The sequence below is a fragment of the Leopardus geoffroyi genome, chromosome A2, assembly GCF_018350155.1.
Source record: "Leopardus geoffroyi isolate Oge1 chromosome A2, O.geoffroyi_Oge1_pat1.0, whole genome shotgun sequence".
In the NCBI taxonomy this organism is placed as follows: Eukaryota; Metazoa; Chordata; class Mammalia; order Carnivora; family Felidae; genus Leopardus; species Leopardus geoffroyi.
In genome coordinates this window covers 37553502-37625590 of record NC_059331.1, presented here as the reverse complement: position 1 = coordinate 37625590, position 72089 = coordinate 37553502, and the positions used below count along the sequence as shown (strand labels likewise).

Genomic DNA, 72089 nt, shown 5'->3' with positions numbered 1-72089 from the left:
AGGGGAATGGAGTATGATGAGGGAGGAAGGGCGAGAGGCAGGAGGCAGCAAGTCCTGCTTCCACTTGCAAAGACCCCTGCCTTCAATGAAATAACATTCTCTGAGGAGGACTGGACAAGAGGCTGACCTCACCTGGGCTTTAATCTCAAAATTGACTCTGCAAGAATCACATATCCCAAAATATCCACAAATGGGTACATTTTGGCAAATGGGACAAAAACGTCAAGCTGGGAAGCACAAGACAACTCCGTTCTAATTCAAAAGTAATACCAACTTCCTGGCCGTGGGGGAAATAAAGCTAATTTGACCTTCCAACCCCTTGCTCCGTATTTATTATATGGTGATAATAACATAGGGGATGTTGTGAGGATTAATAAATTCATTTCTCAAGCTTTGTAGATAAAAATGTGCTCCATAAGTATTTTAAGAATTATGAAAGACCTTGTTTATGCCAGTGTCCTATTCGGCCATTCCTTAAACCTTATTTCCCACTTCTGCGTTTTGAGATGAATATGGGGTCTTTGAAATGAATGCCCATAACCTTTGGGGATTATGCATTTTAAGCAGTGGTTCACAGCGAATCTGTGACCAGATATATGTCACATAGGAGAAAGTCAAAAATATAATCCCTAAGAGGTAAATGACACAAATTGTATTTGGAGTTTCAATTTGCCGCAATAATTCTGAAGACTTTAGAATGAATGGCTTTGGCCTTAGCACCCAATGTCTGCCAATACAAAGACATCCTGATTTGGGGGTCTATCAGGAATAAGCTACAGTTTGGGCTGGAAAGCAGCAAATCAAGTCATAAAATTCAATGGAAAGGGAGTCTGTGCTCTTTATAAAGATAATTAAAGAAGATTGTTTGAGCAGTTTTTCTAGAAGCAAGTAATGGTTTATATCAATTCACCCATACTCCCTGGCCTAGCCTCCTTTTGGGAAGAGCACATTCTTGAACAAGGCTGGCTCTCTTTCAAGGGGCAGTAGGACTCATGGCCTACAAACAGTCATGAGTGCCATCTCAGGCTCACATCTCTCTTGTTCTTAGCCTTGTTATTTCTCTATATGAACCAACAATTCTGGTCACTTTGTGATAACCCTACCTTTATTCATTTATTCCACAATTATGTGACAAGGGGGTGCTTTTCACACCTTTTCTTGACCAGCTACATTAAAACCAGGGATTGCGTGGCATCCTACACTCAAGTTGTGGGTCAGCATTTCCCAAATTAGGTTCTGAGATGTTCACCAGTGATCATTTGCCTATCACCATATCTTCTTCCAGGAAAACCACAAGTCATACTGGTATTGTCAATTCAGAAAAAGTCACAAACTAGATTTACTTTGATAATCTAATGTCTCTCAAACACATCAGATCGTTCACATCTGTCAACATCTCATAATACCCTGGATTACTCAGAACAGGGTTTGGGAAACACTGTTCTATGTATGCATCTTGTGACCTCATTGCCAGCATGAGAGCAACATAAACAATGACACCTTAAGTAGTCAAATGATGTGGCAGGCAGCTTCTAAGATGACGTCCAATGATTCGTGTCTCCTGGTATTCATGCCCCTGTGCAATCCCTTCCCTTTAAGTATGGATGAGACTTGTGACTTACTTCTAACCAAAGGATGATAGGATGTCACCCACCATCAATGGTCACAGATGTGACCTCTGTCTTATTGGCAGACTTTCTCTCTTGCAGGCTTTGATGAAGCAAGCTGACATGTAGGAGAGGCCCACGTGGCAAAAAACTGACAGTGGCTTCCCTCCAATAGCCAACAAGAAACTAAGTCCCACCAGTAATTATGTGTGCTTAGAAATCAACCCTTCCCTAGTACAACCTTAGCCTTGGCCAACACCTTAACTTCAAGCCGGTGAGAGACCTGAGGCAAGGATCCCGCTAAGCCACGCCTGGATTCCTGATCCACAGAAACCATGAGATAATGAATGTGTGCTATTCTAAGCCTCTAAGCTTTAGGTCATTTGTTATGCAGTAACACACAACTAATTTAATTAATTAATTATCTTTGATATGTCAGTGCGATGCATGGAGATATATAATATCATATAATAATATTATAGCTAACATTACTCTAGCCCTTATCATGTGGCATACACTGAACATTCTAAGCACTTACTGTGTATACTCTCTTTTAATCCCCATAACAATCCCTAGGAACTATCATTGTCCACATTTTACAGGTGAGCCAACTGAGGCCTGAAGCAATTGAATGACTGCCTGGCATATCCTTTCTGGTAATTGGTAGAGCCAGATGAGGAACGTACTTCTTTTTTTTTTTTATTTAAAAAAATTTTTTTTTCACATTTATTCATTTTTGAAAGACAGAGAGAGACAGAGTATGAGCAGGGAAGGGGCAGAGAAAGAGGGAGACACAGAATCTGAAGCAGGCTCCAGGCTCTGAGCTGTCAGCACAGAGCCCGACGTGGGGCTGGAACTCACGGACCATGAGATCATGACCTGAGCTGAAGTCGGACGCTCAACCGGCTGAGCCACCCAGGCGCCCCGGAACCTACTTCTTAACCACGATGCCATAATTGCACTAACAAGGGCAAAACGTCCACCGTGAATGAGCTCTACAAGGAAAAGTTATGGGGTCTTGAAAGAGTCTACCATAGGGGATTGCACCCGCCCAGAGAGTAAGAGACCCCTGAGCTGAAATCTGAATGATGAGTAGTAGGAGTTTACGAGAGAGAGGCAGGAATTCCAGGGAGCAAGGAGAACAAATACCACGGCCTGTTGGCAGGAAGAAACAACCTAAGGCAGACAGAACGAAATAAGGCAGACGTTGGGAGGAAGGCCGAGGCACTGGAGAGACATGAGTTCAGAGGCTCCAGAAAGCATACAGCGTTGCGGACCATGTTAAGGAGTTTTGTCTTCATCTTAAGAGCCACAGATGAAATGCCACTGAAGGCATTCACTGGGGACGAGAAGGAGCCGGACGCTCACACGAGCATGTGTGCCTGAGAGACCATCACCACAGACTCTAAAATACAACAGATTGAAAGGAAGCACGGATAGATATCTGAGGCTCTGAGATTAGCTCAGGTGAAAGACAATGGTGGTGACCTCAACAAAGGAGGAGGTGTAGGGAACAGAAGCATGCACGACCAGGAAAGCTTTGGGAGATGAAAATCAACAGAGCTTGGATAAGGGGAAGTGAAAGCTCAAAGACAGATGACTCACAGGTTTCAGCCATGCGCAACTTGAATTTTATATAACATGACCCAATGGCAGGCTGATGGTTATATGGTTTCCAACGTCAAAGTCAGCGCCTCAGGAAAGTTGGCCCCCGGAGTCAGGTTTGTGGTTTCCCCATATATCACAACATAAAACATAGAAAACTTACGACAGCAGGTTAGGGGTTGCATAACATCCCCCAAAGGCACCTACGGGCTTTGACGGAGGACTTCAATCACTCATTTAAAAATCAAATACCTTCGGTTTTAGAAAACACGTTTTTTAAATGAATGGGCTGATATCGTTTTGCTCCAGACATCATTTCAAATACTCTCTTGCAGAAGAATTCGCACGTCTCAGTTTGCATTGCCAAACTAGAGAACCAAAGAGATCTGTCCGGTCCACCCCAACACATGAGTGCATAGAACTCCACAACCCTAACTCCTTCCTTTCACAGCTGTCCAGGGCTCCTCTGTGCACCGGACCCCAAACCACACCACTCACCCAGCTGACAGGAATTCCTGAATGTCACTCGGAGAAGAGCCCAGAGCACACCCTGTTAATACGAAACGAACTTAGAAGCAGCGTCTTTCATGCTGAAGATGGCGATGCCACAGATGTAGCACAAAGCCTGCTATAGTTGCCTAGTTGTCCTCAAACAACTAAGCCATCTTTTAAGCCAGGCAAAAAGATCTGCAGCCCAAGCCAATGGCAGCCAAGGTTAACACGATCCTCTAGAGTCTTACGGCCAGTCCAGAGCATTTTTCCAGCTTCTAGTTTTTATTGGCCTCAACTTTCTTATCCAAACAGTGGGTATAATAATAGTTATCCATAAAGTTGTTGTGAGGGTTGAGTGAAGAAATACATAAATGCGGGGCACCTGGGTGGCTCAGTGGATTAAGCAAGCATCCGACTTTGGCTCAGGTCATGATCTCGCGGTCCATGGGTTCGAGCCCCGTGTTGGGCTCTGTGCTGACGGCTCAGAGTCTGGAGCCTGTTTCCGATTCTGTGTCTCCCTCTGTCTGCCCCTCCCTCACTCATGTGCTATCTCTGTCTCTCAAAAAGAAATAAACGTTTAAAAAAAAATTTTTTAAGAAAAACAGAAATACACAAATGCTTCACGCATTGCCTGAATAGAGTATTTCTTCGTATGTGTTCATTATTATGATTATGCCCTGCCTGGTGATATTCAGGAAAGGAGAGAGGACATTGAGGGTAGAGAAAAGACAGCCCTTCGCTATAAGAGCTTCACATTCCTAGTGGAAGAGATTCAGTAAAAATGAAGGCTTGTAACAGGAGGGTTCGTAAAGATACCCTGCCATGCCCCTGACCACTCACGTCCCTTGATCCTCCCAAAGTTCTTGCTGTTCTGATCCTGAGAGGGCCCCCTGAGGAGCTCTGGCACAAATCTGCAGAAATAAATTTGAGGAATACAGATCTGGTGGGGGAAAAAAAATCAGCTAACACCCCCAGAGACTTTTACCTAAGAACTTAATAAAGCAAGTCACTACGTCGTCCGTCTCAGATCCTCTTCCAGAAATGAAAGGAGCCACAATCTCCTCTATACACAAAAGCACATGTGCATTTAGAAGAGAATAAGATGAGATGCTAAGAGAACAGGCTCCTGAAAAAGCAAAAGCAATGAATCCAGTGTATATGAGGCACCTACTGTTTGCTCAGCAATGCGATGGGTGCTGAACAGAATGCAGAATGAGTTCCTGCAAGATCCCAGCTTGGGGACAAAAAAGAATGCTTCCTCTCTGGGTGGGACAATGAGCAGAAGTTTTAAAGCTAAACAGTGCAAAGCAGAATACAGTAAAATGAGAAATGATGTCGTAGAGATAATCGTATTGTAGTAGTTAGAGCAACGAGGGAACACTAAGAGGAAAGCATTATATAAAGGACAGAAAATAAGCACTAGATTGAGAAAGATGATCACATGGAAAGCAGAGGCTGTTGCAGGGGGAAAACAATCCAAGCGATGATCCAAAGTTGGGAATAAACACGGCACATTTGGAGGAAAGTGAAGCACAGGAAAAATGTACATATAGCTTTGAAGAAGCATAATCTTTGAAAACATCTAATCCCTTTTTTGTCTCATCACTTTGATTTCAAAACAGCTATGACTTTGTACATGGGAAAATTGAGACCAAGAGAGGTTCATTTCCAAAGCAAAGCCCACCGGCAGAGTAGAGATGCGGGTCTAGAAGCCAGATCTTCAGTTTCTTATTCTTATGCTCATCTTAGACATGACAGTCTCAGGCTCAATGAGGAAGAAGTGAGAAACTCTAATCTCTTTTTACTTCTTCCATGGACTGAAAGAAGGCATCCAGGATTCCCAGAATGCAGGCAACTGGAGTTCAACTGAAGATTGAATCCAATATTACTGAGAGAATATTATTCTCCTGATAACGTTGCATGGGCACAGACGTAAGCGATCTTGGAATGCACATCTTCTGGCTTTTAGAAGAATACAGTTTAAAGCGCTGACGGTTGCTGCACCCGGCATCTATTGTGTGCTCAACCTCTGAGTTGGGTTTCTGGTAACATCACCAAATATTTGCTCCCAGCTGCAGATGCTGCTAGACCTTTCAACTGCCTGACAATCCAATGAAGACAACTTGCTTAGGAGCCGTACACATATATCAGTATTCTCCAGTAGCAGAAGTGCTTGCTTTCAAGATGCTTTATCCATAAATTTGAAGGGTACTGGTTCAAGGTGACCTATCAGGGTTTTGTGAAATCAGTGAACAACAGAAAAGTCAAGCCCTGTCAATCAATCTCTGCTTCAGATCAGCAACATACCGTAAAAGTTGACAAGAACTGCTCTCGCTTTAGCTGGCAGATGTGCCCAGGTGGTACCCAATCTCTGGACGGACCTTGCCAACACAATGAATCCCGCCACCATAAAATCACTGCGGCTTGTCTTAATTGAAAGCTCTCTGGTTGAGCCGAGAGAGATCCGGGAAATACAAACGCATTAGTGGGAAAGGCGGCTGTGACCTATGCCTGAAGGCTTCACACACACAATCATTTAGGGTCCTCGTCTCCCAAGTGCCTTGAAATGGTTGGAAATTATGCAGGCTGGGCCATGTTGCAGCCTAATCAAAAATAGACTTGTACATTTTTCCCCCTGAGGTCACGTGTTAGGTCACCCAACACAAGGAACGATGCGCAAAGCCATCCAGAGTGTCGATTCGCCCCATTTGTATATGGTCTATGATGGATGGATGAGCAGAGATTAAATGAGACCCCTTTCTCAGAGGCTAACGTAAGTTACAGTTCCACTTACATGTCAAGCCTGAGTATAATATTAACATATACATTGATCCTGCGTTTTTAGAAGGGGGAAAAAGGATTTCTAATAATATGCCACTGCATACAAAATTTATCTAAGTAAATAATTATTTTTAAACCTAAGATTTAGGCAGCTTTAGCATTCCACATTATGCTAATGCTTGACAATTACTAAGTGTGGGTATCAGCCAGTGGTTTTTTTTTTTAAGTTTAATTTAAAGCAATTTGACACGGAAAGGTTATTACTTTAGTTGCCAATAAAAGCTGTACTTTTAACATAAGTGTACAGTAGGCCCTAGGGTATGTGACTATTATCTTTTCTGCAATTATGTGGTGTTCTACATAAATGTTAAAAAAAAAACTTAGAAATATCAAAAGTACTAACTTAGATACAATATGAAAGTTGAATAGAGAGAGAACGGAAAACCCGATTATTTTAGGCACAACATGGGTTGAGGTTTCCTCCTAGAGGTTATATTGGGAACAGCACCAGCTGGCTTTGAATAAATTAATTCAAACTATATCTTAAAAACACACACTTAGCAACCAGAATATCGATTTTATGAACATTCTGTCTTGAGATACAGTTGTTCAATTTCACAAGCTAAATGCCATTAACAGTAAGAGCAAGTCTCTGAACCAATTAACCTATTTTCTGGAGTGGCTGTGCCACCAAAATAAAAAGAACGTTTCTCAGATGGTAGTTGCCATCCTAAGCTTTCATATGTCCCTGAGAAAAGAAAATAATTTATTGCCAGTAATTGGGTAATCTAAACTTTTTCCCTTCCCTCGATCTTTTAGGAAGCTAGGACTTGAACAAAACAAAACAAAACAATAATATTTTGTTCTTAAAAAGACAGAAGGAGGCCCTAGACCAGCTCACCTCTCCCTTCACCTTTTTACATTTATCTCTGAGGTGTTCATATTTAACTAATGGAGGGAAGTCAAGGAAAAGAGGCTAGAAAAGAATTGAATCAATAGCTCCTGTCAATTTTTCATTATTATGGGATACTCCCTTCCTACAATAGGAAATCACTCAAGAAAAGTAAGGCCAGCAAAGACAGGGACATTCACCCAGCCATCTGCTTAATAGGAATATTTAATCCATCAAAGGGGGCCCAAGTGGGGCCTCAAGGGAGAGAGAGGGCTGAGAAAAGTCGAGTCCCGCACACTGCCCATGAAGACTGACCCATGAGAGTCAAAGGTGCACCTGAACAAATATTTCTTTTAATCCTGAATAAATTATCATTGTTGTTATTAACATCTCATTTCTTGAGAACAACCATGTCCTTGACCCTGAACTAAACATCTTAAGAGCAGCACCTTATTATCCCTCAAAATAACCCAAAGGCATAGGTGGTGTTCTTACAGGCATTTCCCATATGACAAGCCAAGGTCCCAATGTTACTAGCGTTCGTACTAAGATCCCAACCCCAGCCTGTCTGCCAGATCTTCTGACACTGACCTTATGACAGTCAAGCCGTTGGCATCATAGGTTTTCTGCATTTGAATCATAACTTCGTCATTCCTCAGCTGAAAAACTTCAGCTAAATTACTGTGCCTCTGTTTGACTCAGTCTCCCTAACCATAAATTGGGGGTAATAACCGTACCCACCTCAGAAAGTCATGAGAATTATGCTGATAACATTTTAAGCCCTTCGAACCTGGCACAGAGTATACAGTGATTAATAAATACCAATTAACTTCCTATTATTGCTTTTCAGCACATACCTATTAGCTCTCTTTAATAAAGGTCTTTTTTTTTTTTTTTTTCTGATCACTTTGAGAGACTCCCAAATAACTGAGCCAGCCAGGAACACAGTCGGAATATAAGTGAGATACAGAAAGCACGCGTTCTCAAAGAAGCCTCGATAGCAAGCAGTTTGTTTTTTCAAGCATCCTCCTTTATTGCCCCACTTCAGCGCAGAGGAGACCTATTTTTAAATTTAGCAACTTCTATTTTGACTCTTTCTTTAGCAGCCCCAAGGGTCCGCTTGTCTTTTTGCTGAGGCACAAACTTGGATCTCCTTAAGAGGTTTGTGGGTGAAAACAAGCACCTCACAAGTGGATGTGCCTAGTTACCCGCCCCCCACAGCACGCACCTCACAGTCTCGATCAGCAGTAACTCTCATCTGAAATCTGAAGGAATCTCTTTATGTTCCTATCATCTCTACTTTACCCGACAGCAAAACAGATACGCCACAAAGATGTTCGCAGATTTGCGAATGTAAAACTACTACAGCCCCTTGGAATCGTGTGACATCTATCCCGTGAATATCCCTTTTGATGTTTACAATGAAACTATTGTAGAGATAACATCACCCTCAGTTTCAAAAAAGAGGAAACTGAGGCCAGTAATTGAGCCACGATGGCCCACCTGTACCAAGTACACCTCCTATTTCTGGTCTGCCCTTCTCCACAAAGCCTCCCAGCCTCCCAGAGAAGGCTTCTCCCAGAGAAGAGCCAATCTGTACATGAGACTGTCTCTCATTTTGACCCTAGCCATAAACCTTGCCTTCCACCCTAGTTACTGCCTTACTTCCGTTATGAATGCATCGTGGCAGACATCTGTTACCTTTGCCTCCCTCCCCCTGGTTTTCATATTATCACAGTGTTCTTTTGAAACTATCTTATCATTCTTAGTCCATGTGGCTTATGTCGTGGGAATAACTTACTCCCAAGATTGGGGGTGGATGCCAGGTGTGGTCAATCAGAGCAGTCATAACCCGACCAGAGATGGGTTCAGGGACTGGCATGAAACCCAAGGCTGACTGCTGTTTCATGTCCATTGAAGGCATTAGAAACGAGAAGCTGTCTTTATCAAAGGCTTGCTCCAATTCTAGACTACAACCCTAGAGCATTTGGAGACCTTAGCTGAAGACAACCTACCTGCAAGTGAAGCCATCACAGGGGAAAGCAGACTGAAGATAGAGAAGAAAGCACATTTTTCTAGCAACATTTAAGTGCCTGGATTCAGCCATGCCTGAAGCAATGCTATCTCCTAGATTTTTCAGTGATGTAAGCCAACTGACATTTTAATTTACGTCACAGTGGGTTGTGCTTCTTGGCCTTCCTGTGTTGTCGTTGTTGTTGTTTTTAATTTTTATTATTGAGAGACAGAGAGACACAGAACATGAGCAGGGTAGGGGGTAGAGAGAGGGGGAGACACAGAATCTGAAGTAGGCTCCAGGCTCTGAGCTGTCAGCACAGAGCTCCATGTGGGGCTCAAACTCACAAACTGTGAGATCGTGACCTGAGCCAAAGTCGATCGCCTAACCAAATGAGCCACCCAGGCGCCCCGGCCTTCTCTGTTAATACACTAATCAACATGGGCCTGCATTTGGGGAACATGCTGCCATCCTTCTGAGTTATGAGCTGCCTTCGTGTGTGCCCGATATATAGACAGTGAGGGTCTGGAGAAATGAAGGGCCTCTTACTCCTTTTTGATCACTTCTGGCACATTGCTGAAAGTCTTTAGGTGGTATGGATGATCAATAGCAAAGATGATGACTTGCTCAGTCCACTCCATTTCTTAACCAGGAAAGCCACCTTCCATGTCTCTCCTGAGCATAACTGAGCAGGGAAATACCTCAGGTGTCCTCTCTGCTAATGAGCACATCAACAGGCTCTGTGCAGAAGAGATCTACAAGACCATTGAGTCAATAAGGCTACTTCTTTGCAAATTTGGGGTCTCTTTTATGTCTGTGTGTACGTTCACAGGAAAAGGTCTTCAGTGAGGATCTCTAGGATGGCAGGAATATGCCTCCAAATTACATGGCACTGGCTGCTTCTCCCATAACATGTATTTGTATCTAATGGGAAATTTTCTAAGATTGTTTCCCATCAAATTGAATAAACTAGTGTTAATCTGTAGATATGATTCTGGTCACTCTCGACAACTTATGGTCCAAAGCTAGCAAGCCAAGATCAGGAGCTGGGAAGTAGGGTTTGACCAACTTGGCCAAAGTGAGAGATTATCCTTCTGCCAGCGGCCACTACAAATATTTCTGAGAAACTTCCAGAAAAAAAAAGCTTAAGGTCAATTAAAGATGGCCTGAAGCTCAAAGATGAAATCTCTTGGGCTAAGAGAGAGTGAAAGTATGGTACATAGACTTCTCACACAGCCATGGCCTTGCATCCACACTCAACTATGAGCTCTGTAACCTTGAAGAAGTTACTTTCCCTTTTCTAAGTCTCATTTTTCCCCCTCAGATGAATGGGACCAATAAAGGCTTATAGGATTGTCACGGGGATGAAACGAATGAGCCCCTGCATGTGTAAAACACTGAGGACATTGCTTCACAGGCAGGAGGTGTTCAACCAACGTGAACTCTGCTGTCAGAACTAATTACAATCATCACGAGAGCCAATTACATGGAAAGGCTTCTCAAACAAGGACATTTGAAAGAATTCAAGAACAACATAGTCCAGGATTTGGGAGCCTAAAGTTATACAATTATAAGAAGCTGTTTTCAGAAGGGACAGAAAAATCTCATCAAGCCTGACAGAACTTCCAACCAAAACCTACTTCGGGCTGGAAGTCTGAGTTTCCTGTTATAGATTCTAACCCGGACAGGGCTGAATGTGGCAAAAGAAACCAGGGGTAGGGTGCCCAGTAAGCGTGACCAGCCAAGCCAATAGGTAGCAAGACCTCAACTATGTTAGTGTAAGATTCTGAATAGGACAAGGTCAGTTCCCTGTCTTTGTATGGTTTTCTTTCACTTCATTTTCTGAGTAACAGATCCTTTTGAAAACACTCAAATTTGTCTTTTTTATATTCCTTTTTTTTTTATTTAATTTTGTTTATTTTGAGAGAGAGAAAGAGGCAGAGAGAGAAAGAGAAAGAGAGAATCCCAAGCAGGCTTTGCACTGTCAGCGCAAAGCGGGACACAGGGCTTGAACCCATGAACTGTGACCTGAGCCGAAAACCAAGAGACAGACGCTTAGCCTACTGAGCCACTGACGCACCCCATCAAATTTGTGTTGGTTTAAATAAGGGAAAAGAATTTTCACACTGAAGGCATAAGATAAAGGGATTGGCGCACCCCCAGAAGACAGCCATGAGTCCACAAAACAGAGCGATCATATGGAGATGAGAGAAGAGGACGGAAAGCTGTGGCCCCTGAGATAGTTTCCTGAGGGGATTTTCTTTGTCAGTATCAAAGTTTTCTTCCATAATTGTTTTTCTTAGTGATAACAGATTGACATCTTGTTGAAATGACCTTCTATATCCCATAATAACTTCTTGGAAGGCTTCTGGAAATAAGACAGCTGCCGTGATAAATGCTTACTTGAAAAGGGATGCTTCTAAGAAACCTAGATTCAGTTCTTACACATTCACAGGCAACTGAGAGATCAGAATGTTATTTTCTCCCTTAAATGGAAGGCCTGGAGCCACAGACCACATCTGTGGTTTCACAAGGTGACAAGTTGATGACTTCTTTAAAGGACTATCTCAGTTCAATGTAAGAGAACTTGTCCCATTACTATGCAGTCATATTAGTCCTTCCCTTACTTGGGGAAACTAGATTGAGAAATTCATAGTAACTACATTATGACTTTGAAGGGTTCCGAGACAACACAATTCCTTGGGCTTAAATTGGTTCCATTAACAACGATCATATTATAGTTGTTAAAATATTAACAATGATTACTCTTCAAAATTAGGAAGCAATGTGGAATTTACTTAGAAAACTTGGAAAGAGTGGGAATTGGGGTAGGGGATAGTGACTTCATTTTCTCTATCAGGAAGAGGTCCCCAAGAGTGATGTGAATATAAATTCTGTAACAGAGAACTCAGTCGAGTTAAAAAAAAAAAAACAAACCAAAAAACAATTCAAATCAAATCAAATTAATACCACCGACCACCCTAAATGGAGGGAATGTAGCAAAGGAAAGATGCCTTGAAACTTACAAATAATCAAACCTCACTGGTCTGTTTCCTCTACTTTTGTCTCAAGTCCTCAATGACAATAAAATATCTTGGCGATCAATCAAGTCATTAAGGAACCAATGGAAAAGAAAGAATCCAAGAAGGACTCCTGCACGGCTTTTTCAAGAAGTCAGCCCTTACCAATAAGAAGGCTATTAGGCAGATAAACTATTAGTTGTTCCTGGCTGTCAAAAATTTTTGAATTAGGAAGTTTAGTGAAAACTTGGTCGTTCACTCTGAATATAGGTAAGTTCAGGCTAGCACATAGTTGGAAAGGGTACCTACTCACATGGGTTGACTTAAGAGGCACCTGAGGCCATGCCATTTCCAAGTATGACCTCTTGCCCTTTTTCATTAGACATGGCAATTAACCTTCTTCCCTACCCCCTCACTGACTCCTCCCCAGACATCACCCAACCACCCCCAACCCATTCTTGAAGTAAGACATTTTATTCTCAAGTACATGCTATGATAAGGCACACATTTCATCCAGAAGGGATTAACTGGTAATCAATTGCTACAGATTCATTCATTCATCAATTTATTTACTACATGAACTCTCCTATAGTTCAATTTCCACCTGTGTATTGGGGGTAATAATGGTACTTACCTCATGGAGTTGTTTGTCGATTTAATAAAACGATTCACGTAATGTGCCTAAAACTCAGTAAGCGCCCCATAGCTGCTGACTCGTTTTGTCATTGTTACTTTTGTTTGTAAGTGATAAGCTGAAAGTCTCATGGTTGGGGAAACAGAATTGAAAAATATAGAAGTAACAAGGACAGTTCTGTCACGCAGGCAGGGAGCTGCCTAGTTAAGCAACACAGCACAGGGGTTGGGGGCCAGGGGAAGAGTGAACAGGCATGAAGGCAGTGGGTCTTGTACCCCTCTTCTGTTACCCTACTTCTGAACAAATATAACTTCCCTGATCCCAATATATCCTCTGAGAAAGAAGGAAAGAAAATAATCTCTTCAAATTTCATTAAATGGTTCACAGGCCACTTTATTTTTTTCCATTCTAAGTAGAAGCAGACTACGTAATTTAAACGCTCCTAATGAAAGATTTTCTCAGCTCTGTTAATTAGTGTCGATTGCCATGGTGGTTTCTGTTTCAAATCCATTCTTGTTCGCCACTTTACCCTTACATGATTCTAGAAAAAGCTGCAGCAGGCAAGAGGTAACCCCTAATAAATAATCTCTAGGCAAAATGGCTTCGATGAATTCCCCAGGGCCCCACTGAGGTTGATGAATCCCATACTGACGAACTCCACAAAGGAAAAAAAAAATGAGAAAGAGGCATATAATGAACAAGCTGATTGAAAGGTGGAAGGGTGTAATGGGGAACAGAAATACATTCAAAGGGCCTGTGCTGGTATATCTCATAGCAAATATCAAGGACTGCGGTTGGGATTCCAGTTATGCCTGGATTATTGAAATGGCCTAACCGTAGGGAGGATACCTGCACCAGTGCCTCCCATCTCCACTCGTGCATTCATTCAACCAACAGAGCTCCCACTTGGGATGCAGCTTACAGTGTCACTGGAAAGACATTAAAATTAAACATACAAAAGGATGGATGGATGGACGGATGGATGATAGATAGAGATGATAGAGGGAAGGAGATAGATAGATAGATAGATACATAGATACATAGATACATAGATACATAGATACATAGATAGATAGATAGATAGATAGATAGATAGATAGATAGATAGATACTGGGTGATAAATACAAGAAGTTTAAGTAAAGGTGAGATGAAAGATGACAGTTCCTAATAGGACTGACTCAGAGAAGAGAGGTTATATTCTAAATGATATGCAGAACCAACATCTGAGGGCTATGCAGCAGTTAGCTAGCTTAGGTTTGGGAGAAGGAGTCAGCAAGAAGAGTCATAGCCTGTCCCGCATTGAAGCGCATCTTCTCCTTGATGCCCACAAAACCAAAAATCAGGCAAGGAAACCCAGCAATTGTGAGAGGACAGCTCATCATCGAAGGTCCTGATCCTTCTCTGGAGGTGGGGAGTGGCTAGATTTGATGACAGGTTGGATGAGGTGGGGCCAGACAACCCCAGCCCTTCCCTCAGTGGCCGGAAGTCATGGCTGAGACAACATAAAATCTGTGAGGGGGAATGATGTTCCAGAGTTCTCACATTGAACAAAGGAGAAATGACCTATAACACTTGCTGTGAAGACAGGGAACTGACACGCAAACTTTAAGCTTTGGAGCAACGATATCCCTCCCCAAGTGTTTAAGTTACAGTCACCTTTGGCTTCGGAATGAAAACCAAGTGGCAAACAATAAAACAAATACTTGCAACCCTGAGCTCTTTAGTAAAAGTGAATGCTTCTTCTTCCAATAAGTCATGTGCCCCTAAGTAATTCCATAGATCAACAAAGGCCTCCAGGTCCTAGACTTGCCAATAGCCAGGGGGAGAGAAGATTACTTCAGCTCCCTTCTCTCACTCACCTGGCCAGCTACTTTACAAATCGAGAGTAAATAACCGAACGCACAGACCCAGTCACTGTCTGGATGTGCATCTTGGCTCCAACACTTGAGAGCCAAAGTGATCTTGAGCAAGACAGCCAACCTCTTTGCCTCAGTTCCTGCATCTGAGCAATGGAGACAGTAGCAGCACCTACGCCATAGGGACATTAGCAAGATGAAATGGTAAGCAGCAAAATCAGTACAAAGAGATGCCGGAGCAAAGTCTGCCACTAGGAGGGGTTGCTGGTCCTCCCCCCCCCCCCCGCCCCCCGCCACCACACACACACCACGGAGGGTTGGGTTTAACTAATAAGGTTCAGAGAAATTAAGGAAGCCGCCTAAGAATGCACAGCTAGGTAAGCGGCAAGAGTTGGGATTCAAACATAAGTATGCATTGTTCTACATCTTTCCCACTGATTCTTCTGTTTCCTGTAAGCATTGGCAGGAAACAGAAATGTGGGTGAGGGTGAAGGCAAGAAAAGGACCAGAAATCAAGGTGGCTCAGGGGTCTGTTTTCCTAAGAAGACAGGCTGAGCATCAGCCAGCAATGATTCCTCCCCAAACCACCTTACCCAGCAACTCATAGCTCAAGACCAGGGTATCCTTTAGATCCATTTAAGTATCATTTTTGCCGAGATGCTCTCTACCCACTGTTCGGTGACCCTGGCCTAAGTTAGCCCCTTGTGATAAATGGTCTTAAAGCAGATGGACCTTTTTAAATTATTACTAAACTATTAGATTAATTATTGAAATGTTTGTTAGGTAATTATTTGTTTAGACTCTATTCCCTCCAGGAGAATGTAAGCTTCATGAAAGCAAGAAACAGGTGCATCTGTAGTAACCTATCTAGCCTTAGGTCCAATGTTTGGCATATATTAGAAGTACAATACATGCTTGAAGGATGAATGGAATTTTGGCCCAAGAACAATGACATTAAGGGGCCATGGATATGAAGGTGAGTGGTTACTGGGGCACAACATACTGGCCATAACACAATGATCTTGTTAGCAACGGAAGCATGAAAGATCACGAAGACAAAAGTTAAGTCACTGAATTTTTCTAACATAAAAATAAGGTCACAAAAAGTATTTACTAAATACCGCTTCTCTAGTAGGCGTAGGGGAATTTGAATATTTGGGTGTATTCTAGTGAGGGGTATTTATGTTGATACTATTTTGTAAATACCAATCCAGTAACCTAATAGACTGAGGTTGTCTGCCCAGAAAGTTAAATTATCTCGGTCCTCTAGAAAGAGTACAAGTATCAACATGGTCTGATTTTGGAGTTTTGAATTCTAATTTAACCCTCAGCACATTTATAGCAATGTGCTTTAAGCATTTTTAAGTTAAATTATAAGCAGGTGCCCATTACATTATTAACAGATAGAAGCAACATTGTCCCTTTAAGCTAGGGTGGATCTCCTAATATTCACCTATCTTGTCCACTCTAAAGGCCTGTCTATCAGGCCCTCTAAACCACGCCACTACAAAGCCTCCCAGGGAAGCTCTTAGGAACCACAGTAGGATTCTAAGGGACCCAGTTTGAAAACACAGCTGACACTAACACAGAAGACACCTTCAAACACCAGTTACCTATTCCTGTGCCAACATTACAGTCAAACCGGACTCTTAACAGCACTTTACTTTCTCAGCAAAACTATGAGATGGACCATCTCTCTCTGAGTCCATCCATAAAGCCATCTAAGCGTCAGCCTAATCATTTTAGCTATAATCCTTACCTTAAATTCATCCTTCTCACAACTTGAACGTACCTGGAGTAAAGAATTTGTGGTGCATATTTTCCATCTTAGATGTGACATCCTTCCTACAGTTTTCACATAAGGACGAATTTCAGGGAAAAGACACATGAACATTTGCACTTTGTAGTAAAGTACAAGATTTATCCAGCTCAAATAAGACAAGCTCCTGGCCTCATGGAACAAATACTAGTCAGTTTCTTTAAGTGACTTCCTTCGTCCACTCAACTTAAAGATCTTTCTTGAGTACACTAAAGTTCCGTAGCCCCAAAGTCAACACATTTCATTTGTTGTGTCGGTCATGGGAGTATATATTCTCTGTGTGTCTGTCAGATCCCGGGTTCGTTAGATACAATGGGGAGGAACAGCCAAGAGCCTACCTTCATGGAACTTACAGCCTTGTCAGGGACAAAGATGGTTTCCAGTAAACAAATCAATTAGAAAAGCATCAGTAATGATGAGAACCATGAATAAATCAAACACGACACTGAGATAGACCACAAGAGTACTTATAAACTAGCTAAAATATTGGGGGTGAGGGGGAGTCGACCAATATAGCCGTTAAAACCCATGGAAAGTCTAAGAAACAAATATTGAAGGCAATACAAGGAGACTGTATTCAAACATCCCCCTCCCAGCGTCGCATATAAGCTGTGGGCTTAGGGTGATCCTTATACTGGAGCCCTTGGTAGGAAACTCAAGAACCGCATTTCCAAAGCCATGAGTTCAGGTTTTTTTAAAAAAACTGTTGTTCAGGATAACTGTTGCACTATCATTATATGGGTTCCTCCACGTCTGTCAATATACTCAAGTAAGTTACCATATAGATAACAAGTTACAGGGCATGAACACAATGGGGAGAAATAATTCATGTGGCAAAAAACCACAGGGGAGTTAGAATTGGTAAGCTCCATAATTTCAAGTAAGGGTGCATGCATCAGAATGCTGCTAAGCATTTTATAGCAGAATGCCATAAGCATGTTATAGACAAATCATTCTTAATGGGAAGGGCCATTTGGATAAGCAAATAGAAGCGGAGAATGCATTTCAGGCAGTTGGGGGGCGGGGAGAAGAGTATGTACGAAAGTACAAAAGCTATAGGTCTAATGTCTTTCCATCCATGTGTTTGTCCATCCACCCATGACTGCTTCAGTCACCGTTCTCAATGCTTTCCATACCTTATCTCAATTAATTCTTGCAATCATCAATAGCAAACAAAGGATTCATTATTACCCCTGTTTGTTTCAGGTTGGGTTTCTGATGAGTGTTGCCTGAAGTTGGAATCCAGGTGTGTGTGGTATACTGGGGCAGCAAAGCCCAGACAGGCTGAGAAGAGTGAAGCATCTGGGCCATAACATGTTAGGAGGTACTCCTGCTTGGGTGTGCAGCTGGCTCAACCTTGACGGGGAATGTGTCCTTAAATGATGGCTCTAGATGCTTTCCTCTGCTCACCCAGATCCTGGGGCAAGCTCTTCAGAACCAACCCGCAATGGAAGGGGTGAAGCAGGCGAGCGAAGGAAAAAGAGCCGGTGGAGAATGTGGTCCCAGGCAGAGTCTAGCAGGGACTGTTCCATGGCAGTGGTGATGTTCTAGACCATGAACTGCACCACAGATTGGTGCACAGGAGCACATTCACCGCTCCTGGGGAATATACAGGGAAAAGCTGTTAGCAAGGGTGGTTACGGGGAATCCAGAGGGGCCACATTATTTTGAAGAAGAAGAATCCAACACTTACGGAGACAGCAAAATTTAATTGGTAAGTCTCTGAGAAAGCTCTGACAGGCAGCATTTGCCAATTTCCCTGGTGTAAATACTCCTACCAAGGCTGACTTTGAGCCACCAACACGATCCCTGAACCTGGAGTCGGCAAGAGATATACACAATCAGCTCTGCCGGAAGCTTGAACAACTTCCCCAGACTTGGAACAAGAATTTGATCTTGAGCAGGCTGACTCCACAAATCAAGACATGCCCACAGTGCCCCAGGGCACAAATCAGCAACACTCTCCTGGAGAGGGCCAGAGAGTAAACATGTCCTGCTTTGCAGTCTCTGTTGCAACTGTTCAACCCTGCTATTGTAGTGTGAAAGTAGCCATAGACGTCATATGAAGGAAGGATCTGGCTCTATTCCAATAAAACTTTATTGACACCAAACAGGCGGTGGATCAGATTGAGCCTACGGATTATATTTTTCCAACATCTGCTGTAGATGTCACTTAGTTATTTTTATAATAAATAACATCTGCTAGTTAATTATCGTGCACAGCCAGCCCTGGGGTGAGGCAAGAGAGATGGGTAGGACACAAAATTTAAGGAGACACTTCTGTGACCCTGAAAGGAGGTGCCGCCTTAAATTTTGTGCCTCAGGTGCCTTTATTTCCTCACCCTGGGCCTGGCCCTGGTATTGAATCACCAGAACCAGACTGATAGATGCACTGAGCAATATTCACTTGTTCAAAACTGAACCCCTGAGCGACAAGAAACTTAACACATGGAATTAAGAGCTTGCAAAAAAAAAAAAAATGTCAGAAGGGCTAAAGAAACAGGCAAGGCAAGACAACCAGCCTGTCAAGGGAGCTTCTACATCTGTCTCGCTCAAGGATCTGCTGAATCGACTTGGAAACAGCCCACAGAACTGCTGAGTTCAAAGATACAGGGACACAGGCATGATCCAGGATCAGGGCCACTTACACCGTCACTCAATCTTCAGGAAGTGAGGGAATGGCACTAAAAGACTGCTGCAAAAAAAACTCAACAACTTCATGCTCGTGCCTAACAGCAACAGCTGAAGACACAGGAAAATGCTGCTGCCTTGCTTTGACCTTCCAAATAGTACTTGCCTGCACCTGTGTGAACCTAATTTCCTTTTAGAACCGTAGCTGCAAGGGAGTCAGGGAATTGTGCATTTCAGCTACCCAACCCCTGACATTAGAATAAGGATAAAACACACGTGAAGCAAAAGCTAACCAAATCCATCATAATGGGCATCCTAAGAAAGGTGCCATTTGGTAAGAACTTAAGAGTACCTGTCCAACTTCCCATGACAAATTCAATTCCAACCAGAAGTTGCCGCTCTGACAGAAAACACCAATCTCACCCTTCCACCACCACCCACACCTTTAATGGGACTGCTGGTACGGATCAGAAGTTTATAGGATGAGGGTGTAAGATGCATGGGAAGAATTACAGCAGGGATCAAAAGTTAGGTCGAGGAATACAGGCGTGGGGGTAGCCAGGAGGAAAAGAAGGAGTGACATCAGGAGCCCAATAGAACAATAGAAAGCTGGTGATTGCTAAGGGGTGGATGCAAAAGGAAAGCTAAGAAAATGCCTCACCTGGGTCATTTGTTTTAAGGGAACTATCGCTTTGTGACCACCATATCTATTACTAATGGAGGAAAAATATTAGCCTCATTCCGAGAGGTCGGAAATGTGTACAATGAAGTAATACTAAGCCCATTACAAATACACAGCACTCCATGGTCTGCGAACTCATAATCCTTTCCCCTAGAAAACAACATACATGAGTCACTAGAAATGGAGCTATTTTCTTTCAAAAAATGTTTTGTGTTTTGATATACGACATATAGGAGTGTATGTTACACATATGTAATTAAGACTTAGAAAAATAAAATACTCTTGAGTCACCAAATAACTTAAGAAATACACTAACGGAACTGCCTGTGTGTTTCCCCTGATATTTCTGGCTCTTCCTCTTTTATTATCCCAAAATTTTTTATTTTGTATTCCCTTCCTTTAAAAAATACATCATTTTATCACACACTGATGCAACCTGAAATAATCTCAAGTTCACACATTTCCATTTATTCCCAATTGGTAGAAATTAATGTTATTGCTGGCATATGTTTGTCCAGACCTATGTATCAAAATTAGAAAATGAATAGAGATGTCTTGGGTCTTTCAAACAGGACAGAAAAAAAGAAAAGCAAATATCCTCCAGAAATGCTTCCAACTTACAATTTGAGTAAGTTTTCCTTTTAAAAAAGATATTTTAATCATGACATCCTTTTCGACGGCTAGCCTACTAAAACAGTGGCTAATTTTCACTGTTTTTCACAATGGTGAGCTAGTCGCAGAGTTAATAAAATTAAGCTTCCTTCATTCCTCTCAAACTACACCCCCCCCCAAAAGAAGAGATACAATGTGCAAAATGCAGCATCAATGCGTGGCTGGTTTTCAGACTTCGGCCATCACTGATTTGTCACACCGCCTCTTCACAACATATTTATATTTTGCAAAATGTATAATTTTTTTTTAGCCCCTGAACAAATATATTTACATAACTGTGTCTAACGAGAAATTACATTTAACTTCTCAGAAATGACAATAACTAAAACCTGAACTGCCAATTCCACTTCATTAGTGTGGTAGAAATGCATTCCAAATGTTAATAAAAATTCCAACATGCTGATAAATTAGAGCTTCTAAGGAGCATGTGACACCTTGGTTAATATATTCAACCTCAATTATATTTCTCTTCAGCACCCTGTTATCTGGAACCTTTGCTGGCAATCAGAGGTGCTGTTTTTCAGCGGCCAATTTTCTAGATAATGTAGCTTATCAACACTGTGGGTAAACTTGCCAATGGAATCAGGCTGCACTGAACCACACACACGCTAATTGCATCCCTTTTTTATGCATATTTACAGACTGTCACTTCAAAGAAATCAGTGGCCCATTGAGGCACCCAGTTAGCTGGAAGAATTGCCTCTTGCAAATGAAAATTAGCAAACAAGCTAGTGATAAATATGAAATGAACAAAGTATAAAAATACTGTTTTGTTCCGCAACTTCCTCGTCATCCCAATTTATACTCCCAAATAGAAGGAGTTTTGAACATAGGATTTGCCTTTTGTTTCAAATGGAGACAGAAAGCATTCTTCCTTAAACCCACTAACTAGGTAAAAAGCCCTATTAGCTTTCTTTCCCCTCGTCTCCCACGCCACCCCCACCCCAAATTTCTATTCACATAAACAGGTTATTAAATCCCGTATTAGATTTGCTTTAGAGTTTGAATAGACAAATGACATGTTAACACTTCAGAAACAATTAACCCTGGGAACTTAATTAAGTTCTTCTGACTTTAAGGAAGCACATTTCAAAATAATGCGTCTAAACTCTCTGAGTTTGCTCAAAAATAGCAGTGCTTTCCTTCTCTAAAGTATTCCTAAGTTCTACTTAACAGCAGAAAGCTTTGCCTGGCTATATATGGATAAAGGTTATGGTGTTAGGAGCATGCTGTAATTTGACTCAGAGTGAGTACTAAAAAAAGAAAAAAAAAAAGACAGGTACCAAAAAATAACAATAATTTAAAAAAAATTTTTCTTCCCAAAGCCCCAAACACTGGCTGTATATAAAACAGAAAACGATTCTATAACTCTGTCCTGGGAGCTCCACACAAACAAAAATACTGAGATATGGACCGTGTGTTAGTCTGAAATCCTTTTCCCCACATAGAATAACATTTTGAAACCTTTCACTGCTACAACAATGTTTTTCAGGCAATATGAGGTTTTGGAAAGCATGTCATTTTAATATAAGCAGGTCATTTTAATATAATTAAAAATAAACCACATACCAATTAAACTATAAATACTCTTAAAGTTCTTGTGCCAAACTGAGCAATTTAGAGTGGCAAAGCTCAACAAATAAATGGCACTTAAAGTCTTAGCTTACAGCTAAGGTTCAGTGATACTTTATTTGGTTTGGCGTGGTAAGCTTCGCTCCTGCTGTATGTCAGTTTCAACAGACTCCTAAATTCTTCTCACTAACATTAGATATACAATGTCATGTGAGAGTTTTTGTTTTTTTTTTTTTTTTTTTACAGAGCACAAGCAACAATATAAATATTGATAGAACACTGGGAAAACATTGCTATTTTAAAAAACACACTACACCTACATGCCGACTGCTCCTTTCTTACGTGAGAAGAGCAGGCTTCTTTAGTAAATTAGTGCTCATCTGTTCGCACTAATTTAGACAATTGTTTTATATCACTTTCCAAATTGCAATATAATTGCGTGTTTATATGTCTGTCTCCCTGCCCGGACTGGGAACTCCTTGAAGACAGGAATCAAGTTTTCTGGAAAGGTGAATAAGACATAGACCCCACCATCTAGGATTTCGTGGTGTGTAGGGGGGCGGGGAAAGACGCTCACTTATGCAGCTATCCTGTACCAGGGCGAAGAACAAAGAGCGACGGGATCCAAAGACACCAGTTTATTCTGCTCAGGGGGATTGGGAAAGAAATCACACCAGTGGTTGGCATCACATCCTCAAAGATAAGTAATGTTTCAACACGGCAGGGAAAGGCATTTCAGGCACATCGAATCATACAATCAAAACAGAAAACAAGAGATTAAATGGGCCATTCACCGGAGAGAGATTTTTGGCGATGCTAAAGCTTAGGCTGGGTGGCAGGAGAGAAAGGACAGGTGCATCCATACAATCTATAAACACAGAGAAAGAGTTCTAAATTCTACATGTGACTATGTCACCTTCACCTTGGGTACTATTTGCTCTGCTGAGGACAAATGTAGAGAGGGTTCTATGAGCCCTTCTGAGATAGAAAAGTGCCCATGAAGACTGACCAGAAATCTTAATTAGGGAAAATTTTATAACAATTCTAATTTTTAAAGTTTGCCTGTATTGCTATCAAATTACGTATATACATATTCATACAGCAACTATGTAGGGTTTGCCTATAATACAGTAAGTCTGATTTCACGAGACACAGACAATCTTCTCATATTACTCTGTATGGACACACTGAGGAATGTGTCTCAATCATTCTTGAATCAGAGTAAATATTAACAAATTTCTCTGTCAAAGGGGCTAATTGAAATTTGGTCCCATCTTTACTCCTCAAAATGTTTAGAGGAGAAGATAGCAAGTGCATCTGATGTGGCAGAGATTTTAAAGGTTTATCTAAAAACCTAGTTGAGTGAAGATATTTTTTAATTTTAACATTCAAAAACCCTGCTTTTGTGAATGGGCAAAAAAAAAAAAAAAAATCAGAGAGATAAGGAGTTATATAATATCAAAGCTAGTCAGGTGTTTTCAGAGAAAAATTTTCAATTTATTAATATAACATTCATTATTTCTTAGCGATTTTATAATAAAGACATTGCTTCTAGAACATACAAGGCGAAATAATAATAGTAATAATTAATAATAATATGCCAGCAGCTAATAATTTCAGCACACTCACTATCTGTCAGGAAATGAGCCAGAGGCTTCAGTTATAGTATGCCATCTAACTATTAGGACATTCCTGTGAACTAAGTATTTTTAGATGCTTTTTGAAAATAAAATAAGAAATGGAGGTAATTTCTTTTGGCCAAGATGATAAACTAGTGAATGGCAGAGCCAGGATTCCAATCTGGGTCACCCTCCCAAGCCTACAGCTATAACCACTGTCGTAGGCCACCTCTTTCTTTTAAAAATGAGCTTGGCTAAATTCTGTTTGGAAAAGAAAGCTCGAGAGGGACAGAAAAGAACAAAGAGAGAAGAAAAGGAAGGGAGAGATGAAAAAGGGAAGGAAGAAAGGAACAAGAGAGAGCAGGGAGGGAAGGAGGGGAAAGCCAGCTAAAGCAAGAACCCCTTTCTTCTGGGAGCCCCCCACCCTTCACACTTTCTTATTACTGTTTCCCGGGTTGATCTCTCTGATAGACTATAAGCTCCATGAGGGCAGGAACTGTATTTGCCTTGGCCACCGCTGCAGCCCCTCCGGCTAGACAGAACTGGCCAATAATGGGCACTCAATAAATAAATAAATGAAATACAACAATCTGTTCCCTGTCTCTTCATGGCTGGAACATTTCGCTTCTCAGCTAGTCCCTTGTTCCACATGGCCTCAAAAAGAAATGTGTCAATGCTGAAGTCCACAGGGGTAGAACAATTTCATTATATTGTACCTGCACACTTGCAGTCACAAACTATTTAGATCTCAATAATGCCGTTTGGCTGTGGCCATCAGTGTGAGCCTCCTAAGTATGGCCACTAGAGTCCCCTACTCTGCTGCTGTTCTTTTTTTTTTTTTTTTTTTTTTTTTTTCATCTCTGACTAGGCACTGGGCTAATTTAAAATAAAAAGTAGAGTTCCTTTGCCTTCTTTTCACTTTTTAAAATTAAATTCCCTGTGAGGCATTATGAGGACAATGCCCATACCCAAAAATTCCACCCCTTTCAACGTTCCAGACAGGTCAAAGATCATTTGAACCAATTTTTTTTTAACCAAAAAAATTTACATTTAATGCAACTAAGAATATTTTCAAAGGGCTGTTGGCTCATTTTATACTATCAATCGAGAAATCACAGGTTTCCAGATGTAAATATTTGCTGAAAATTCTCGTTTGTAGAAATACATATTTATTTCATAATGAAAACAACCCAGTCGTTAAAATCTGTGTCAGGTATACGGCCCATATATGCTGAATGTGTTCCTGTGTATTTTGCTTATGCTTCATCAGACACCTGTTTTGTACTGAAATCTTCACTGAAAGGTTTTATTTTTTACTTTGCTAATCTATTTATTCTCCTTTTCTCTCTTTTCCCAAGCCCTTTGCTTTTTGGATTAAACTTGCAATTTTTATCTCTATTCTCGGATCCTCGGCCCCCTTCTCTCACTGGTCAGAAGGAGAGTTTTTCTTTGTGTTAGAATTATTCATGGGACCCACGCAATGAAGGCTGGGCACAAAATAAACTCCAGCTCAGAAAAAAATGTGTTGTTTGAAGAGGATGGCTTTGGAAAGTTCACCGAGCTCAGGGCGGAATAAACAGAACTGGAACTAACTTGGGAGCAAGAATATTCTCAGAGCAAGCAGCCAAGCTGGTAGCCAGAGCAAAACAGAACCTTCTGAACATCTATTTTGTTTTCATTTCAGGAAGTAAGAACACCTTGGTCCTCGCTGATTGTTTTGATCTGGGTAGTTCACCTGGAGTTTTGCAAAACCCAAAGGAAATCTGGGGACAACTTGAATAAGATGGGAAAAAATATAAAGAGTTTGCTTAATATTTACAAGAATGGAGGTGGGGGAGGTAGGGAGAGAGAGGGGAGGAATTGAGAGAGAGAGCGAGACAGAGAGGAGGTACCTTTGAAAGTTTCAAAAAATTTCAAAAAATTTGTTCTGAATATTTTTGACACAAGTCACCCTATGATTGCCATTTCTGCAAGGTGTCTCAATTATGGTAGTAAAATGTAGCTGTTTAAATGCTTATACATTTGTCTGAAAGGGGGGTAGGAAGCCACAACATTGTCTATTAAGTGTCAAAAAGTCTTTTCTTTAACCATAGAGGGCTTGGACAGAACTCAGGAAGTACTTCAACTGGAAAAGAAAAGCTAAAAGCTACCCTTCAAGCTATTGGAAAACCTATTATCAAATGTTAAAACCTTAAAAAAAAAAAAAAAAAGCCATGAGTATCCCTAACATGACATACCTTCGTTTCGCAAAGGTTGATCATCATTGATAACCAAAGGCAAAGTAACAATAAATGCAATCTAACTGCTAATTAGGAATCACAATGCTTAAATCAAGAGACTCGAGGAGAACAGGTATCTGATTACGTATGTTCTCTCAATGCTGGAACCACATTTACTTACAGAAAATGCAGTTCGTGTTTCTCCTTATCACATCTCTAAGTCATAATGTCAACACTTCGGACGCTGCTGGCTGTCACTGTGTGTGAGAACCTAAGGAGGGAAAAAGAAAAAAACACAGCATAACTTTCCTTCAGAAGAAAAACAGTGTGGAAAAACATACATAGTATATATGCGTATGCAGACAACCTTTCACTTCTTTCTCTCGGTTCACGGGACATAATGAGAATTAATTAGCACGTTCCTAAATCATTAGCCCCAATTGCCTCTCTAATGTGTGCATCTATGCAGAACTGAAGATTTTGTAAAGAAAGGGACAGAAACCAGAAAGCTGGGGTCAGAAGCAGATGCACAGTGTACATATAAATGGATGTTCTGTGATTGTGTCTCTTTGTGATGCATAATTACAAATGATTTTAATTCAACCCCTTCACGATGAGCTTATCCTTTTTTTTTCTGTTCTAAATACAGTAGCTACAAGCCCCCCAAATTCATCTCTTACAGACTTTGAAGATTTAAAAATTTCTCCAAAATGCCACATGTCAGTCAAAAAAGAAAATGATTGGCTTTTAAAATTATAATTTAAAGCACATTGACGAGAAGGTATGTGTTCGTTAAAATTTAACCCTTCATGCGTTTGGGGCTCTGGGGAACATACTGAAAAACTTAGGTTTTTACCTCCGAATCCTTCTGACAAAAAAAGAGATACAAAATAAAAAGCACAGAATTACAATGAACAGTAGCCTATGTTAACATAATGTACGTCCTTCAAAATACACCTCAGTTCGGTATTGACTATTCATCCATTTGAAATATACAAACAAAACAAAACAAAACAAAACACACACACACACACACACACACACACACACAAAACAAGAGCTTGTCACTTCCATCTGTAAATGTTAAGAAATTAAATCTGGGGTGTCTGGGTGGCTCAGTCGGTTGAGCGTCAGACTTCAGCTCAGGTCATGATCTCACAGTTCGTGGGTTCAAGTGTTCAAGCCCCGCATCGGGTTCTGTGCTGACAGCTCAGAGCCTGGAGCCTGCTTTGGATTCTGAGTCGCCCTCTCTCTCTGCCCCTCCCTCACTTGCGCTCTGTCTCTCTCTGTCTCAAAAATAAATAAACATTAAAAACATTTTTCAAAAAAAGTAATAAAAAAGAAATTAAATCTAACAGGTAAGCTTTAAGTCAGACATGTATGGGAGCCTAATTTTTTTGATGGAACCATTTTATATCCTCTGAGGGGAGGTGTTTTCTATGAAGTGTAACCTGTTTGTGCTACAAATAATAATTCTTGCACCAGGGTAATATTCCATAAAACATGAATTATTTGAAAAGAGTAGGATATTTGGCAAAGTAAACCCCAAACATAACAATGCCGTCCAACAAAACGACTGATTGCTCAAAACATTTTACTTCACTTTTTCTTCAGGCCAGCATTAAAAAGAACTACCTCTTGGTGCTTACACAAATCTACATGTGTGGCAAAATTTCATGAAACTATACAAAACAATAGTGTGCCTAAAACTGATGAAATCCACATAAGGTCTGTAGTCTGGTTAATAGTATTTTCTGAAAGTCAGTTTCCCGCTTTTGACACATATTATGATTATATAAAATGTTACCGTTGGGGGAAGCTGGGTTAAGGGTATATGGTACCTCTCTTCTGTTTTTACAATTTCTTACACATCTACAATTATTTCAAAATAAAAAGGTTTAAAAAATACCTCTATATGAGTTTTATAAGTCTGAATTCCCAGACATTGTATTGCCTTTTCTCAACGCAAGGAATCACATAGATTTTCACTAAAATTCGGATCTACAAACTTTTAAGAGACATTTCTGGAAGGTCCAGAAATAGATCCTTCAATTTACGCAGATCAGAGGGAAGTGTGGATGCAAGTATTATCATCCTCAAAGTCCTGATTGAGACCGTCTCTGAGTTTCTCTGGTCCTCTTACACTTTCTTTGCCCCAGTCATTATACCTACCCATTGTCCCAGGCAGAAAATAACATTCCCCCTCATACTGCAGAGCGGTGAGGTTAAGTGGTTGAGAGCCTATGTTCAAATCACTACTCTGCCTCTGACATTACCTGCACAAACTTAGTTAAGCCGCTTCTCCTCTCAGAGCCTCAGTTTGCTAATCTGGAAATTGGAGATAACAGTATCTACCGCATAGGCTTGTTGTGATGGTTAAGTTAAACCAATGGGTATAAAGCCCTTAAACACAGGGCCTGGCTTGCGATGAGCACTCTGTCAATGTCAGCTGTATGCTTCCTACATAGCAGGTGAGTCAAGTGTAAGGTGGATGGGAGCCCAGACCAGACAGAGCTTCCTTTAAATGACAGCCCCTCCTCTTGTTAACTACAGGATCCAACCTCTGTCCAAGCCAAGCTCCCTTGTCTGTAAATGTGAATAATGATGCAGGGCCTGGCAGAGAGTAAGGGTTTAGAGCCAGACCATTTCACTAGGGTTGCATTTACCACATTCTAAATATTTCTCATAACTCTGTCAGTTTTGCTGCACGATAAGATCCTATCAGGTGGAAGTCAGGTATTACCCCATCTTTCCATCACCTGCCCAGTGTTGCAACAAAGCAGATGCACTTTAAATGTTTGTTAAATTGTAATTTTTAACAAGCTAATGGTTGAAAAACAAAACATTAAGACTCACAGTTTGAACCACATCCCAAAGGACCGTGGGAGGGAAAAGACATTACAGAACCACTCTGGGGGCCGGAAATTGCCCTCTTGTGATCATGCTAACCTCTTTTAAGTTTTCGGCCACTGAGTGTGTAAAAGAAGCCTTCTGGAGTTGTGAGGTCTGAGTTCCGAAATACAGCAGGCATTCTCTGACAGCCCTTGCTGTGAAAGCTGAAGTACTAACTAGCACGACCAAGGAGGTACAAGATATGCCTCCGAAGGATACCACCAATAAATGATAATGCCTTCCTTGTCTTTATTAACATATTCCCACAGGCTTTTGGTTAATAATCCTCTTGAAAATTTAGTAAGTGCCCACAGCAATAGCCTTTGATTCTACGGTTTTGCACACCAACGTTTATTCCTGTGTTCTGGCTTCAGCCTTGTGGAGGGGGCTCGCCACAATCCCAAAGTCATTCAGAGGCGTGGAGCGTGGTACCCAGAAAATAGTTGCTTTTCCGTCAAAAGTACTTATTGACTGTGACTTGAGAAACCCTCATACAGATAAATCTAACTCCACAATAATTCAATATCTTTTTCTCCAAAACAAAGCCATTAGCATTTTATTAGAAGAAATATTTCATCCCTCTGTCCCCCCTCTCTCTTTCCCTTGAAACAGACCACAGATGTAGCACTCTGTGTGGGTTGTTAGAAAGTCAAAGAATATAATTTCTTGATTAATTGCCATACACAGGACCCAAGTTATGCACAATTTTGGTAGTTAACCCCACCACCTCCCATAAGCAGTTACTGCAAAACGTTCCAAATAAGCACATTTATGATAAATCACTTGGAGCTGTTTAAGTGGATCGGGCCTTAAGTTATTCCTGGGGATAGATCATGTCATTTTCAATGTGCACGAGCTACAGGAGAGAAATTCCACTGTAAACCTCTGCCACGGTATCTTCGTTTCCCTTGCAGGCATCAGGGAGTCTCAGTCAATATTTCTTATCTTATTTTTAAATATCTTGTGGTCTCAGAAATGGTTGGTGATTCAGAAATTACATCAAGAGTCTAAAGATAGACTACGGGCTTATGACTTCAATAAATGCAGCAGTTCTATAAGAGGAAAAGAAAATGCCTGTTGGTTTTAAGACTACTGGGAATCAAAGAGCGATTCTTAGTTGGGCCAGTTAGAGTCAATCTCTCCAAAAGCAAGTTACCTCCTCTCCTCAACCATCCATCTACTTAAGTGGGTGCATCAGTATAAATCACAAGGATCCCTAGATATTGATAGAGTGCTGAATTCTGGGCTACGGATGCCTTTCTATAGACTTTCCCCCCGCCCCCCCCCCCCACAAATTATTTTGGGACAGTTTCCATATTGGTTATTTCACCAGTGGAGTAACTGATTTGCCCAAAACAATAGGGATGAAAGCAGCCAAGGCCGGGGAAATGTTCGGGTCTCACGTGTATCTGGGGGAATGTTCCTTGATGCCCTTCTACCTCAATGAGTTGCTCATCCCACGTTTTTCTAAGGCAATCTCTGGCATGAAAATTTCAAACAGGCTTAGTTCAGCATATACGTAAATGGCAAATGACTGGCCCCTCTTGCCCTCAGGGCCAGTCCAGACCCTCACACATCTCCTTCATTTTTCTGAGTGTTTATCTTCTTTAACATGAGAGATGTGTTTCCCTAAAAGTGAGTTTATTTGGGGGCTTATCTAGATAACCCTCCTTTCTTTAGTTCCCAAAGTGGGAGGGTCCAAGAAATCTGTTAGAAGTGGTGACCAATTCAGTGTGACTTTCTACTAGAGAAAAAACAACATCCATCGTTAGGCTTGTACTGAATCTCACAGCCTTGTCACGTAGGGTCAATGTATGTTCTTTTCAAATGAAGATTCCTGAAACATGTCCTTTAAAATGAATCTGATGAAATGCTGTACATGTACATTTTTTTCTTTCAAAACAGAAAATAACACAAGGAAGTCTCCCAGGAGTCTGTGCCAACTTCTGTTTGTTTTATGAGGTACTTATTTATTTTTTAGTTTTGTTTTTGTTTTTTGTTTTTTGGGTTTTTTTTTCTTTTTTTTGCTTTTTAAGTCTCCCTGATCATCCTAGCTTATCTTATTATTAGACTGCAATCCATTCAATAATGGGCCACTAAAAAGTGTTTCACTGAATACGTAGGATGAAAATGAAGAAAGAAAAAAACATGAACAAAAATGCCCTCTACGTTTTCCTACACATATCCTATAATTTTCCAGTTGGCTTAACCACTCAACATATTTAAATAACCAACCAACATATTTATTTAACATTCGGCAGATGGACATGATAGGAACATCATGATTTTCAGATGTACTTTTACAACTGCAAGGTTTTCTTCGTGCCAGGATCCCAACAGGTTCTTAAGGTAAAGCCGCCCCTACCTGCTGTTCCTTCAGTGATGGAGTAACTCTCAATCTAAACATGTCCACTCAGATTAATTTAAATCCCTGACATTACAGTTGAAACCAAATCATTCTCTTCAATCTATTTTTTTACCCGTGGCATAAAAGAGACTATTTTACATGTTAATAGTAATCTGATGTGGTTGTATAAATCTGATATAAATATGATACTCTGTTTGGAAATGATGCTAATTTAGTTTAAAATGGAGATTACATTTCAACTTGTAAAAGAGCAGGATGGAATATTAGCATTCGTGGCTGTTATATAATTTCCCTTTACACTACACAAGTGTTACTCAAAATCTTTTCTGAGCCTCTTTGTCCAAAGATTTCCCATTCTTCCTATAAGAAAAAGGACTTCTCTATTTAACTGTAAGTTAAACAGGTGGTACAGACCCTTGAAAAAAGATTAACAACAACATTATAAATGCATTTTTGAAGAAACATTTAAAGTTACAATGTAATAAACTGAACAGAATGTCATAAGAATGTCAAACTGGGCACAGTAAAAATAAATGTTATTCCCAAGGAAAATAAAAAGTCTGCATATTTATGTAACATTCAGCAGATGGACGTGATATTAATATAGGGTTTTCAGTTGTACTTTTATAGCTACTAGATTTTCTTGCCTAACTTGGCAACCGGAGGCACCATTTGAGTTTTGGATTTGGACAATACTGCAACAGATGTCCAGACCAATAAAATAAATTCCTTAAGGGCTATGCTTAATTTGTGTAATTGATCAATTTTGGTTGCATAGGGCCTCAGCTCACCAGCATGTAACTGCCTTCCACAAAAGCTTTGCAGTTGGGATTTCATTCCATATGTTACAAGGGTTTATGGACTCTCTCGTCGACAACACTGCAGAGAGAACAGGGGCTGTGGTGACACCTGTTGGCAAGCAGCGGTGCAGAAAAGGCACAGATAGACTAGATGTTTCTGTTTCTGAGCCTCAGCACTACTGACATGAGGGGCCAAGTCTGTGCTGCGGGAGCCCTCCCCTGCGTTGTAGGAATTTTAGCAGCATCGTTGGTCTTCACCCGCTGGACGCCAGCGTGCCCTCTCCTCTAAACCCCACTAGTGACAACCAACAATGTCTCCAGGCAGGTGTCAACTGTCCCCTGGGGGACGACATCATCCCAGGTGGGAACTGCCACAGTACAGCGGATTCTTCTGGAAGAGCCCCACGTTGGAATCGCGTAAGGGATCTAACATCACTTTTTAAAACAAAACACAAGATACCTTTCCCCCCTACTCCTTGAAGTCTCTCGACCTAACAACAGTTTCTACAGACAACTCACCAAAACTTGGGCCTGACAGAGGGTAGCCATGATCCAGAAGCTGGAACACCGCTTCACCACCAACACTCAGGCGGGTGTAATTAAGACATGAATTTTGAAACCTAACTCTCAATGTTCATCACTCACCTATTAAACTTGCCAGAGTTGCTATGTTAATTATCTCCCCGTATCCTTGATTTAGCATAATACGGCCTGCAGCCTGTGACAGAAATTAAAGGAAAGACCAGTGACCTCTTTTGTGATTGTGCTAATAACTACATGATAATAAATTAGTTTTCAATTTTCAGAAGACTTTACATGGCAAAAAAAAAAAAAAAAAAGGAACCAGTACATGATACACAAACTTGACAGAAGACGGTTGATCAGCACCAACTTTGAATCTTCCTTTTTTAATTAGTTTCCAACCGTCGTAAACAGGAAATTTAAGCAAAGCGCAATATTCTTTACTGACTCATCACATTATGGAAAATAATAAGGCGAGAATCAAGTCCGTTCGCGTTTTACAGCGGATGTTTAAGCAACGCAGCCCACGCCCACGACCTTGTCAAGGGTACGCAAAACTTGGGCACATGCGCACTGCAGGCACCCCAGTCACACACACGCACGTGAAGGACTCATGCTAATATCAGAATAAAAATACGCAAAGCGAAACGACTCATCCAATAGTAAGGGAGTGCCGTGACTTCTGGCATGTTTTGTGCCTTTCTTACATCTGTTCCTGCCTCTGACAGCTTTCTTCCCTTGGCTGACAAAACACAAATAAGAATGTACAGGAAGCATGGCCCCACTCTGATGTACAATAATATTTAGCTAATTAGAAGGCTCCTCCAGCTCATTATGCTAGGCACTAGAAGTAAGAAACTACATGAAAGCATGACACTTGCTAAGCCCCAGGATGGTGTCAGAGCTGAACTGGCATCACTTTCTTCTGTTTCTTTATAGACTTGGTTGGATGGCAATTTCATTCCTTGAAAAATCGGTTCTGACTTTCAGAGGGAACGATCCCTGGAACACTGCACCATCTTCTGGCCAAATGCTTTACTACATGGTCTTCATTAAAGTGTCAAGTCCCAGTTTTCTGAGAATGACTGCTGGGTTAGTACTTGGCCTATTTTATTATTCCTGTTGTTTAGACAGCACAATAGATAGGTAAGAAACACAAAACAGTTTCCCTCTAATGAAATGGAAAGGCAGCGGAACTCTGTTTTAAAACAGTTTTGTGCTTCGCAGTCTCAAATAATTTTTTTTTATCCTACCCAGATTCATGGAAAGCCCTGTACGTATTTGGCCTTTAGAATATGCTTATTGGGGGCCCAAAGAGGTAGAAAACACGTTTCTTGTCTGCCGAAAGCTCATAGCCTAGTCCTATCATTATGAGCTGTAAAATGGGTGAATTCAAATAGCCCAGACACAAAGAGCATTACGACTTGCAGAAGAGATCTAGGGACTGACTTTGTTGCAAAACATTTATCGCAGACAAGTGGGTCTTGAATCAGGATGAAGAACGACGATGTCGCCGCTGATGATGCTTAAAATATGCCGGGCAGTGCTAAGCCTCTCACCAATATTACCTTAACTAATCCTCAATACAACTCAGCTCAGAAGTTAAGATTCAAGCTCAGGTTAGCCCGACTCCACAGCTCATACACTGAACCACCCAGCTGCACTGTCTCCCGCGATAAGGATAAGATTTCTAGAAAGAAGGGCAAAGGGGTTTCTGGAGGAATGCGATAAATTTAGTAAGAGGGTGGATGCAGGGATGGGCAGTGGCAGCTCTAGAATTTCCCCGTAGGAGGAACTTGGGATGGATATCTGTTTGGGGGGATAGGGCCGGTTCAGGGGCTTACTTGTTCGAAGCTGTGCCTGCAGAGAAGGCATACAGATCCCAGTTAGGCAAAGCAAGAGTTGCTGCTGGGGATTATGGGAAGAGCAAACCTTCCAAGGCAACCACAGCTGCTGCCACTGAGACTATGCACCGCATACTCAAGGGAGGGCGAGGAAACCTGTGGAGGGCAGGGTGAGGAGGTAAATAGCTAAGCGGTTCAGAGGGCAGTCCGAGAACGCAGGGTTTGAAAAGCCGGTTGGAAAGAGACAAGCATGTTCAGAAAGTCCACAAGAATATGGGGCTTCAGAGAAATGAATAATAAGCAGCAGATTCATCCACTCATGTAATCATTCGCTCGTCCAACAAAATGATGGACTTAAAGGGCAAAGGAACCGGAGAGGTGATGGGATCTCGTGAACGCTTTGTAAGTTAGGGGAGACTTGTGCCTATCCGCAGCAGAAGAAAGTCAGTCTGGGGCGCCTGGGTGGCTCAGTCGGTGAAGTGTCAAACTTTTGATTTTGGCACAGGTCATGATCTCACCGTTCGTGGTTCATGGATCTGAGCCCTGCCTCAAGCCCCGCATCGGGCTCCACACTGAGGGTGCAGAGCCTGGTTGGGATTCTCTTTCTCTCCCTCTCTCTGCCCCTCCCCTGCTCACGTTTAAAGTTTGAAATAAACAAAGCAAAAAAAAAAAAAAAGAGAGAGAGAGAGAGAGAGAGAGAAGAAAGTCAGTCTGGAGAGAGGGATGGGAGATGCTGTAAATACAAGCCCAGTTAAGGATGCAGGTGGGAAGTGAGTGGTAAGGGGCAGATGCGGAGGGAGCCAGTCTCCAGAAAGGCTTCTTTCGGAGACATGTAAATAATGGAATCAGCCTGTAAACCAGGGCTGGCAAACTCAGGTTTGAGGCAAGGAACATAAATGCTCCAGGTGGGCCATGCAGGTGAAATTAGGGAGTGATGGCAGGAGGCAACCTGGAGACATCATGCCATCTCAAGGGGGCAGCTGAGCCTCAGCTCAGACTGCTGCCATGCAAAAATGAGAACCCAGAATTGCCAGATGCTCCGATATTTCAAGACAAGCTAAAAAGATGGGTTTCTATATGCAGTCTCTCGATGTGTATGTTGTTGGAGGTTTTAAAGAATTTTAAAACACTATGCGGGCCAAACAAAACACATCTGGAGTCCAGATGGGGCCTGCAGGTTGCCAGTTTAGGACCTCTGGCTTGGAAGAAAGATGTTAGCGTGGTCCCCAGACCCGGTCGTGGCTCTGAGCCCCTGACTAACAGTTGTACATGCACCGGCTCCGGGGTTGCAACTCAAGGTCTTGCCAGGATCTCAACCACAACATGTACAAACTCCAGTTCATCCCCCCTGCTCCAACCCTTCTTCCTGCTCTGCCTTTTTCTCATGAAGGCCAGGGTCAGTGTGAACGTTCTCAGCATTGGCATGGCCTCACCTCTTTTTCTTCCCTAACCTTCCATAAGCCACATTCTCAAGTCATGGCCTTAACAGCATCTTGGCCTGTGTCCTTATTTTTTCCCTGTCTTCACCGTCGTCTTTTCTAGTCTAAGCTCCTCCTACTTCCAGTCTACTCTATTGAGATCATTTCCCAGCTCGGCGTGTCCCCTCTGGGTCCCCTGTTCCTCTCATGTGTCACGGGACCCATCTTTCTTAAATATGGTTCTTTTTTGCCACACACTTCAGGCTCAGCCCAGAAACTTGAAATGATGTCCCTCATAAGTACAAACAACTTCAGCTGACTTGCCATCCATGACTCTTCACAATAAGACGTATGAACCCAACATTTCTAACCAAAATGCCTTCCCATATCTGTATATATCCTCAGCTTTTTGCCAGTGTGAGCTACCCGATTTCCCAAATTCAGCCCAAATTTTCATGTATCTAGATCCGAGTTTCTCAACGTCTGCACTATTGACATTTGGGGCCAGATGATTCTCTCTATGGGAGGAGATGGGAGAGGGGACTGTCCTGTGCATTGTAGGGGACTCAGTAGCCTCCCTTGCCTCATCCCACTGGATGCCAGTAGCACCTCCCCCGCCGAGCTGCGACTACCAAATAGGACATGAGGAGCACAAGTGAGCCCTCATAATATTTTTCCCAGGATGACTTTCAAATTAACTTCAACTCTCCAGATACTCACCAGAGAGTAGCAGAAAAGTTTGCTCAGACATAACCAAAGTGGCAGAGGGAGGACGGGCACTGATGAAAAATTATTGTGTCTGAACTACACTGCCAATAACCAGAGTTAGCACATCTCTTGACATTTTTGTCTCTTATCAAAGAAAAGAGCAGTTCCCCCTGCCCTGGGGGTGGGGCAACTCCCACACTAAGGCAAATCCCCTTGCTCTGGGCTCCCGTAGCGCAGACTTTATGATCCATGCTTGTTTAACGTTGGTTTCTTCTCCAGGTTGTACAATCTGTGGGGGCACAGACCTACATGTCATTGTCAAAGCTGTATCCCCAGCTCATAGCACAGTGCCCGGCAAAGAGAGGGCACTAAGTGAGTATTCTGGCCATGAATGATAAACCTTGCAACAGTAGAGTGATATGCCCAGCACCTAGCTCTCAGCAATTCCCAATTCTCTTATTCCTTCCAGACACGGCTCAAGATCAATGATCTCCGTGAAGACAACCCCGACTAATGCCAACTGACAGTGGTCCTTCTTTCCTATGACTCAGTTTTCCATATAGCAGACCTTTATCATCAGAGAAATTCAAGATCTACAAGAGACTCTGCATCTTCAAGTTTTTTTTAAATATGACCCTTAACAATAAACATACGGTTGACAACTCTAAATATTTGCAGGTGAAATGTATAAATGATGGTGTTATTCCCTAAAACGCCTGAAAAGCCCTCTGTAACCAAATTGAACCTTAGAAACTAAATTTCGAATTTATGATCTCTGTCTAAAATGCTTACCTAATGTTCTCTTCCTGTATTCTAAAATTAAATTTCTATTGATTCAAGCTCAATTATTATTTATTTGTACAATAAACGTGTCACTTGACAAATAATACATACAAAAACCTTCTAGTCAGCACACATTTTTGTCATCCCACGTTTGTGATCTGGTAGAGTCAGTTCTTTGTTAGGAAAAAGTAGAGACTCGTGAGTTTAAATAGATCAACTAACCTCGCCGGTTCTCTCAATCCATAAAATGGGTACATCAATATCTGCCCACTGGCAAGAGCAATGATAGTACCTGAGACTTAGGGTTCGGAGAACTACAAACCAGATTCAAACCTGTATTCTATATCATGACAGCTGTGTGTTCTTAGGCAATTATTTTCTCTCTCTGCCTTTGGTTTCTTCAAACATAAAATGAGATCAAAACAAGAACCCACCTATTGTGAGACATATATGTTGTTGGGTAGTCAGTTCCTGGTAAGTAGCAAGGAATGCAGTGAATGCAGGTCCTGTATCATCACAAAGAAACAAATGAGACAATGTAATTAGAAAAGAACTTTGAACAAGGATACTTCCTAGGGATGACTCACTTCGTGATTATTGGCAAGTTAAATGATCAATTACCTAATATCCATTAAACGAAATTCTGCCTTCTCTATCTTGCAGCCACAAAGTCAGCACTAGGTTTTTATGGTTTGGGACTAGAACTTGGCCAGGACATGCATTATACTTCAAAGGATATAAACCTGTAATTGTCCCCATAGCTCTCTGAATTTTTAGGAGACTTTTTCGTTCAATCTGGTGATTCTGTCTGGAATATCCAAATCTGTTCTGAGTTAGTTGGAACTTTAACTGCACCAAAACTGAGGCAAGCTAGAACTGTAGGTTCAAACTAACGTCAAGCAGAAACATAGCTCCGGCTATGGAGTTCAGTGTCCATCCTACCCTATGATAGCAGGACCCTTTTGCTTTCCCCACACTGGGTTGAGAGAACTGAATTGGGCTCTAGGCACGCACCGAGTCTCTTGAGGCTGAACGAAATTCAACTAAATTCACAGTTTTGATGGCATTTTTCTGAGAAGGAAAAAAAATGAGGAGCTATTTTGACCAATTCAGATCCAAAATCTTTATTTAATATGTATATTTTATTCATTCAACAAAGAGTTATCTTCCACTGAAATATCAAATAAATGTCTCAAGTTTCCCCTTCACATTGGCTCTGAGGATCTGGATTTTGTTTGACCTTGAACAAGATTTTACTCTCAGATTTCCCATCAATAAAGCAGAGATAATGACAGTATTTGCCCACTGCATGGGGGAATTGTAAAACTTAATTAATTGAAATCTTGGATGAAATGTGCTAGCAACACCAACATTCTGCATTACTTCCTGACCTGTATATGAATGAGTGTTAATTTAAAAAGACAAATTCTCCAATTTATACCATGATTGTAGAGTGGAATTTTACATACACACACACGCGCGCGCACACACACATACACGTGCTCATCTATATACATATGTATATGCATATGTATAGCTTGGCATTTATATGAATGTGTGATTTCAGCAGCAAATCAGCCAAAGGAAAAATTAGCTACAGTTTTTTCCAAGGGAAATAATTTTCTGTTCATGTTCTGTTATTTTCAAAAGACTCTAATGCTGTTATTTCAAAACTAAATGTCCTCAAACAAGGCAAAGACAATTCTTCGTTGAATTATGCTTACAGATGCCAAATTTTCAGTGTTGTGTTAAAGTCCTACAAGACTAATCCAAAATTTTTAAGAATGTATATGGAAACATTCTTTCAAAATGAATTAAAAATATTCCACCCTTTTAGGATCAGATAACCTTAAAAAGATAAATAAACATTCAATGAGAGAGAGAAGGAAGGAGGGAGGATAGAAAAGAATGGTGTATTTAAAGAACTCACTGTCATCAGCCTCCTCCTCAACAAAAAATTAAAAATCATCCATAAAATTTATTCTGCACTCTTGCTTGCCTAAAATTGGGCAGAGTCATTTTGTGACAAAATAATAGAAATGAAGAGGTCTGATGTAACTTAGCAGGAGTATTAAGAAGCTATTTTTTTTTCCTCTTTGCACAGGTCTCTGGCTATCATGTACATAAATTCCTGCCTGCCTTTTTTGGGACACAAACAGATGAGGTATTTCTTACAGACCGAGGTTTTCTCTGGATGCGGCTACTTTCATAGCTGGTTAGTTGACTAAATGCCATAATATTTTTTTAACTAGTTTGTTTGTGTAGATAAGGCTTTTATTCAATTTAGCACCAGTTAACTTTGGCATCAAAATATAGCCTCTTGTCATTGGAAAAGTATACGCAACTGATAAGGGCTGAACCCTGCGTAATACTCACAGCGGGAAGCATATATGGATAAGGGCCGTTTATCTCCTGACATGAATGAGTATCTTTTGTTAATTCAAATAACACTGTATCGTAACACCTAATAAAAGTGTTCCATGTGAAATATAAATATTTTTCTAGATACACTATGAATTTTAATATTACTTTATCTTATTCAAGACAGTATATTTCCTACCTAGATAGTATATTTCCATCAATATGTTCAAGGAAGAGAGAGAGCGCTCATATGTGAAACATCAAATGAGGCTTGGAAAGAGGAAAAGAGGGAAGAGCTCTTTCTAAATAAATGTATTCAAAAAGAAAACAAAACAGAAAATACGAAAGTTACCATAATTGTTGATCATCAGATGTAGATGTTAAGAAGCTATTAAATCCTTTTTCTCATTATTGAAATTCACTCTTTATCTATCTTCCTTGTTAATTTAAGGCAGAGATTTTGGTCTGTGTTGTTTACTAACAGAGCCTCACAGTCTAGAACAGTGCCTGACACACGATAGGTGCTCAATAAACGTTTGCTGACAAAGGAACAGAGGAACAGATCTTGGCAAGGCAGGTGATAAAATTAGAGACTGGTAAAAAACGAAACAAATTCCAAGGAGCCCTTCATCTGTCACTTTGAAGTTTGCTTAAGAAGGAGAAGAGGAAAGAAAAAGAGGAAACAAAATCAGTCAATACATGGGGCTCTGGTCAGCCTGTATAGACCCCGAGAGTAAGGCAACAGAAATTGCCCAAAGAACAATTGGAATATTACTTACTCTCCTTTCTCACGAGAGTAAGACCTCACTTTTAGCAAGAGAGAAGTGGAGTTGAAGCAGTGAAAAATAAGATTAAAACAATTGGTCACAGAGTAAGGAGCTCAGTAAATATATCTGAATAAATGAAAGGCTGCCCTTGTACTAGGCATTAACCCAGCAAACCACAGCGGTCCTCCAAGAGTTCCCAGCCAAAACAGGGAGAAATAAATAGGCAGATTCATGTCCTGAAAGAAAAGAAAGGAAAAATAGGTAAGAAGGGTGACAAAGTTAAAAGGGAAATAAATCTCTCTTCTTTCCAACACCTGACGCATTTGAAATTTGTGCAAAATCCCATGTGTCTTAAAAAAAAAAGCACAATGGATCAAAAGAGAGACACCTCTGAAGTTCATGTGGATAAATTTGAGAACTGTTAAATGAGGAGAGAATAAGGAAGAAATGAAAATCTTCTGGAAGGATGAAACCTCAAGGGAATACGATACGAGGTTTAAAAATGTACAAATAAATGGGATGAACAGGCATTTGTTCAAAGAAGTTCAAGAATTATGGGATAAGGGACCACTCACATTGCATTAGAGTAGTATGTTTGTGACAAAGTTTAAAAAACACTATACCCAAATATAGTACAGATTGAAAACATAAATAGATTGGGACGGGTACAGAAAAATTCCTGGATCAGAGACAGCTCTGGCAAGTCAATCCCTGGGGCCAAATCTGGCCTATGGCCTTGATTGTTTTTTTTTTTGTTTTTTTGTTTTTTGGGGTTTTTTTTTTAACTCTTTATTATGCAAGCTTCAAACATATACACATTTAAATATGCATATGTTCATCCATCATCCAGCTTCAAGATTTATCAATTCACTGTCAATGATGTTTTATTCACACCTTTTGCTTCATTTCTAATCACTTCCCCACTCTAATAATCCCTGGACCATTTGGAAGCAAATCTTACACAAGATATCATTCATCTGGAAAGATTTCAGAGGATGTTTCTAAAATATAAGGACACTTTTAAAAACCTAACTATAATACCAATATCAAATTAAACAAAGAAGTAAATAATAATTCCTTAACACCATCAAAGATCCAGTCAAATTTAAAAAGTCCCTGATGGCTATGCAATAGAATTTGTAAAAATTAGAGATTTATTGTCACAGGCGGAAATAGAGATAATTCAACCACAAGTCTAGATTTCTGTACTTTTCTCTGAATGAAAACATCTGGCCACTCTGGGTACACATTCTGGAATAGTACCACTGAGCAGGACTAGGGCAGTCACTCCCCCTTTTACACAGGTCTTGCATGCTCCAGACAAGGTCCTCATCACTGCCTACTGTCTGGCTCACTGCACACGCCACACATCTGTGTTATCTATCTGGCTCTTGGACACAAGTGACTCTGCAACCCTAAACATTACTAAGCTAAGAGAAATTACGGATTGTCAGAACCCACCCTTTAGTTTGGGGGCTTACTGATGACATAAGTGATGGCCACACTCAGAGTTTAGTCCTACAGACTTGAGCAAGTCACAGAACAGAAAGTCACGACCCTGAAGACAAATGGTCAGATCTGAAGGTCAATCCAAGGGCAGAATGAGAGAAGATGTAAAGTCAACAGACCAGGAAGCCAAGAGAGGGAATGGAGGAGTTACAAGGCACAGATTGATTTGATTAGTTCAAGAATTATTTGGAGAACCAAATTATGCGCTGGGCTCTCTTCTTTGCACTGCATTCCAAGATCCAGAGATGGGTAATGTTGCTTTTAAAGGAGTTATGCCAAGTCCAACACTACATAAAGCCCTCCCTTCCTCCCCATTCATTTGTCAGTTTTGAAATGTGAGAATGCAATCACAGTGGGTTAAATTAAAAGTATAGTCACTGGGGCGAGGTATTAATGCTCTTAAAATTGAAACTAAAATTAAAATCTAAAATGAGATTTCTTACACTCACCTATATCTGTATGTTGACTCCTTTTCAGATATGCTGGAATGCTCCACACTCAGTGTAAGAAAATAAAATGGTGTGCGTTTAACAACCAGATGCTATTCAAAATTAAAAGAGCTTAATTTTAAGACTGGGAGAAGAGAAGACATACAATTTGCTTACGATGCACACAGTAAATTAAAAACTTTAAAAAAAGGCAATGAGTGTGAAATATTAAATATTTACTTCTCAGGGTATTTTTGTGCACTCTGATATTAATGGGTAATAATAATTACTGTTCCTTACCTAAGTCACACCTAGACTGAGAAATTAAATTCCCAGCATATGGGCATGTGTGCCAGCCGATGCACACACTTAATTCCCATTATGTTAATGGAACGAGAGAAAATGCACCAATGAAAAAAAGAGAGAGAGGGAGAACCTGGGAAACTTAATATAAAGGGAAATCTGGAAGGATCTGTTTCTCTTAAAAGTAGGTGAATTAATCCCATTAAAATTTCTCAAAATAAATATGCATCCAAGACCGAGAAGCAGCGTCCATAAAGGATTTTACGGAAAAGAACTCGCAAGACTGACACTCGTCAGTCTCCTTGTGTACTAAAAACCTGAGTGTCTTGGAACGCTGGGTGGGAGTTCAGTCAAGGAAATCAGCCTCCAAGTCAAACCCCACCATTGTTCACATCTTTAATGGGAGAGGCCTTATCTTTCTGCCCTTCCTTCTATTTGTCAATTCCAATCCCCCATTAAGGAGTCTACCCAAGCACAGTGATATGCACCCTGCTCCCTGGGGCAAACACAACTCAGAGCCACACCCACAAGTCGCCCATAGAAAAGGCTATGGGCCCTCATTCAATGATTAATGTAATTAAGGAATCCAGAGCTCTGGGGCAACCTCTGTTATAAATAACCACTTGGATGGCATCAACCTAGACCTCAGCATTTATATCTATAAAGAAGGAAGGTAATGATTCCTATTCACCTACTTCATAAAATCGAAGGGCTCCAAAAGAATGAGGTGTGTGGGAAGGTATGGGCCAATTGTAAAGTGCCCTACAACAGCAAGGACCATAGGAACCTACTAGCACTGTGTGTTCTGCTTCTCAGAGCTTTGACTTATTTATTTATTTATTTATTCATTCATTCATTTATTCATTTATTCATTTATTTATTTATTTGTCTATTTATTGTCTTTTGACCTTTTTTCTAAACTAAGAGTGATACACATCAATCTGTGCACCTTAAATAAGATAAGCAGACAGAAGGGGGGATATCATTTGTGTTCTCACCACCACAAAATAACACCCATTAACACTATGCATATGTATCAGTCTAAGCCAGTGTTTCTCCGATGGGGGAAGGGCAATTCACCTTCCCCCCCAGGGACATCTAGCAATTTCTGGAGACGTTTTTGATTGTTCAAAATTCAAGAGGGGAGCCATGACACATTTAATGAGTAGAGGCCAGAGATGCTGCTAAACATCCTACAGCCCTCGGCAATAAACTATTCAACCCGAAATGTCAGTAGCACCAAGAGAGAATGAGAAATCCCGACCCAAAATACAGGCATATGTAGCCTCCCATATAACTTAAAGCCAGAATCATTCTAAAATTCACTTCATCAAATTATGCAAGGTGGAATAGCATTTCCGGAATTGCAGAATTTATCCAGGGTCAGAACTATCAAAACAACCTAAAGGCAATGTAAAATGAAATTTAATACTGAAATTATAAAATGTTTCTTCATACACAATTAATGGAGGCAGCATTTATGATCGTATGACACCATTTACCATTTACTCTCTCAGCTTCTATAACTGCAGGAAGCTGGAGGGATGACAGCAGAGAGAGGAGGTGAGATGGCTTTTACTCAAGCAGATTAGGGGTGCCTCTTTGTCATTTACTCCTACAAAATATATATATTGACTCTCTAATGGAGTCCCACTGATACTAGATTGGTCATCAAGAACACATAAGAGATTCAGTTTATTATGGGGACATCGTTAAAGTAGGAATATTCTTTTGGGCAAGAACTTTTGTTTTTTTGCTTTTCTTATAAATAACTAGTTACAGAGTTGAGAAAATAATGGGTGATATATTTTAACTTTCTTTAACAAGAGTAAATGTTATCTTTTACAGAGCTAAGAAAACAAACATTAAAACTCCACCAAAAGCAATTTAATAATTAAGTTAATGGAAATGGAAAGAGGTCAAATAGGAGAGACATCCCATAAATTTTTTTCATCTAAAGAATAGTGTACAAAAATATACCACTTAAATGGGATCATTATGATAATCAAGATCAGACCTACTGCCTTATTTTTCATTTAGTAATCTGTAGGACCCATCTTTATATGTCCATATACATGACTCTAAACAGCTCCTTTAATAGCACAAGAATGTATGATTGTACGGGTGTTTATCACTTACTTAATTGCTTGCTGTAAATATTTATATTATGTTCAGTTTGAATTAAAGTAAACAACGCTACTCGGAACATCTTCACTGTTACATCCTTACGTGCATTTTGACTTATGTTGTTAACGTGGTAGAATTTGAACAGAAGTTCAGAATTCAAATAGCTGCGTTGTCCTCCAAAAGATGTGACGGAAAGGCAAAATTCAAGTTCCCCTTTATACTTGCTGTTTTACCTTCTTTAACAAGTTTATTCCTGAAAGGGGCATCCCCTGCCATTCACGGTGAGTGTGACTGTTGCCAGTGATGTGGTCTACTCTGTGCAACAAGACACAACAGTTTATCCAAAGCTACCTAAACTGAACTGACTTCCCAGTTTTGATTCAATCGCATTTTATTACTGACCACTGAATTCTCATGCAGGTAAAAGTTTACAGAGACAGGCCCATAGCAAATCTGATTCGATCGTGAGGGGAACCCTAATTAGCAGCCGATTGTTCCCTCAAACCAGCCTTCTAACCTCATCCAGTCGTCAATGTGTCAATTCAATTTACATACATAATTAATTTTTCAATGTTGTTCCCAAGTACCACACACAGGCTTCCCCTTTCTGATAGGTTCTCAGCAAACACTCATGAAGACCCACATTATTTGACATTTCAGGCCTTCCTTTCGTTGGACCAATAGTCAAGAAGTTGGTCTTTACTTTGCTTCTGAGATCTGCTCTGCTGAAATGGAAGACATTGAAAGTGGTCGGCCAACTCAATCCCAAGGTAAATTAGGGATAAATTAAAAAATAACTACACTCTGTTTTTTAAAAGTCATTACAGCAGACTCTGTTTGTGCCTGGGCATGTGTACCACTTACACAAAATATTTTTAATCAAGTGGAAACGATTCCCCAAAGGTGAGGAGGGTTCCATGCTTCCAAAACATGGACCATGATGCCATGGTGCTACAGTTCTTCTCTCTGGCCACTAGGGTGCTATTTTCTGCTCCATAAAGGAATTGGCTAGATGGGGCCTCTAGCCTATAATACCAACTTCCAAGTGTGAATTTATTCTTTCCTGCCTTGCTAGCAAGTTTTACTTTTCCAGCTTGGCACATGGAATCTTGCAAGTCTCCCTGGAAGGTGACTCATATTTAAATATGAATGGGGCAGCTGGCTTCTGTTATCTTAAAGGGTAACATTATGTCATTGCACATTTTCAACTAGGGTAAAAACAAACTGTGCTCTTTGCACACATCAATTCCAGTAATATATATTTGTATAAGATCACAGGGACTTGTAACTTGTCTGAAATTTTTCCAGCCCCAAAATTAGGGCCAACGTACTATGTTTCTTAATAATTCAGCAACAACAACCAAAATAATCCCTTTGTTACTTATCATGCCATTTCATATTTCTTAAAAAAACACTGATAATGATAATGATGATGCCAATGACAAGGGCAATGATAATAAATGAACATTTACCACATACCAGGCTTTGCACCAACAGTTTTAGATATAGTCTTCACTACCATTCAAAGAAAAAGAGGTACTTTTTTTTCATTGTTCCCATTTTTCAGATGCGGGCTCCAACCGCTTAATGAGGAAAAGGTCTAAACATCAGAAAATGGCAGACATAGCGTTTGAAAGCAGGCAGTTTGAACACCAAAGCCCGTATGTTCAACTATTACGATATGTGTTCATCTGCATATCTTAGTAAATAATTTTCTAAGGTTCTAGGAAGCAAATCTTGAATTTTCCCCACAACTTATTTCCTCTAGGAGACCTCTCCTGGCCACCCAAGGCTAGATGAGATGTCCTCAACTTCCCTGAGGACCACACACCCAGACCTGTTGGACGAGGCAGCACACTCTATTTTCACAACCTATTCCTAGTCACTACCTGCCCCCACAATGGACTGAGTGCTCCCTGAGGGCACAGATTTCATCTCCTTGAACAGCACCCAGTACTGGGTAGGCATTCAGAGCCTGATCAAATAAGGAGCATATGAGCAAATGAGTCCTATATCTTTTCTCCTCGAGCAGCAATGTAAAAATCTCAGGGCTATATTCCTCTTCTAATTTCACATCATCCTCCACCATGAAATTGGCCTCCCTGGAAAGTTATCCCAAATCCTGTGTCCTTGTGAGGTGTGTTGGACCCAGAATCATAACACCTGGGTTAGAGTTCTGGCCCGTCACACCCTTGATGTAGACCTAGGGTTTCACCCTCTTGCCTCCATTCTCCCAGCAGTGGAATGCGCTCTGTAACAGCCCCTGATCCATCCTAGAGGCTGTGATGTGGATGAAGTATGGCAACGCAGGCACTGGGATTAGAATAGTGACCGACACAGAGCAAAACCCTAGTAAAGTGTGAGTAGGAAGAACAGTAATAGGAATACATGTAGGTATAAGAGCAATCATATTAGGGGTGCCTGGGTGGCTCAGTCGGTTGAGCGGCCAACTCCGGCACAGGTCGTGATCTCGTGGTTTGTGGGTTCGAGCCCCGCATCGGGCTCTGTGCTGACAGCTCGGAGCCTGGAGCCTGCTTTGGATTCTGTGTCTCCTTCTCTCTCTGCCCTTTCCCAGCTCATGCTCTGTCTCTCTCTGTCTCCCAAAAATAAAGAAATGTAAAAAAAAATTTAATAAAAATTTTTTTAAAAAGAGAGCCATCATATTGGTAGTATTCCCTAAAATACTGAGCTTAAGGAATCAGGGAGGGAAGATTAGAACACAGCTGCACTTTTTTAAAAGTTCATATGCTATTTGGTGCTTTCCCTATAAAAGGTATAACTTCTTCATCAAAAATAGGACCACATCAAGGCACCTGGGTAGCTCAGTCAGTTAAGTGTCCCACTCATGGTTTCAGCTCAGGTCTTGATCTCACAGTTCATGGGTTCGAACCCTGCATCGGGCTCTGTGCTGACAGCATGGAGCCTGTTTGGGATTCATTCTCTCTCTCTCTCTCTCTCTCTCTCTCTCTTGCAAAATAAATAAACCGGAAAAAATATCAAAAGAAAATAGTACCATGACTTCTTTAGGTACTAAATAATAATTTTAAAAATGAAAACAGAATAATTGTTATGTGCCAAGGACTATGCTAAACATCTATGCATGATGTAATTTAATGTTTCAAGTTATGCTCTGTTAACCCCAGGAAACAGATTCAGAGAGGTTCAGTCAACTGCCCAGGACCACACACCTGATAAGTTGAAGCATCAGGATTTGAACTTTAATCTGTTTGTTTCCTTAATGGCCTCTCCCTTCCATTAGAATGAAAGCACTATGAGGCAAAAGACCGCATCTGTTCTCTTCATTATCGTATTCACAGCCCACTGCACGGTGAATAATCAGTAATAGAAAATGCTGAAATGTGTGAAAAAAATGAAACTAAATGAATGAATAAATCCAGAACCTAAACTCTTAACCAGCTAAGTCCCTTAATTATCTGAGAGGAATACTATTTTTAAAAAACACAACACCGACAAAATGAGAAGCTGGGTGAGAAGTTTTATAGGAACAATAATAGTGATAACCTGTTATTTATGGAGTGGCTGCTTCATTGTTCCTTCACTAAAGCCTTATAAAGATATCTTTAATCCCTCCCCTGATCCATAAGGTAGATATTATCATATTTTATAAATACATTATGTCACCCAGTGATGCAAGATCTGAATGCAGGTCTGATGGTCCAAAACCCAACACTTTTCCCTTCAGGTTTCCATCTCTAAAGTGGGAACAAAGGCAGGTGTGTGCTTGGCTTACTCTCAAACACAAGGTTCATGACCACTAATCCTCAGGAGATACAAGAAGCTTCACAATCCTGTTCACCGTGGCCAAGAAGAATCATCCATGACGCCAGATTACTCTAGGTGCCCTGTGTGCGCAGAGCTTTGTTTGGTCCCTTCCCTGTATTTTACAGATTGAAGGAATGCTCAGAATCATGTACCTTCTGCTCACTGTTTCCTTCAAGGAACAGGTGTACAAGGCTTGCACACAGACCTCTGAGTGTGAACTGTGACTTTACCTGAACACTTGACACTTAGTTTGATTATACCCCCACGCCTCTGACGAAACGTCATACCAAGCCCGGGATTTGCTTACACCTGTCAGTAAACCCCTGTAAAACCTTCCCATGTCTCTGGTGGTGACCAGTCCTGAAATGCCCTCCCACTTCAGCTACATGCTCTAAATAATGCCGTCTGATGAAAACAGATGAGAATCGATCAATCTTTCATTCAGTTACCCAACAAATAATTGTTGGGTGCCGACTATGTATCCATACGTGGTCACTTTTGTAGAGGGCACAAAAAAGGCACCAAATAAAATAAAAGGCAACCACTGCTGTTGCTGTCGACTTTCCTCACCTTTCTGCACATATAGGCAGAATATTCATCCCCCAAAGATGTTTGCATCCAAATCCTTAGAACCTGTGAACTTGTAACTTTACCTTGCAAAAATGACTTTGCAGACATTTAGGGTTTTGAGGTGGAGGGTTGGCCTGGATTATCTGGATGGGCCCAACCTCGGCGCACGAGTCCCTAGCCAGAGACTTTGCCTGCTCAGGTGAGAGGCAGAGGGAGATGGAACCATGGAAGAAGGGTCACAGGGACATAACAAGGCTGGATTTGACGACATGAGCCACGGGCTGTGGATAGTCTCTAGAAGCTAGAAAAGACGAGGAAACAATCTCCTAGGGCCTCCAGAATGGACACAGTCCTGCCAACATCTTGATTTTAACTCAGTGAGAATTCGAATGGTAAGATAATCAATTTACATGGTTTATTTGCTGTAATTTGTTACAACAGCAATAGGAAACCAATGCACACTGCAACCAAAAGAGAAAGCGTTCTCCTAGACTTCCAAAGGGTAGGAAAATTGATTTTTTTTTCAGTATTTCAAGGGTAAATATCAAATTTTATGCCTAAAAATTGGAAAGTACAAGAATGTAATGAATAATAAAATAAATATTAGTACTGGATACACTTGGTACCAGCTGCAAAAATATCTATTGCACGTATCACATTGCAAATCTTCCAAGATCAATATGCAACATTAGTGGATTAAAACACGCTCCCTCACTAGTTGGGGTAGATGGCCATTCCTTTTAACCAGTCAGCAGAACTCCAAACTGTTCACCAAAAAAGAGCATCAATCACTTGATCTTCATTGTTTAACTTCAAATATTTTCATTGGTCACATTCACCTGTAAATTTGTTCTTTCATAAAAATGTGTTTTCCGCTCTGATCATTTCATCCACTGGGAGGAGAAAGAAAAAAAGAAAGATTGGAGCTGTGCCAAAGGGAAAAAAAATTAATTTTCTTGCAGCGGAGGATCTTGTTAAAATGAAACATCTTTCCCATGAAATGGATGCTAACACAACACAACGGAATACTAATAAAGTCCTTTCATAATATTTTTCCTAAAGATTACTTGCATTTTAAGAATTGCCTTTTATATCGCCCCCAAGTGATGCTTAAAAAGATAAATCGCTTCTGAACAAGAGTTACTTTTTCCTTGCATTTCTGGTTAACTTACACATGCTTTTGTGAAGTTATCTTGAGTCAAGGAAACTTCACAACAGAAAAGATCATTTATAGTTAAAAGGAATAATTTGTATGATTTAAAGAAAAGCTAATAAAGCCCCAGACTGTCCCAACATAGATAGCACAGGTGCACGGCAGGACCATATTTGTGCTTCACAACCTCGGTGGGGGGGGGGGGGGGAAGTACTCGTGTTTAATATTTCACAAACAAAATATTCATTTTATGTGCATTTAATACATGCAATCTTAAACCCGAGCTTTTAAAAATTCACTTCACGACGAACAGTGAATGCATCATGCTTTTGGACCTTGTGGAGGGGTTCTATAAATTTTTAAGGAAATGTGTATCTACTTTCCTCTCCCTCAAGAAAGAGGATGGTGGATAAAGAAAATGTTGATGGTGTCAGGGTACTTGGATTGTTGGTGAGCAGGTGTGAGCTGGTGAATGAGCCTCTGGTGAATTGAAAGCTTTTAAAAGAGATTGATTCTCTTACCTAATTATTTCAAACATGCTTTTAAAGGTATTAATTACTTGTGGAAAAGATTCTCCATTTGCCTCTAAATTGTTTCTTTGGGTGATTCTTTGCCTGAAAAAAAAAATGACTGGGGTAAAAGCGAGCATTCTGTCACCGTCATTTTAAATCACGTATTTAAACAATACATTGACATGTTACTTTACAATTATACAAACTATATTTACACGCAATTAGAACTATTCAAACATACTTAAAATTATATTAAATATTTATAATTATCTTCTATGTAAAATACATTCATATGTAAAATCATTACCTGCATTACATGTGATATATACGTAAAAACATTTGTATGCAGATAAAGGTGTGCAAATATACCTATATCCATATATAAATATATATAAATGCTAGATTGAGCACCTCTTAAAAGATCTTTGTTGCTTTTTTTTTTTTTTTTTTTAGTTTGTGTACGTGTGCGTGTATGTCACATAATTCTATGGAAACTTCTACTATTTAGTTCACCTTGCAGAATTGTGTAAAATATAATTACTCACCAATCAGCACTTTTGCTACCTTCAATACCTCCCCTCCATGTTACAAAGTTGTTTCTTCAATGACTTTTCAGTTTGATCTGCTGGAGGCATTTGAACCTGCATCAGAAAGGCATCTTTGGTTGGCCTGAAACATTTTAAATACATCAAATCTAGAATCGCAGGAACAGACACACCTGTAATCAAGTCATCGGAATATTACACACAATTCCATACTGCCTTGTGACTTAATTGTGGACTTTTAGCAGCCTGGGGCATTCAGGTTCACATGAGAAAAAATGTTTGCAACCCCTCAGGCACAGAATATTCTCACTGTGCAGAAGGAACAATTTCCAGTGACAAGAGCCCATTTTGCCAATTTGCTGTCCAGAACTCAGACTAATGAGTCACAGACAGCAGAATAAAGAAACTTAACACTCTTGGCATTAATGAGTAGGGTAAGGATTGGTCATTTTAAATGCTCCTCAGTAATGCCATAAAGTAACAAAATAACATTAAAAAAAAAAAAAAAAACAACCCACAGGCACCTTGGCGTTTGAGCAACGACTTTATTTTAACCCAGCATCTGCCAAAATTTGTAGGAATACCTTCCCTATGCCAAGAGTTCTCTATCTTTTTCCACATAAACATTTGAAATAAAGAAGAATACCTTTAAAAAGTAACCATATCAATTTTGTTCACTCCCATTAGACTTTTAAAAATACTACCACTCTTCACTGTCACCCGTCTAGTGTTTTAAAAGCTTTATCGCTAATGTGAAATATATAGATAAGAGAAACACAGAAAGTAAAAAAATCATCAAAAATGCATCTTTGGTTCCCCAAAAATACATTTTAAGACACTGAATGAATATGTAATTGTTAAAACCAACACAGAGGACCGAAGCCTTTCTTTCGATGTTCCCAACAGGATAATAGAGTGTAACAGTTTATAAACACAAGCCAGGAATTAAAATTAAAAACTACCCCAGGTCAGAAATGAGACCACTTTATAATTAGAGGAAAAAACTACCAGTCCCCAGTGGAGATTAAGAAGGGGATGATTTCTGAAAATGTACATGAGAGGGACAAAAATAAACAACTTCCACAGTCTGGTGGCACAATTCTGTTCCCTTGTGATGGAAACACAAAAAGGAGTCTCTAACAAGCTCCAAAAATATGTGTGTGTGTATTTTAAGTAAAATGTAGCTTTCCAGACAACTACGTTTTTCTGCTGGAAATAATGAACTAACATAAAAATGATATAAGGATGTGTGTAAAAAGGACATTTAAGAGAAACAGGTTGAAGAGCTTCATAAATTTACCAAAGATTGAATTAAAGCTGGATGTGTAAGATGTAGTGATAAAACAATTGGGGGCTGTTCCTTCTTTAAGCAAGGATGGTTTGGGCTTTATCAGGAACCGGGCTTGCATAACTAATCAGTGGCATGACCAGCCCCGACTCTGAAACGGGAGTCCCAGGCAGTCCCTTGCATAGAGGCGCAAAACTCATTACGTTTGATATGCCTTGTTCTTGACCTAAATGCAATAGAAATTCTTCCTTGGGGTGCATGATATACATGAAAAAGTACAACTTCTTTTTAAAACGCCATTAGAATATTTTATTGTGTGTGGACATACACTCTTGTTACTCCTAAATGCTATTCTATTGAGTACAGTTTATATTCACTGGCAAAGCGAAATCTCCGGGGAAGCCAGAGAGGGAATGCAATTTCTAGTAATAACAGCTCACAACAGTGAATACTATCCACTTATCCCCACAATTTCCAGCTATTTTGGACTCCTTTCTGAATTAACCTTTCATATCAAAAGGAGCAATTCTGCACACTAGAGACTCTGGCACAATTTCATGCATAATTTATTCACTCAGTTCAACATTAAACGCACAGTCCTTGACTTTGTCAAGGTGGATTCTGTTGGCAGACTTCACAAGCAGCAAAACAGGAGAAAGGAGATCTACAGTTCAACCTCTTCACCTATTCTGTCTGGCGAGAGATGGTGGTGGGGGTGGAGGGAAGAGAAAAATAAGGCACAGAGCTCTGTCATCTGTAGAATCCCTGGCAAGAACACAGTATTTTCACATCAGTAGCCTCTGAAAGGTTTTGTTTTGTTTTGTTTTGTTTTTTTCTTTTTTTAAAGCCCAGAACAACTGAAATAAGCTTGAATTCTGTTTCACCAACCAAAGTCTGGGGCAATTTGTTACCTGACCGGCCCACCGCTCACAGGAAAACAACACTTGTGTCTCGGGTTGCTTAGTAGAGGCGGGTGGAAGAAATGAACTTGAAGCTGTTATTCAAACAAACCCGCACATTAGCTTGAGGTCATATTAGAAGGGCTCGTTTTAGAGACTTAAATAACGCAGACTTCCCAATGAGATCCCAAATCCCAGTTATGCACTCCCAAATTGGCCTTCAAGAACAGAGACATGGGTTTTTTCTCCTAAACCACCCATTTGAACCCTCCGAGGAGGGCTGTGTGTATAACCAGTTGTAAAAACGGAACCCTGATGCACCAAGAAACTGTTCCTCTGCCTTCTCAGAGTCGGCTGAAGCTCGGAGTAGACAGGAAATCCATTTTCTCTCCTTTAAAGGCCACTTTCCTCAGAGCTATTCAGTCAGATACCTGAGTCCAACTACTGTTTAGGTTGAAACCCACAGATGGCCCTTCTTTTGTCTCATGGATTACAAACGATTCGGTTCCTCCTGTAACAGGTGGGTTTTTTTTTTTCCTGTTAATGATGACTATATAAATACTTAATATATGCCAACAACTTTAAGTTTTCACAATGATTACTGAATTAATTCCACTGATTCCATGAAACGTCACCATGAGATGGTTAATCACATCACACGCCGCCGATGAAGAAACTGAGGCTCTGAGGTCTCCATGATTACGCAGACCCTTGCGGGCCTCGCTCTCCGTTGAAAGGCAAACCACGAAACGAACGCAATAATGAAATTTTAACGCTGAAACAGATTCAACGTGATTTCCCTAAACACGCTAGACAATGGTCTCTAACTTATCACTTGCTCATTAAAATATTACCTGCCAGAAGCCAAGGCCCACTTTCCAAACCCGTGAATAATATGAGGCCCAAGAGTGCACAATGAGACGCCTTTGGAAATACCACAAAATGCTAGAACTTTTCACACAGGACACCTTGGCAAAAGTCTTTAAATCTAAACTTTCTTAGCCGGCTTCCCCCACAGTCTAGTTAGAAGAAGCCCAAAGCGCATGAATTGGAGCCTTACCAAAACCGAGCCTCACTTTTATAATTTGCCTTTAAATTTACTGCAAGACCATGAAAATTAAATGCCTCAGATACCGTCGAAGTAGCTCAGTGAGAGTTCAGCCGTTCTCCTCAGTAACCATTCAGCAGCCTTTTTATTGTCTCGAGGCTCTGGATTTGGACCAAATCCTTGAAATCTGTGAAAACTCAGAGATGAAGCAGGTTTTCAGTTTATGACTTTTTCAAGCCAAAGATTCCCATCTTAATGATAACATAACAAAATGACCTACCAAAATCGAGTTTACAAGTATCGTTTTCCTCTCGATTCCATTTCCTCGCCTCCCCAAGCCACTGTGCTAGGGAGGCAGTGGGAATACACAAGGCCCACTGGATGGGTCGGACTCAAGATGGCTGGAGTCCTTGACATGCCCACCCCTCACCTCCCTTGCTGCAACGTTCCCAACAGCCATGAGCGTCACAACAGTGGCCTATAGCCTCAGGTCCCTTGGAGCAAGATCTCCTGCTTCCAGAGTGAGAATCACGTCACAACACTTTTAGAATCCTGTGTCTCGGAAGCTAAACACTATGTCAGGGCTGTACTTCCCGATACATGCTGGGAACCATGTCAGTTCCTTCACTTCCTGGCCTGGTGACCTTGGGCACATGTCTTCATTTTTCTGCACCTCGGTTTCCACATTAGGAAATAAGATGAATACTCTCTAGGTTGTGGAACTCTCGTGGCAAATTAAGGTGGTAACCTTTTTTAGTTGCTTAACTCACAGCCTGGCACAGAGGAGTGCAGTAGTCACAGGTAACATTCATTTGCTTTTCACCACAGCTTTCGGTTTAATCTTCTTAACACAGAGGTTATCCGCCATATTTGTCGGACAGACGCGGAAGCCAAACTCACAAAGTCAGTCACATGGGTAAATACGGCTCAGAAGATAAGCCAAGAGTTGGCATTGGGACATCTATCTCTCTTTGACATCAGATCTCGAGAAGCTTACAGGGCCATCCTGTGCTGCCCCGCTAATAAATGTTACTCAAAGGAGGTCCGCAAGAGCAGACAGAGTATGGAGGAGAGATTTGTGAAGGGCCATCAACTTACCTCGCAGCTAAATAAATTTGATTTGCTACTTATTCCTACATCATCGTCCAAGCACTCCATAAAAGGGCTGTCCAAACAGGTGCTCCAGCAGGGCCCCCTCGCCCGGCGGGGGCATCCAGCCACCAGCTGCTGCTTATACCTGTGACCTTTGCAGAAAACTTGCCTTTGGCAGACGGGAGCCGCTTCCTCTGAGACAGAGACCTGCAGGGGGTGGGTTAATCAATATTCTCCAGGGAAGGAGAACACAGAGAACGTGTATGTAGAAATTTCGCGTAAGGAATCAGTCCACACGATCATGGAGGTCAGCAAGTCTAACTCTGCAGTGTGCCAGCAGCCTGGAAGCTAGGAAAGCTGGTGGCACAGTTTCAGTACGAAGGCCGGCAGGCAGAGACCCAAGAGAGATGATGGTGCAGATGAAGTCCACGGGCAATGTGCTGGAGGATTCCCTCTTGTTTGGGAGGCTGGATTTCTTTGTTGTATTCAGGCCTTCGACTGATTGTGCAAGGCCCACCCACATTATGAAGAGCCATCTGCTTTACTCAAAACTCACGCATTTAGATGTTAACCTCACCCAAAAACATTCACCAAGTGGACACAGAAAATTTACTGTCACTGGAGCTTGCCCCCAGCCTTCCCCATCCAGATGGCCAATGAGTGATTAATATAGGATTCAAAGGGTTCAGGCAGAATGACTTTATAGATCAGACTGAAGCTAGCCTTCATATAAAATCGTATCCTCGCTTGGGACTTTCTCCTTCCCTATTCAGCTTCCGTCTCTCTCCCTCTCTTTCATCTTCTCTCTCTCTCTCTCTCCCCCACCCCCTCTCCTTCACTTTCTTTCTCTTTCTCCCTTTCTCTCTCTCCCTCTCTCTTTCTACCTCTCTTTCATTCTCTCTCTCTCTCTCCATAGCAAATAGATTAGTGTTTGAAATTTCTAAGTCATATTCTCTGACCTTCTTTCTCCTCTGTAAGAACCCCCGCATGGAATGGAAGGTTTACAGAGCCAAACGCCTTCATATAGCATTCAACTCCCTTCATGCCCTGTGCTCAACAACTTTGCTAAATTTACCTGACAGCCCATCCCTCCCCATCAAGGAGGTGTCTGAGTCCATTTGGGCTGCTATGACAAAAATAACATAGATGGTGTGAGTTGAACGACACCGATTTCTCACATTTTGGGAGGTGGGGAAGACCGAGATCAAGGCACCAGCAGATTCAGGGTCGGTGAGAGCCCAATTTCTGGTTCATAGAGGCCATCTACTGGCTGCATTTCCCACAGATGAATGGGGCAAGGGAGCCATCGGGGGGCTCTTCTGGAAGGCTGCTTGTCCCATTCATGAGGGCTCTACCCTCGTGACCTATTCACCTCCCAAAGGCGCTGCTTCTTGATACAATCACACTGGGGACTAGGTTTCTACGCATGGAGGCATCGTCATCCACCTGGCCTGCCAAGCTGAAACACGGGGTGACAACTTTGGCTTCGGTCTCCTTCAGTCCTCCAGGTCACCCTGAGTCCACCGGGCCTGCCGCTTCCACATTTCTCCACACTCTCACGTCTTCCCCCTTCACACCGGAAGCCCCCTCATTCATCTTCTCTCACCTGGGCTGTTAAAATCCTCCTAATTCCCTGTCTCCTGTCTCTCACCTCTGAACATGGCATCCAGTCTGAGCATGTTACCTGACCTCACTGACGAGAGAGCCCTGAGTCCTTCTCATGCTAATAAGGCTTTTCTTGATTGACCCCAACAGACATCTATGACCTCTCTACCTTCCCAGATCCCTCAGCCCAGCATACTCCGACGTTCCCACTGCTCCCCACACATCCTATCATCTTACAGGCCTCCAAGGACCACTCCTGGTCCTGGGTAACTTTACAGCTGTAATGCTGTCCACGTGGAAGGCACCTTGCCCCCTGGGCGCACACACAACCTCAACCCACTCCTCCCCTCAACCGACTCCTCCCAGCTCAACTGCCACCTTCTGTCCTCTTTTGGGTTCTTCTAAAACAGAGCCTGAATCCAGCACTTGAACACAGATGATTGGTTTGCGAAGAGATTGCCAGAAGCTGGATGTTCCCCCAGAAACAGAATGTTTCTCAGAATTGTTAGTTTAGTTTAGTTTATTTATTTTTGAGAAAGAGAGAGAGCATGGCAGGGACAGAGAGAGAGAAAGAGAGAGAGAGAGACAGAGGGAATCCCAAGCAGGCTCTGCACAGTCAGCGCGGAGGCTCAAACTCACCAACTGTGAGATCATGAGCTGGGCCAAAGTCAGATGTCTAACCAACTGAGCCACCCAGGCGCCCCTTAGAATTGTTATTGTAAAAGTGGAGAGACAGAGCATTTACCTATTGGCTTTCATTCCCCCATCAGTGGGAGGTCGCTCTTGGGGGCATTAACTACCTGGGCAGTTCCCACCATACTTTCAAGCCCTGATGGAAGAGTGAAAGCTCTCTGACAGAAAAGCTGAGAGGCCCCATTCACACCACCAGTGGACCAGAACCAGTGCCTGTCTGGCAAGGAGTCAGAGGTAGGCAAAGAGGAGGTGATGAATGCCCCTCCCCCCCAAACACCTGCTACACATGCTTTGCAAAGCTTTCTCCTTCCCTTCCGAAGACAGTTCTTCCAAAGCCCTCTGCACTTAGACTTCCTACAGCACTTAGTCGACTGTGTTATGATTGCTTACTGCTTTCTCTTCCTCTCTCTCTCACTCTCTCTCTCTTTCTCTCTCCACCCTGAGCTCTGAAAGGACATGTGGGGCTAGTAAAGCAGTGGGTCTATACTTTTCCTCAAATGTCTATTAAAGGAATCAACCAACAAAGTTTTTCTGAAGCCACTCCGTGGTACTGAACGTCCAATTCCAAATATTTTGAACACAGGTAAAAAGGAAAACCAATTCCTTAATATGAAGTTTCAGATCCGCAGCCCTTCCCTGTCAAATATACAACCACATACTTTAGACTCAGTCAAAAACGCTATAGTAAAGTCCTTTTCATCTTGTCCTTTGTAATTTTAAAAGTAATAAGTAACAAAGACAGAGGGAGCCAAACGCTCCAGGCTGAAGGAATGTAAAATGTATACATGTATATTTTTTAAAGTCAGTATTCAATACATCTTTATTGTATTTTCAAAATTTTTTTCTTACTGTAAATGTAATCAATAACAAGTTACCTTTAAAATAATTTAAGCAAGTGTCTATATATTTTTTTTCTATTCCAACTTCATTCAGATTAATCTGAAGAATTTTTTTTCTGTACCCTTCTTTTCCTGTTTGCTTGATGGACCGTGACATAAACTCAATACAAATATGGGTGGTTGTTCAGAGGGGCAGCCTAGAAAAGCTAACTGGCTGATCACAATTAACAGCCTCATCCTAATTGCAGGATTAGATGCACATCCTAATCCAAAACAATCGTGTTCCCAAATTTCTATCAATTTAAAATGGAATATTCCAGTGCCTTTGATTATTTTTCCATTTTATAGAACATACGGCTGGGAAGAAATGTGCAATACACAGCTCCTCAACAATCCTGAAAGGTAAAGTAAACTATTGTGACTTTTGGTAGGGTTAGGCGTGCCATTCAACAGGTATTTATTGAGCACATACCATGGGCTGGCATTGTGCTAATAGTTGTATTTATTATTAAGCACACAGAGCCAATCTGCCAGCTCAGACTCCAAAAGGTCACATTGTCTTGAGATGTTATCATCAGACTCTCGTGGAAAGCCAAGTTGACACCATTTAGCAAAGCTAACCAATATCCCACTAATTGTGCATACACCTAAAACAAGAATTTTTCTCCCTTCAAAGATGTTCACCGTCTGTTAAAGGTGGTAGTCCCTACAGTTTTAGCCAATGCCTATATTTAGATTTACATTTCAGCTGTTACCTACCCTTTTCTTTGTCCAGAAGTATTTTATCCCCTTCTGTGTATATATAATATGTTATATATTATGCATAAAATATATAAAATGTAATATATATAAAATACATATATGAATATATTTCATATATGAAATATATACTCTATATAAATATACATATGTGTATGCATAAAATATGCACAATAAATATAACCTATATAAAATATACATAAAATACAATTTATAACTTTAACAATTTTAAGTGTCCAATTCAGTGACATTAAGTGCATTCGCAATGTGTCTACTTTCTGTCTCTAAGAATTTGTCAATTCTAGGTAATTCATATAAGAGGACTCCTACACTGTTTGTCCTTTAGTGTCTGGCTTATTTTAATTAGCATAATGTTTTCAAGATTTATCCATGTTCTAGCGTGCATCAGAATTCCATTCCCTTTTGAGGCTGAATAATATTCCTTTGTATCAAATGCTATATTTTGTTTATCTACTTCTCCATCGATGGACACTTGGGTTGATTCCACTTTTTGACTATAGGCACAAATAATGCTATGAACACTAGTGTGTAATTATCTGAGTTCCTGCCTTCCATTCCATTTGGAGCTAATTTCTTGTATGTGACTTAAGGTAAGTCCAACTTCATTCCTCTGTATGCAGATGCCAGACTGTCCTCTCCTCTTGAATGACCTTGCATCTTTGTTGAAAATCAGTTGGCCATATATGTCCTCTTACATATTGGAATTTAGTCCCAGTGGATCACTTGTAAAAACTAAGCACTAGAGAGCAACAAAAATTCAATAAGTCTCACACTGTCTGCAAAGAGAAATGGTCTTTGACACTGCACAAAACATAAGATTTTTAACATGGTATTTGCCAATGTCGCTTAGATCCCTTATTTTGAAAAATTCTGATATTAAAAGTACTAAATTATTATTTAGCCCCACATCTAAATATGTCACATGACACACGAGATACAGAGGAGCATTGACTCCAGTTTTCACACCGATGTAAGGGTCAGTTGCATTGCACCCACCTGCTTCAGTGTTCTCCAACCCATGAGGGCTCAGCAATAACTCCATTAGCAATGATTTTTAGCAGGGCGACTGGGTGGCACAGTCAGTTAAGTGTCCGACTCTTGAGCTCAGTTCAGGTCACGATCTCCTAGTTTGTGAGTTCAAGCCCCAAATTGGGCTCTGCGCTGATGGTGTAAAGCCTACTTGGGATTCTCTCTCTCCCTCTCTCTGCCTCTCCCCCGCTGTGCGTGCACGCTTTCTCTCTCTCTCTCTCTCTCTCTCTCTGTCACTCAAAATAAATAAATAAACTTAAAACAAAAATTAATGACTTTTAATGACATTGTCTTAGGATGTTATCATCAGACTCTCGTGGAAAGCCAAGTTGACACCATTTACCATACTGGATAATTTCACTAATGAACAAAACATGTTCTACAATTCTCAGGCTACAAGATACAAATGGCGGTATCTTTCAAACTAATGGGTCCCCACTTCTGCGTTTAGCTGACTACTGCCCAGCTGAATTCAATCCATTATCAATTATTAGCTAAGGGACTCAGCAGACAGAACTAGCTTAAGATTAGGGCACACAATTCACTGGACCCAGAAAAAGTAATGGAAACATCTCAGCTACCTCAAACTTCATCTTGAAGTTCCATCTTGTATTTCCCTTTGAAAATGTTACCAGGCAAAATAGAACAAAACGAAACAGAAAACCATAAAAATAGAAGTTTTTTTAAAACTCAAAGGAAATAATTGAGGTCATTCATGGACAGACCGTCTGTAAATGAAGAGATTATAAAGCCTATGGCTCAAACAGGTACACGAAAAGATACTCAACATCACTAATCATCAGAGAAATGCAAATCAAAGCCACAGATAACACCTTACACCTGTTAGAATGGCTACTGTCAGAAAGCCAAGAGATAACAAGTGTTGGCAAGGATGTGGACAAAAGGGCTTGTGCATGGTTGGTGGGAATGTAAATTGGTACAGCTACTATGGAAAACAGTATAGAGGTTCCTCAAAAATTAAATATAGGACTACCGTATGATCCCACTTCTGAGTCTGTATCTGAAAGAAATGAAATTACTTTCTCGAAGACAGATCTGTGTCCCCATGCTCCATGCAGCATTATTCACAACAGACAAGCTATGGAAACAACTTAAGTCATCACTGGCAGATGAGTGGATAAAGAAAATGTGATGTCTATATGCACAGTGGAATAGCGTTCAGCCATAAAAAAGAACATCCTGCTATTTGCGACAACGTGGATGGACCTTGAAAGCATTATGCTAAGTGAAATAAGTCAGCCAGAGAAAGACAAATACCATATGATCTCATTTATATGTAGTATCTGAAAAAGCTGAATCCATAGAAACAGAGAGTAGCGGGGTGGTTTCCAGGGGCTGGGGCAAATAGGAAGATGTTGGACAAAGAGTACAAAGGTCCCGTTATAATATGACCAAGTGCTGGCAACATAATAACAACAGAATGACGAGAGCTACAAACACTGTATTATATACATTAAACTTGCTACTAGAGTAGATTTAAGCTCTAAATCTTATAATTACAAAAATAGTAATTATATCAGGTGGTGGAGACACTAACTAACCCCATTGTGGTAATCATTTTGCCATATATACCTGCGTTAAATCGTCACACCGTACAGCTTAAACTTACACAAGATACCGTGTCAATTTTATCTCAGCAATGCTGGGGGCAGGGAGAGAAAGGGCTGGGGGAAGAAAGCAGCTGTTTAATAAAGAAAGCTCTTTAAGAAAGCAGCGCTCTGTGATTTGCTTGGGGAAGAGACACCGGGAGGCCAAGTGTAAGTGGCAGGGGTAGAAGGCATGAAGAAAAAGACTTCATTGCTGCTTTACACAATTCTTTGCGTGACCCTTATAAGACAAACATCAAAGCATCTTATAATTTGTGACTTTAATGCATTAATGACTGAAAATATTTTTATTAAACATGTAAAGTGTGTAATTCATAAAATGTTTAAAATGTAATAAGACATTTATGTTACATGTGCATTGCAAAACAAAACAAAAAGTGACCAGAGGTTGTGCCATTATCTTCTGCTGAAGTTTCTGAAACGTATCTCACAAGTCAGTGATATTGAACAATATCAACACCAACAAATAAATGTTTACAAGCTGATGAGCCTACTTAAAAGACTTGATCCTTAGTTTCCTTATTTGTAAAATGAGGCTATTAGTAATCATTTTAAGGGATCGCTGTAACAAACAAATGAGATAGTAATGCAGAATCAGTACAGTGGGCGGCAGATGGTCAGGACTCAACAAACGTAGTTCTATTCTGAATATATTAGTTATCTTTTCTTAGGAAAGTGGTGCGGTTCCTATATATCTACTCTGGTTATCTTTGTAGAAAACGAAGCAAGATTATCACCCATCCGAACTAGTTGCTTGATATAATCTCTGAGGGTCACCTGGAGTATCATTCCTTCTTAAAGAAAGTTCATAAAGAACAAAGCTGAAGACATAGGAAGGTTCCAGTCTCTCAATCACTTAAGCTTCAGAGAGGAAAATCTCATTAAAACAATAAATAATTTGTTAAATTTTTTTTAAAAAGTTCAAAAAACACTTGACTTGGTATGTAAAGCCAAGCACGACACGTAGTAACTATTTTATCAGTAATTTTTTACCTATATGTTGGCAAAAATATCAAATAAAACTATAATGTCATCCCATTTCCCTCTTATTGGCACTCATACAAGATAAATATTCCATAGAGTGTGAACCAAAATTAAGCTCATTTAAAAAGATCATTACAATGGGATCCTTTCCTCACAATTAAGGGAGCTGGAGTAAATATGAATTCAAGGAAACAATTCAAGAAGTGAAAAACTATCAGGTAATTAACAGATTAAAAAAAGGGATTTTTTTCTTAAGTTTACCTATGTATTTTGAGAGAGAGTGTGTGTGCGCATGCCCTTGAGCCAGGGAGGGACAGAGAGAGGGAGAGGGAGAGAATCCCAACCAGCCTCCACACTGTTAAGAGCAGAGCCCAACCTGGGGCTCGATGTCACTGTGAGGTCAATCCATGACCTGAGCCGAAATCAGGAGTCGGATGCTTAACCAAGCCACCCAGATGCTCCTCAAAAAATGATTTCTAATGCAATCCACAAGCAAACAGTAAGCAGCAAGGATTTCAACCAAATGTTATTAGGAGAAACTACCATCACTATTCCAATCACTACCTAGATCAATACATAGACGTTTTCATCAATAAATTAAGGTATAATTAGTAAAAATTTATTGCTGCCTTCTGGAAGCATGGGAAGCTTAGAGCCACTATTCTAGCCCTTAACTGAGAGGAGAGAATTTTGAAGGTACTTTAGACAAAGAAAAGATTCCACGTTGGTCTTCTCCATTGTTTACAGGCTAAGAATAAAGGCATTTTTAAAAACCCTGGAAATTGATATGGCACCTAGCTAAGGAGGGTAGAGTTGACCCTTGGGTGTATGTTTAGATGGAAAAACAGATGGATTAAATGTATTATCATCTAGTAAATGTCAATAAATTGGCAAAGAAGTAATTATTTTCAAATCCAGGCTATGACTTGATGCTTACACTCTCACCTTGTGATATGGAAGGAGATGTAAGTTTCACTTTAAAGCCCATGAGCCTGCAATATAGTTTAATAGTTTAGATCACGGCATCAGGAGTCAGATGGTCCGAATGCCCGATCTCCTATGTCACCCTGAGCAGATCACCTCGAGCCTAAATTGTTCATCTGTAAAATGGGCCTAAAACGTGTGCCTGCCTCAATTCAGTGGGACAGTGCACAGGAGCACTCAGAGCAGGGGCCGGCAACGCCCCATCCACTTCCGTGATTATTGCTATTGTTATTATTAAGGGAGAAACTCTGTTGGGTGGATATTTGGACTTACATTTCTTTCCTTAGAAAAACATTAGACCCATCTTATTTTGGATACACCCAAAGAACGGGAATGATACTATGTGGGGAGGCTTCTCCCCCAAGTATTAAGAAATAATTCAGTCACAGTTTCTGCTTTCTTTAGCACAACGAGAAAACACCACACTTACCAAAGGAATGGCTTCCACCCAAACATTCCATTGAATGTTTCATTTTGCTTCTCAATTTCTCGATTTTAGTGTTTGAGAACTAATGAATGACCATGCAATTTCGGAGTATGGATGTGACACAATTCTGTGGCACACACAGGAATTTGCCATCCACCCACAGACCTTTTGCCAAAACTAGAGTCTCCAGCCACAAATTCTGCCAGTGAGCCCATCCCTCTGGCTGCAATCAAGAGAACAGTGTTCTTGGGAACATACCTCCTGCTCAAATAAAGAGCTCAGAGCACAAGGCAGAGGGCATCCGCAAAGAGAAATAATTTTGGATGAGAGATGTATAAAACTAAAAGAAAACCCCCCAAAACAAACAAAAAAAAAACCACCTTAACTCCCATGTGGGCAAGCATTAAACTGGTCTTCATGGAAAATGCCAATCCATTTACATTTTCCTTAATGCTGCCTAAGTGCTTATTGTGAAAGCACTGAAATACTGTCTATTTCACTATTACCCCCAAGTGAAAATGATTTTGAGATGTCTTCTGTATTCTTTGCTGGGGCCTGAAAAGAAATCACTACATTACCTTGCATTTGCTCTTAGAGTCATTAGCCTTAGACAGCACCATCATTTAAGAAATTTATCATCGCTGCTGTCCTTCACACAATGTATTAGTGCAATACATTATAAGAACACCTCACTCTGATGATGTATGACTCCAAAAATGGCAACATCTGGGGACAAATGAGTCTAAGAATAGATCTGGGGTAAGAGAATAAATGTATAGATCCACCTTGGTAATGTTACTCTGAAATAAACCAGTGTTTGCTATTTTCAACCAGTCCCTCTAACACTTATAACAATCTTTACAACTTCCCTGATTTAAAAAAAAGAGACAATTATTCATGACATTAAATTGATTTTTCGTGACAAAGAAGGAAGGTCTCTAAAATTAGTGGGTTGGTTCATTGAGGGATAACCTCGCAGGAGCTTGATGATAAATTTCAATCGTGGCTTTCAAGAAAACTCTAATTTAGTCCACCTCTCGCTCACTTAAATTTTTCACTAGATTCTCCAAAGGAGAGAGCAGATATTAACGTCTGGTGTCTTCAAGGGTATTAGAACCAAAATTGAGTCACAATTAATTAGTCTATACCAAATTCTAGTTTTCTACATGGCGGATGATACATTTTTTTCCAAAGCTTAGTTCCCCCATTTTCATTCTTCAAAGTCCAGAATACTGTCCTTTCCATTACTTTTGCCTAAATAGGACACGAATATTTTAACTAACTACTGAAATAAATCATTATGAACATTCAACCTCAGAGAAAATGATGGCAAATGAAAATGCCTCACTGGCCCAATTCATGCACACTACAGTAATCTGTAGAGCCACAAGGTCATTCTTAAAATGGGCAGGGAGTGCCTGCTTTTCAAACTCTCCAGCACAGTTCAAGAACCGGCCCTATTTTCCCGTTTTAAGCACTGTGTCTCTAGGAGTCAGGGCCAAGTGATGCCACAGTCCAACCTGCGACCCTATCCCATCAGCCCATCATGTTTCCTCAGCTGAAGATGATCAATATTCCCCATGCTAAGAGAAGACGAACAGATTCAGTGGATAAAATGCCAGGCATGAACCCTCCCACATGATGTCCAAATGGTGTATTTCCTATAACTGTGTTAACACGCCAATCAGCTTGGAATCTGAGTGTGGTGAACTCAGAAGACACCACCAGCTCCTTTTACGCCATGTCCCACCAACATGAATCTCAAAAGAGACTTGGGGCTCTCGGGGCTCTCAGTCTGCTACAAGAGCATCATATTATCTGACCTTCACAAGCAAACTCTTTCCTCTCACAGGATGTTGTGGAGGAAGCAAAAACCCTAGTCTAGACCACTCATCGGTGGTGATCAGGGATGCTCCCACACTCTGTCATCGTGTCATCTCTGCCAGGGCATCTCCCTATGTGATTTGTGACAGATTTACTAAACCAGCAGGGAATCTTGATTTTGGTGGTGAAGAAACAGAGAGGTGGACAGAAATACAGATGGGTCAGAGAGACTGAGAAACAGAGAGGGGGGCAGAAGGGAGGAAGGAATGAAAAAGAAGGGGATAAAAGAAATAAATTGCTGAGCTTCAAATTGTTTCATATTTAATGAGCTAACAACTATCTTAAATCAGAAATCCTATCCTCAGATGTTAAAAGAGAATATATTCAATGCCTGGAGAGCAGCACCGAATATCATCTTCCAGTGACATTATTTCCTTTCATGAAATAGAAAACCTTGGCAAAATAAAATATTTAATTAAGGAACATATCATTGTGTCATTGAATAATTTTCCAAAATTATTTCCTCCTTTTTCACTGTTAGGGAACTTTCGCTGCTTGCCGTTGCCATTATCCTAGCTTGCTCTCCTTCCTGCTTCTTGTTTTCTCTTCTAAGTTCTTTCTGAGAATAGGATTTCTGATTTACTGAGCAAATTAAATAAAAAAAGCCACTGGAGGCTCAATATTAAGATACAACCATTGTGTTTATTCCAAGATACCTTTCCCCCCAGACTCTTTTAAGTAAGTGTGCCTCAAAACATTACCCCACTCAGCAATCCCCAAACATTATGGAGTTTGGCTGATTTCATTTAAAAATAACGTGTCCTCTGCACCTAAGTGGATTATTAGCCCATGGTGGTCTCTGTGGGAATCTCAAGTCGTCTTCTAGCCCCTTTACTCCTTTCACCAAGAATGGGACACGCTCAGGACCACAACAGAGTCAGGCTCTCTCTCTCTCACCTCCTCCCACAACTGACTAAACAGACCCAAGAAGTCAAATGTTCTGGAATTCTCTGCTTCTCTCGCTCCTTTTCCTCTGTATCCTTTTTTCTTTGACATCAATGGTAAGATTCAAAATTTGTATGAGGTAGGAGGAAACAGATAATTTGATTTATGCTCTCATCTCTGGAAAACAAACCAGCCTTCGCTTGGCATCAACCTAAATGTCAGAAGTTTGGAGTAAAACGTGCAGCCAACAAAAGAGCATTCCGATGATTTCCTTCGCCTTTTCCCCAAGGGACCTTGTGGAGAATGACAGAACTCAGGACAAAGCAAAATTCAGCTGGGATGCAGTGGACCATATTGGTTGAGTGGTCCTCTGGCATCAGAAGCATTGCTGCTTTCTAGTTGTGCCTTTGTGCAAGCATCTCACTTTCTCCAAGTTCCATTTCATTTGATGGCATATGATAAGTTGTTGATAAATACCACTTAATTTTACTATGAGTCTTGGGATGCTTGTCTAACATCATCTCCTAGCTTCTATTTCAATTAGAAAGGATAGGTCTGCCTAATTCTTAATTTGAGGCAAATAGAAAGGGTGACTTACAAAAACAAACAGGCTAAGACATGAAAAATCACAGTAAACTTGTTTTTTGCCATGGCATATCAAATGAAAACCAGGAAAACACGCAATGATTCCATTGATCATATACTCACATATACTCATTTAATATTAAACACAAGGATATATATGTATGTATGTATGTATGTATGTATGTCTGGCCTTGTGATAGTCACAGCAGGAACATAGAAGAGATATGGGGCATTGTTCCTTGAGTCAAAGAGCTGCCAATCTAGCTGAGAAAACAAGATGGACATCGAATAGTGGGATTTGGATCCGTTAGTGATTGAGGCAGATCTGAGAGCAAGGGTTGGACCGCTATGGGTGATAATGGCTGGGAAGAGGCGAGGAAGGAGTGTGAACCAAGGGAAATTTAGATTGAGACAGGCAGACGGAAAAAGTGAGGATACTCTGGGAGGAGGCCTCAATGTGAGTGGAGGGACAGAGACAGAGAAGAGCATGGCGAGAGAGGGAAATGGAGAACCGACCTCGCTTCAAAAGACAGCAAAGAGATGGAGCTCAGTCTGTGAGGTGGACAACTGGGAGCCACTGACAGTTCCTGAGTCAAGAAGCATGAAGAGAGGGGGTGGCAAAGTCAGGGTGCAAATAATTACGTACTATGAAGACTGCCTCCCAGATGGAAATTGTCAACGGTAGTGCCTGTGAGGATGAAGAGCTAACCTACAAGACAGCCGTGACTGAGAAACATCCAGAAAAATTCAGAAAAGATTATTGTAAGATTCCTAGCCTGGAGACTGGAAATTATCTGGCAGTTTTCGCTGTAATGAATAATGTTTTAGGGAGGCAACTTCAGGAGAGAGATTATGAAATTAGTTAAGGTTTTGCAATTCTGATGTCATAGCAAGATGTCCAAGAATCTAGGGTAATATCATATTAAGAGGGGGTTTGGATTCAATCTCTCTAACCATTTTCATAATTCGGGGAGAGCCACCCACCTTTATCCTCACAAGAAACATCTCCCTTGCAATCTTTCCTCCGTCTCCAGAATAAAAATAAATGAAAATTATTTACAATGACAGAAGTGATTTCATTTGAAAATGATGGCAGCTACCATTTTATTGTGCACCAAACTGAGTCAGAATCACCAAGTTCTTCAATGATATTCTGGAGAAACAACCTGGGAAGACAAAGTGAAATGGTGTGATGTTTCAGTCCAAAGAGACCTCATCTGGTCAATTAGAATTGCCTTTGTAATTCATGACTCAAGCCAGACTACTACACAAATTTCGCAATGAGAAATGAAATTAGTCCCATAAGTGTTCCTAACTGAAAAACCAAAAGAACAATAACAACAACAACAACAACAACAAAACAACAGCAAAAAACCCCAAAGCAGTAACAAAACCAAAACAACCAACCAAACAAACAAAAAACACAACGACTATTAGAAATAATCACTCGTTGGGGCAACTGGGTGGTTCAGATGGTTAAGCATCCAACTTCAGCTCCGGTCATGATCTCATGGTTTGGGAGTTCGAGCCCCATGAGCTGCTGACAGCTCAGAGCCTAGAGCCTGCTTTGAATTCTGTGTCTCCCTCCTTCTCTGCCCCTCCCCCATTCACACCCTGCCTCTCTATCTCTCAAAAATAAACACTAAAAGAATTGAAAGAAAGAAAGAAAGAAAGAAAGAAAGAAAGAAAGAAAGAAAAAAGAAAGAAAGAAAGAGGAAGGAAGGAAGGAGAAAGAAAGAAGAAAGAAAGAAAGAAAGAAAGAAAGAAAGAAAGAAAGAGAAAAAGAAAGAAAGAAAGAAAGAAAGAAAGAAAGAAAGAAAGAAAGAAAGAAAGAAAAAGAAAGAAAGAAAAAATCACTTGTCTCCCTTCTGTCCTGTCATACGACATAATTCCTTAATGAAATCAAATCATGTACCTTTGGGGTCCAGTGGGGAACATAATGTCATTTGAATCCTCTGAGTCTCCGTACAGAATCAGTGTGTAGAAAAATCTCCATATATTCCAGCCTCGAATCAAGGACAAGAGATTACCGGAGAAACAAAATATTTAGGTTGGCAAAAACAAAAGGCCCTGCTTGTTAATATGTTGCCTTCCACAAGTCTACTTCTCAGCAGGTGACATGAGACTTTGTCACCTACCATGGTGGCTACACAGGTTTAGATCTCAAAGTCTTTCTTCTCCTTGATAAGGACTACTTCTTTAAAAGTGTTGACGAAGATTTCACAGGTCTCTTTGAAAATAATTATTGCAAAAGACATGGCTCCCAGGCTTTATCCACGCATAGCAATAAGCCTCAGCTGCGAGCAAGTTTTTTAAGTCAAGATTTTTGCTTCCAAAACACAGATTTGTATGAATGCATTTAAAAACCTTATTAATTGGAACAGGCTACAGGCCAATTACTCCAGTGGCTTGAAAACAATCCCGAAATAATAAAATATATAATAATGCTGACTTTTCCCCCTGTTAATATCACCACAATCTGAGAAATCCTTTGGGGCATTGCACTAAAATATGATTTGGATCCTTAGTGACAATTAATTATGGAAAATCAAAGGGAGCTTTTGAAAAATAAAAAAAAATTATAATCAGGTATACTAGACATACATTTGGCATCATTTAGACAAGGTATGTTTTTCTTGACTGCTCTTTTAGCATGTTGCTATTTCTTTATTTTGCCACAGATGTTTTATTTTATAAATTGGTAAATCTCATAACTTCTATAGACTAAAATTTGTAAAGACAGGGTAAATGATTATAAAAACAGCAAAAAGCTAACCAGGCTGAAAGGCCAGATGCCAGCTGCTTTCTTGACAAGTAAACCCACCGAACAAAAAGAAAAGAAAAATCTAATACAAAAAATTATGTACATTTTTAACTGAAAACAAAAACTCATTGTACTAATTATAATAGCAGGAAATGGGTTTTTGTAGCCTCTTACGTGTGTCAACTCTCCTCCTGTCCCCTCTTCCCTTCCTGGCCTTCCCACACAAACACAGCCCTACACACACACACACACACACACACACACACACACACACACAGAAGTCTCTTCATGAACAGACAATGTGGTGAAAAAAGAAAGATTTCTCAAGTCATTTCCCATGAAACATAAAATGCCCACTTTTAGCTCCCTCCTGGAAGCTAGGGCATCGTGATCTCCAGAACACTCATCGTAATATACAAATATTACAATGAGGAGGGTAAAACATTTTACTTGCTGTTACCACCTCTTTCAAAACGTGGTTCCTTCGTTATCTCAACCTGTGGAACACAGAAATTGGCTTACACCTTCACAGTCTGAATCCTTCCTTTGGTAAGTAACACTGTGTATTTCTATAACAATACGTTTCATAAAGTTGGGGAGATGATACAAAAATGTCTGTAAAGTGCTTAGTTTGCATCATGCCTCATGAACTGGAGAAGGTTCTCGATCAACAGTAACTGCTACTGCTATTATTATTATTTCTTATTATTACTACTTGGATTAGCCAATGAGTAAGGACTGAGAGAAATGTACAATGAAAGCAGTGAAAGACAGGCTGGCAGGTCCAGCCCTGTGGTAGTGGGGAAGTGAGATAAATACCAGTCTGTGACAATTTTGCCCATGCCCAGGCCTGGCTTGACTCATTTGCTCCTATTACACATGCCCCAGTTTGGGATTGCCGTAACAAAATACTGTAGACAGGATGCCTTTTTTTAAATTATTTTTTTAATGTTTATTTATTTTGGAGAGAGAGAGAGTGTGTGTGTGTGTGTGTGTGTGTAAGCTGGGGAGGGGCAGAGAGACAGAGAGACACAGAATCCGAAGCAGGCTCCAGGCTCTGAGCTGTCAGCACAGAGCCTGATGCGGGGCTCGAACCCATGAACTGTGAGATCATGGTCTAAGCTGAAGTCGGACGCTCAACTGACTGAGCCACCCGGGTGCCCTGA

At 40.7% G+C, this 72089-nt stretch overlaps 2 long non-coding RNA genes across 3 annotated transcripts; both read right to left on the bottom strand.

Moving 5' to 3' along the window:
• Positions 1-49692: 49692 nt before the first annotated feature.
• LOC123605868 lies at positions 49693-51072 on the bottom strand. Its single transcript, XR_006715965.1, has 2 exons — positions 50974-51072; positions 49693-50192 (listed from the first exon to the last, which is right to left on the bottom strand). It is a non-coding gene; the product is annotated as an uncharacterized LOC123605868 (long non-coding RNA).
• A 468-nt stretch (positions 51073-51540) lies between these two features.
• On the bottom strand, positions 51541-57935 carry LOC123605870. Of its 2 annotated transcripts, XR_006715967.1 has the most exons (4): positions 57679-57935; positions 54831-54931; positions 54128-54207; positions 51541-51633 (listed from the first exon to the last, which is right to left on the bottom strand). It is a non-coding gene; the product is annotated as an uncharacterized LOC123605870 (long non-coding RNA). The 2 variants fall into 2 exon arrangements; XR_006715966.1 differs by lacking the exon at positions 57679-57935 and having other exon boundaries at positions 54831-55157.
• Positions 57936-72089: the final 14154 nt, after the last annotated feature.